Raw genomic sequence first — 71,674 nt, forward strand, 5'->3', positions numbered from 1 at the left:
CACTGGCAGGACATAATGTCCTTACTTCCCCATTTAAAGTTAGTGTTTCCATGAGTGTCTGTGCACGCCATAATGGTCCTTAGAAGGTTGTAACTTTCACATTATAATGAGAGCCAGCAACACAATGCAGTTCCCAGAATCTCCAATTCACTCCGTCAGGGCTGATGTAGACGAGAGAGTGGTAAGCCCGTGAGCGTGTGCTGGTACAGCCGGCAACAGGGAAGGACTTTTAATTAGGGAAAACGCTAGTCGTAGTCGGCCGCCAGCTTTTACACTGGACGTTAGTGTAATTTTTTTTTTCTTTTAAACATCTTTAAACATTTTTTAACAAAATACACAAACTCATGAATTCTCACTTCCTTAATTATTAAATAAAAAAATAAAATATATGAACAGTCAAAACGATCACGCAGATCAGGGAAAATTTTGGGACCATTCTTTATCCCAAATTAGCAGCTGGTATATATATATGTGTATGTATGTATGTATGTATGGTCTTGCAACCAGACGATGGCCATGCAATGTCCTCGTTATGTTCCATTAGTTAATGATACTTTCAATCTATCAAAAGATGCTATGTCTTTTAAAATTGGTGCTTATGTAAACAAGTTTAATTACATGACATGCACGATAAAAGGAAAATACCATGCGTTCCATAATCCATGAGAACACAATGTTCATCTATAACAGGCTGTTTTTACCGTTTTTTATGTGGAAGGATCAAGTCTCTGATACTGTAGTACTAATTGGTATAGAGCTAGAGTTTCCTGTTCAGTCTTGGTTGTGAATAGAAGTTGGACCCCATTAAGGTGGTCCAGTTCCTTGTGCCGTTTGGACCACTTTTGACAGCAAAATGACTCTGGCTGGTCCGGTGTTGTGGGTCTCCAAGCTTGGGGACCTCCTAATGTCCTAACAGGGGTCTGTTTCTGCCATGTGTGCCGAAGATTGAGATAGCTTCAGCTTGCTCACTTCTGTACATAAGTACAACAAATTGGGTGGATTCTAATTATGTTGACTTGCTATGGAAGGTGGTGAACAAGAAACAAAATCCAAAAACAGTTATGAGAAATACTGAAGAAGTTGAGTTTCCAAAATCCGGATGGAAACCTAATTTATTAATAGCAACCTTGGACCAGGATTTCTTGCTGGATTTTATTTAAAATTTGCTTGTAAAGGTGGGTTTTGCTGATTTATTATTCCCCAACAGTTGGTTTAGATCAATTGGATTATGCCCCAAATTATAATGAGAGAGAGAGAGAGAGAGAGAGAGAGAGAGAGAGAGAGAAACAAATCAAACAATCAAAGACACCATTGGCACTCTCTGTTCTCATTATTTCACTCATTTGTACTACAGATTAACCTCACATGACACCCAGTCCTTGCTGCCTTGTCCTTGGATCTTGCGCAAGGATCGCCTTAAGCAAAGAAGAGTTTTGCTACATACAAGCATAATTGCATACTAATCTATGTACCAATACTGATTTATTCATACTTAAAATTTAAATTAACACTGTTTTCAATAAAATTTACTTTTTGACTAATCACATCACATTGGTGCACAGATTAGTGCACAATTGTGTTTGCAACTATATTTTTCCAGCAAAGATAGTACTCCAAGTACTACCATTTCTCTAATTTTTCTTTTTTCTTAAACTACAATGGATTATAATAAACCTTAAACTATCACTAAGTTTTAGTATGTATTCACCATGTTATGGTCAAGTTATTAAAATTATGTCGCACGATTAATTTTTCGTCTGTCTGTCTTAATGTTCGTATACTAATTGAAGATACACATTAAACTTCTTTGTAAGTTAAGGTGCAAATTGTTACTTTTTGTAGTTTATGATGCACATTATCAAAAATGAGTGATCATAATTTGAAGTGCAAAATGTGATTCACCAAACAAGAAATATTCGTATAAAGAAAAGGAGAGTGTTGGAAAATGGTTTCTTATAAAGAGTTGGAAGGTTGAAATAACATTATTCATTTTCACATTTTGATGATCTAAAGCCTTCGTTGTCTTGTGACGGAATAAATTATAAAAATTTCAGATTTATAGAGATAATGGTATAGCATATACTGTAGCCTCATGCATGGCCATTAATCTCAAGACTTCCATTTTGATCTGTGATGAGGAAGAATACTTTCTGCATGTGCCTTTGCTTTTGCCCTTTTCATGTTTTGGATCAATCTTCGTGTGGTCTCACTTTATGCTTTCGGCCTCACTTCTCACTACAAAAATTGGGCCCAAAATCTCATGTTGGGTCACTACGTACCCCTTCCATGTTTGGGACCACTCCAGAATAAAATGAGAATGGTTGCTTGGACCATTTCGTGAAATTCTCCAATTTTATTTGCTTTTGGGTTATATGCATATATATATATGTATGTATATATATATATATATATATAGAGAGAGAGAGAGAGAGAGAGAGAGAGAGAGAGAGAGAGAGAGAGAGAGAGAGAGAGAGAGAGAGAGAGAGAGAGAGAGAGAGAGAGAGAGAGAGAGGTCACCCTTAATACATGCCATTGATACCTGGTCCCTGCATGTACGTACTACTGATAAAGTTTGTACGTACTACTTCAACCACAAAAGATAATACATACCACTTCAATTATATACACATTGCCAAGTAATTTAGCAACATGATTAGAGAGAAGAAAAGAAAAGTATCATGAGGCAACACGACAATCAATTGAGTAATTGGAAGTTGTTGTGATCTTCAATTAATGCTACTAATGAATTAATTAGCCTTCTGCATGATTGACTATATATACTTGCATAGACCCAAGAAAAAAAAAATGAAGTATAGAACCTGCAGGAGTTAGCATAATATTATAACAAAATTCTTGAATTCGAACCAATATTATATATGATTCATATCTACATGATTCCATTGAAGAGAATTAATAGAATTCAACTCCTACATGGAATATCAAGATGATGGGATTTCCCCCCCACTATATATTAAAGGTGATTTGTAAGTGATTTGCAAGCTGGTTCCACCACTACCAAGTACTCTCTCTCTCTCTCTTTCTCACGATTGCAATTGTGTAATGCTGAAGTCAGGACCCATAACATTTCTGATATCAAAATTTTTGGTCCTTTGAGATATAGGAATTCGTTCAAGTTGTGGGAAGTGTTTAGTTTGGAGGCACTTGCTTTTCGCTCGAATGAAGCTCCATTCCATGAGTAGTAGTAGTAGGTAGAGCAAGCACATAATATATATATATATATATAGAGAGAGAGAGAGAGAGAGAGAGAGAGAGAGAGAGAGAGAGGCTTATGTATACATGAACTTCGAGAGACTTGTAGATAGATTGGCTGGATATATATGTTCCTGTTTGAACCACATATGCCCGCACGCCTGTGAGAAATATTGCACGCTCACGTGCTTGTGCAGATAAAAGAAAAGAAAAAAATTGCATGGTATCATTAAATCCATGCACCTAATCTTGTGTCCCTATCTCATTATAATATTATCATATGCCCTAATGCCTCGGGAATCATCTCTCTCAAAGTTCACTTTTAACCTACCTCTTATCATGTATTTGGGAAACACAATATTATTAATTATCACTTTCATATTTGCTTGATAATACAAATGCATTCTTATCAATAATAATTAAATTCATTTTTTTTATCGATTTAAATTTTTTAGATAGGTGATGATTTTATATGGCATAGAGCAAAAATTCTAAATTCAAATATTGACTTTATACTTTATATTATTTAATTAAATATTTTACATGCTGAGACATGATTTCACAATTTTTGGATTAAGATATATACTCAATAGTTTTTTAATTGATTTTATAATTTAATGGTATTTTGAAGGAATCTTAGGTTCTTTGATTTTTATTTTGTTTTAAAGAAAAAGTATGGTTTTTGGCAGTTCATGTACTTGCCATCATTGCCAGCCAATCTACGATATTGTTAGAACTAGAGTGAGGGAGTTTTATCCTGAACGATGGTGACAAGAATGAATGATTGATTTAGTTGAGTTCAAACCACGCCATCCAATTTCATCAACCCCACGCTGTAAGGGAAAAATATGTGAGACTATGCGTTTGCCAACAAGAAGAAATCATCTTTCTCCAATTTTCGATGCAAAATAAATCATCAACGAACCCCACTGTTTTTACAAAGAAATTAATATAACCATTTTATTTTTTATTTTTTAAAAACCAGAAAGGATTTTTGAGTATTAAATATGCATAAACTCGTAGAATGTGTAAGTATTGTGTAGTCGATTTAAAAAAAAGTGAATGTTATTATTAAAATAGTAATTTTTTGTTTTCATATAAGTCTCGTATTTACTTTTTTTTAAATAATTATACCGCATTTACACACTTACGATAGTAACTATCATTTTCTCTAGAGATGACCAACAATTTGATAGCTTAATTAATACTTGTTCATCAAATAAACACGTATTCTTCAAGGAAATTATATTATATTATATTATATTATATTATATATATACACATAATATATATTATATTTGATATATATACATAATATAATATAATTACCTTTCTTAAATCTCAAGGAAAGAAAGGACGATCACATTAAGATCCAACACATTGGCCAAAATGGCTGAAATATTGCATGCCGGGCAGATCACGTTCTTGAACTAAATATTAATATAAAAAAGAACATGGCGACAACTAAGCAGTTTGATGAGTACGTTGATGACAATCCTCATTCTCATGTCTCCATTTTTGGATCCCACCAACAGTACCAGCAATCCTTTACATTCTATGTAGATATTGTTCATCAAAACATGTGGACATGAGAACTTTATGTCACATGAGAAAGATCAAAAGAGTGTAAGTTTATATAACAAAGGAAAAGGCAAAACCAAAAAAGAAAAAGGTAAAGAAAAAGAAAAAGACATTTCCTTTTTATCCACTAATTAGCTTTAATATGACTGATGTTAATTAGGAGTATTAATTTCATCCAACATATATTATTATATTCACCACTTTACCAATGTAATAACTAATCACTCATTGTCTGATAGCTTAATGAGTATGTAATCTTAATTACGGGTAGATAAAAGATAGAAAAATTCTATTTACAGTCCTGAGTCTCTCTGCGTATTCAGTTCTATTGATAAATGAGGGTAAAAGGAAAAAAATATCATTTTAAAAATGATATTATTGTAATTTTAAATTTTTTTTACATAATTGCATGAGCTTACATGAGTAGTCCCCAAATGGAGAAGATTACATGTAGACTAACTCAAAACAAAAAGATATATAATCAAGTAAATCATTAATTATTGATAATTTCAATCTTTTTTCCTAAAGAAACTCAATTAATATATGGAGAAAAGGGAGGGTGGGAGTGAGGGAAACATAACATATTATATCAAAGCCCCACTTATCCATTATATTGGCTTGAAAATTGACTCCACTTTGAGGAGTTGGACATACCATCATATTTTAAAAGAAAAGAACAGCAATTGAGTGCGGGACAAAAGAAAGAAAATCAACACCAGTGAAAACTCTCAAGACAACTACGGAATCACTCATCATATATGAGGATGTACTAGATTTTTGTCTGTTAATGATTATATTTATCTATTTTATTTTATTAATTTAAAATTTTAAAATAAGTGATAATTTCACATTATCATTTATTAATCCCTACATTACATTGCTTGTGGGAATAGATGTAGTTAAAAGGCAGCCTTCCTCCGTGATCTCTTACTAGACAGCAAGCAATTATCAAATTAATCTTTCAGTATCTGAAACAAAAGTACATACAAACGAATAGCATCAACTTGGCTATTAATTATCAGCTCATCATCGTTATTAATATTATTATTATTATATTCAAAATTATATATGCAATGTATCAAGAAAAAGTAATGCTATATCTATAAAGGAATCACATAAAAATAATATTATAAATTGATATGAATTTATCTAATTTATTATATCAATTTTATAATAAAAATAATTTTATAATATGATAAATCACATTAAATCATGTAAATTTATAAAATTATTTTTTATGTAATTATTTAGCGGTTGGAGTATTTTTCATTAAGAAAATCGTTCATTTATGAGGCATCCCAAAATATCTTCATTTATTTATTAAGGAATTAGTTTCCTCTCACGTGCTGACAGAGTTTCCTCTGCCACTTTCGCTAAAGTAGAGCCACTTCTCCCACTTCTTTCGATCGCTTAGCTGGTTTTTGAGCTTTGCTACTTGTAACTCACCCACCATAGTCTATATATATATATATATATATATATATATATATATATATATATATATATATATAATTTTTTTTAATATTAATTAAATTCTTCTACTCATTATTTATATACCAAATATTTGATAAAAAAAAAAAATGTAGTGTGTGCACTTATGTTTAGAGTTTTTCTAAAATTTACGAAGATTTTGACAATAAGTTCAGATGAGATAATTTATAAATAATAAAAAAAATATGAAAAAATAATTATAAAGTATTAAATAATAATAAATAATAAAAAATAGATAAATAATAATGATAAAATATTAAATAGCATTAGAGTGATCTTATATCACTCCACTAACCAAACACATCCAAAACTCTAATCTCATAAAATTCTTAAAAAATTAATATTTTTAGTCATATAATACATAAGTGTTGCGTATTTTATTTTAAATTGAGTAAATATTAAATTCATATGAAAATAATAATTTTTTAATGGTGAATTCTATTCTTATTATAAACAAAATACCTGTCAGTGGCATAACTATGACTTTATCTAACATTACTCAAGACTCTCAACCTTCCCGTAACTCTCATTAGACACAAGTTGATAAGAAAAATTCAATTTATCATTTTTATACCACATATCACTCATGATTATTTTATTTTATTTTTATTTTTTCTTATCAAATGTGAAGTGTATAAATAATGAGTAAAATAATTATTTTTTATTTATTTTTTGATAATCAACAACTCATTCATTAAATCAATAAATAAGTCCTTACAAGAGATAATGCATTTAGAAGCAAAGTATAATTCATTTAGTTTAATAAATATACAAAATAAATAAATACAAATAAAAAATCTGTCGTGTGGATTAAGGATGATTAGAAGTACTCGGTAGATAATGCATGTTGAGAGAGTGAGTATGGATCTGTGTGACCTGGAGAAGAAGAAGCGCCATGCGCTTGTCTGCTTCACTTTTAGCTTTTGTGTGTGACAACCCGCTCACATCATGAACTAACATGCACTTTCTTCTCTCTCTCTCTCTGTGGGTCTCAATGTCGCATAGTCTAAATGCTTTATTATATTAGCGAAGACGAAGAACTGGAGCACTACAACAAAAGCCAAAAGATTAAGAGAGAGAAACTCAAGAGAGCACTCAAATTTTTTTTCTTTCTAAGTATCTGATCTGTCTGTCTCTATCCCACTCGCACTTTCCTTTGCTTATCTTTTTTGTTTACGTCCAGACTATGTAGATTGTTTTATAATCTTTTGAAACTATCTTGGTTTCAGTTGGATTAGTTTAACACAAGTCGGTTCTTGTCCATCTGTGACGTTTTCTTGGATGACGCTTCAACCTCGAAACGTTGTCGTTTTTTTCTCCTTCTTCTGAGAGTTTTTGTTTGTTTTCTTTCGCTCTGTTCGAGATTTAAAAGAAACCCAAAAATATGCACCTGCCATTTCTGTTTCTTGGTCTCACTGCCTCAAAGTTTCCCGCTCTCTCTAAAATGTATGAAATTTTCTCTCCCTCTCTGTTGGGCTTCTCTATTATTGCTTCTTAAATATTTATTATTTTTTTTTTAGATTTTATGATAATTACTCGTTAGCGATTTATCCTTTTTCAGGGTGTATTAATTGTGTTACACTGTTCTTTCGTTTTCTGGAAAAGAAGTAAAAGGAGATGAATACCAGAGTGCGGACCGCTCTTCAGACAATGAAAGCTCCTTTGAACCTTGATAAAGTAAGTGACTTTCTCTTTTGGTTTTTGGTTTTTGTTGATACCTTTTTTTTCCTCAAAGTGAAAGGTCCTATCAGTTACAATTTCGAGATTCGTCCGTCACTTTCTCAAGAAAATGCCTTCCGCCTGAGTTCGGAGCTTGACAGTTGAAAGCTAACGGAAAAACCTGAAATAGTGATTATATCTAATGTTTTATTTGGAATGCCTTCATTTCAAGCCTACTTCAGTCTCAGTCTCAGTCACAGTTTACTTAATTTTTTTAATTTCCCCGTTAGATATTCCTTCTAGTGATGTACTCTCCTTCTGAAGTGCAAAAGTAAACGCTTTTGATCCAAATCTGAATTGGGTTATGCACTTCTCTCAAGAAACGAATAGTTTCTTCCTTTATTCTTCTCTCTCTCTCTCTCTCTCTCTCTCTCTCTCTCAAGAGCTTGGTTTGATTAATGCCATTTGATGTTAAATTACAAAGGAGAAGATGGAGACTCAAGGGAGCAAAGTAAGAGGTGCCGAGAAACCTGTGACTAATCGACGAAGATCAAATAGAGAGAAAAAAATGGCGTTACTTCAAGATGTATTTTTCTCTGCAAAACTATTCCATTTTGATCCTTACTCCAATGTTGTCCTAACTTGTTTATTCTTTTTTCTTTTTTTTTTCTCTTTCTTTGCTTGATCTGATTAATGAATTTTAAAGCATGCAGGTTGATAAGCTAAAGAAGAAGCTTAGGCATGAAGAGAATGTTCACAGAGCATTGGAGAGGGCTTTTACGAGACCTTTAGGAGCTCTACCTCGTCTTCCTCCTTATCTTCCCCCATATGTTAGTATAATTCCTCTCTCTCTTTCTCTCTCTCTGTGTAAACATCTATGAAAATTTAACATTCTTCGAATGGAGAAGGGTTGTCAACACGATAAAAGTGCTGTGGGAAGAAATAAATGGAGCCCAAGTGAATAGGACGTTCCGATCACCCTATATGATCCCTAATGCTGGAAATTTCGTTTGTTATATATTTTCTCATAAATTTTAATGGATTCGGGATAATGTGCGGTGCCATTTTTGTTTGTCTGTTTGTAGACATTAGAGCTTCTCGCCGAAGTGGCTGTTCTAGAAGAGGAGGTTGTTCGTCTAGAAGAGCAAGTTGTGAATTTTAGACAAGGTCTCTATCAGGAAGCTGTATACATATCCTCCAAGAAGAATGTCGAGAACTCGAGTGATGCAATCGACCGTAACTCAGTCAAAAGTTCCAGCACCATACATCAGCGATCGAAGTCTTTGCCCCAAAATGAGCTCAATTCAGCAACATCTACGGCCAGGCCTCAACCTTGTCTTGCCAGAAGCACAAGTAGAAAGCTATCATCCCCAAATACCTTCCCTGATCGAACTGCTAATTGTTCCAGTGTGCCAGTGATGGAGAAACAAACTCTTAAGAAACGCAACTCCCCTCCATCTTTTCCAGAAGATCGACAAGGAAAAGAGAATTTGTTGTGTTCTAATTCTGTGAAGGACAAACAATCTCCAGAAAAGAAATACGCAAAGGTTGTAGCCTCTGTGAAGAGAGCTCCAATCAAGCATGAATCAATGGAGAAGTGTGCGGATCCTTTTAGGTCAAAGGTATACAAATTAGCACAATCACATAAGACTGATCTCTACCTAGTTATAGTCATATTAATTGTGTACGTTCATTGTCCAGCTAGAGAGCAGATTAGTAGAGGAAAGAGCAGAGGAGAGTTCCTCTGGTTCTTCAGGGGATAGAGTATTGGAAGCTTATAGCACTCCGAACAAAGTATCTGAGGATATAGTAAAGTGCTTGTCTGGCATTTTCACAAGGATGAGCACGTTGAAAGACAAAGTAGCAGAATTAGGGGCTTTTCAATCGGTTGCTTCTCATGCAAGCAACAGAGAAACAGAGTTTAGAGATCCTTATGATATCTGTCCAGAATACAGAAACAGAGATATTGGTCCTTATAAACATCTCTGTTCAATTGAAGCAAGTTCGATCGATCTCAATCGGACAACAAATGCTTTGTTTCTGATCCATAGGCTAAAGTAAGTTCTTAGCTTTTTTGTACTGAAGTTTTAATGACTGGAATTTAAACTTAGTATTTCCTCTAATGGAATCTATTTAGGTTGCTATTTGGAAAGCTTGCCACTGTGAACTTGGAGGGTCTTACTCATCAGCAGAAGCTTGCATTCTGGATTAATAGTTACAACTCCTGTATGATGAATGTAAGATATCTCCTCTTACCTATGTGCCTAGGATTCTTGAAAATGAAAAATGATGGATAAATATTTTCTTAGGACGCTGAATGGCTCAGGAAAAAGTGCTTTACCAACACTAGTTACTTAAAAAGTTCACGTCAATTTTGTAGGCATTTTTAGAGCATGGGATACCCAATACCCCCGAAATGGTTGTAGCACTGATGCAGAAGGTAAAGTTTATACATCGTTCTCGTAATTCACTGCCCAATAACAATATAGTCTTCTTTTTTTACTTTTCCACCTATTAATCTAGTTCTCAAGTGGACAGATATCAGTTGTTAGAATTGTCTTGTGGCTTTAGTGACTTAGTCGAGACGATAAATTGTCATCATTTTTAGAGATTCCTCATTAAGCTTGTTTACCTTACAATAAATTGAGAACAAGGGTTTTCCGAGAGTTATTGACTAAACTCAGCAGTGCAGGCGACGATAGTTGTGGGGGGACACTTGCTGAATGCAATAACAATAGAACACTTCATCTTGAGACTGCCTTATCACTTGAAATTTGTGAGTCATTATCTCAACCTTTTTTTTTGTCTGCCATGATTTGATTTTCTTAAATTCCTGCCTCCACCAATCCACAATAAAGTAACTTTTAATGTGTGATTGAAATTCCTTCTTTTCCATTGTTCAACAGACATGTGCAAAAACTGCAAAAAACGATGAGATGAAAGCACGAAGCATATTTGGACTAGAATGGTCTGAACCCTTGGTTACATTTGCACTCTCCTGTGGAAGCTGGTCCTCCCCTGCTGTAAGTTTGTATCCAATTGTGGTGACATTCTTAGTTTTCCAGGGAAGTCCCCAAATGTTTTAGGAAAAATTGAAGTATGACAATATGATTTCATGGGTTTTAACTGCTCACAAGGTAGACTTCAATGGGAGAGGTACCCCACAAGGCTACAAGTAAATATCTTAGTTCTCTGTTCTTAATTAATTCAATGCTTGACATTCAGAACTGATTGTTACAAGCATTATGTAGTTCGTGGTAGCTTCCATTCAGTGCTATGATATTGGGAATATGGACAAGCTGGTACTGAAATGTAATGTTTCTTTTTTTATTTTTTATTTTTTCTCTCTGTCAATGAAGGTGAGGGTGTACACAGCATCTCAAGTTGAAGAAGAGTTGGAAGTAGCAAAGAGGGACTACTTGCAGGCAGCAGTTGGCTTTAACAAGACAAGCAAATTGATTATCCCCAAGCTACTAGATTGGTATCAACTTGACTTTGCTAAGGACCTGGAATCGTTGCTAGATTGGGTCTGTTTGCAATTACCTGATGAACTTCGCATTGAAGCAGTTAAATGCCTTGAGAGAAGGGGAAGAGAACCCCTCTCACAATTAGTGCAAGTAATGCCATATGATTTCAGTTTCAGGTTACTTCTACACCGATAAGTTTTTTTTTTTTTTTTTTTTTTGTTCTTTATTTTATTTTATTTTATTTTTTGAGAATGCTTGGTTCACAAAGAGATCTCACAAAAATTGGTTCACAAAGAGATCTCACAAAAATAAAGTTGATGTGACAATATGTTACAACATTAGGTTGTGAGCTTTACTCTTATGAGATCTCTTTGTACAACTAGTACATTTTTTTTCCTGGAGTCTGTTTGGTTTCACTAATTTTGGACGTGGTGGGGTTGTGTATTGATAGACGCAAGTGAAGGTATATATATATATATGGCCTAGCATTTGTAAGTGTGGGCAAAATACCATTACTATGAACAAATGGGTTTAGGGTGACGTGATTGGTTCATTATTTTGGGAAAGAGTACATGAATATGGTGAATTCTTTACTTCATTGTATGCTTTTTGTTTCACATTTTTCTTTTTAAAGATTTTCATTCTGTTCAACTTCCAAAATTCTTGACATAATTGTTGACCACTTCGCGGTGGTATTGGTCACCTTATATGATTTGATAAAAAAAAAAAAATTGAAGTTGGTATCCCCCTAATTTAAATAAAACTTGACAATCAGTTATGCTCATACTCTTAATCTATTGAGAAATGTTCAGCTCCAAGTAGCATGGAGTATAAAAATATGGAGTACTTTGATCACTGTGTTTCTAAGGGTAATTAGATTGATAACTGAAATGACCTGAAAATTGTCGTATTTGGGGGGGGGGGGGGGGGGGGGGGGGGGAGATGGACTAGGCTGGACCTATTCGGTCTAAGGTTTTTCCACCTTGAACAAGACCAGACTCCATAAGGATCGGGACGGTCCGGTCGGTCCACCCTTCCCTTTTTTTTTTTTTTTTTTTTAATCCAATGGCATTTTGTTTAATATTTATGTAATTATATTGTGATATATTTAATATATACATATGGTATATATTTATTATAATTAAAAATACACTAGTACTAATATTATAATTAATAACTAGATGTAATAACTAATAATATGTAATAACACTAGTACTAATAGATAATAACTAATAACTAGTATTACTAATTTACTATATCTCTTCATTGTCTTCAAATCCAACACATTAACTAATACTCTATGTAATACTATATTTATTTATTAAATAAGAGTAATACTCTTACAGTCTTATAATCTTATTACTAATACTAGCATATTAGATATTAAGTTAACCAATACCAATACTCTTAGTCTCTTATAATCTTACTACTAATACTAAGCATATTAGATATTAAATTAACTAATACTAATACTCTTATAATCTTATTACTAATATAGTAATACTAGCATATTAGATATTAAATTAACTAATATTAATACTCTTAGTCTCTTATAATCTTATTACTAATATTAGTATATTAGTATTAATTTGGAATATTAGTAATTTAGTCTTAGTATAAATATTAGTATTATAAATATTAACCTATTAGGTTAGATAAAAATTATAATTAATTATATACAATTATAAATAATAAAATATATTTTATATAAATGTATATTATTTATTCAGTCCGATCTGGGGTAAAAAATCCTTGGACCGGAACCAGACTGAAACTACTTGATCCACCAAAATTTGGACCGAGACTGTTTGGACCTACTCTCGGTTTGGTCTAGTCTGGTTCGAAATGGCTAGTCTGGTTGGTTTTGCCGATCCGAACAGGCCGATACTCTCCCCTAGTTGTATGATGTGGCTGGCAAAGTACTTCATATTTAATGATTGTGATCTTTCCTTCTCTAAAACGCTCCAAAAGAGTCAACTCATGGATTGCAAATAGACATGTTTCCACTCAAATCCATGAATGCTTTGTAAGAACAGTAAAGAATAGAAAAGAAAGCAAAAGAAACAAGATAATTGTGTCAATATCGTTTGTATAACACAACCATACAAACACAACATCTGTGCTTAAGTCGATATTAGTTGTTATAGTTGGAGAATTGACTAAGGTAACCAGCATGCATCCATTTCAAAAAACACATAAAACCCAAAATTCATGTTGCCTCCCTCAAGACATCAAATAGCATATCAACCACGCATCTTACCAAGCATGCTTCAAAAGACAGAAAGGTGAATGTCAGGAGTTAGGGGTGACAATTTGTTACACAACCCATTAATCCAACACAAACACGACACGATAATAGCGAGTTAGAGTTTAGTCTTAACGGGTTCGGGTCAAAATGGGTTGACCCGTTAAGACACGATTTCTTAACGGGTTGATAATGGGTCAACCCGTTATGACACGTTATAATCCGTTATGAGACGTTAAGAAAGTTAAAATTACAATTATACCTTTATACTTAAAAGTAAAATTGTTAGAATTTCAATTTCTATATTTTTATTGTTTGTATTGTAATTTTGGACTTGTAGTTAGTTTTATAGTTTTTATAAATATTGTAATTTTAAAATTTATATAAAATTATGCTAAATTTAATAAGGTCAAACTGGTTAATTTCGAGCATATTCAATCCATTTACATAAACAGTTTAAAATGGGTCGTATTGTATCATGTTAACCTATTTCATAATATTCACTAATGGCTCAAAACAGGTTGACACGACACGACATGTTATGTTAACGGATCGTGTTAGGTTTTGAGATTTTAACACAATAAACTTAACGGATCAGGTTAGGGTTGAGTTATATAGTATAATATACATGCTTTGACATGACACAAACATGACCCGTTAATACGATTTGACGCCCTTATCAAGAGTGATAAGGATCCGGATCAGCACCCCTCGAATAGGACCCCTTGATCCACGACTGAAGATTGTATCTTTTTTTGTCCTTACTAGACTCCTTTGTTTTCTACTTTTTCACCTCATTATTATTAGTAATTATTTAATTACTTGTCGACTATAGTTGGAATGGCATGGCATGGATACGGACTGTATATTCCCTGTTAATGCTTTAGGAAAAATGATGAATCAATGTTGAGAGAGAGAGAGAAGCTTACAAAGATGGTACCGTACCAGGTGAAACCCTTTTTTTTAGAATCAAACTTTGTCATTCCCAAGAAAAACTAGCGGGTAAAATAAACAAGTAGGAGCCAGATGGCCTTCACAAATGAAATAAAACCTATATGATCTACCGGGTACAACGTGCAACCAAAAAAAGCCTTTGATACCGGTCGAAACAGACAGCCCACCTACAAATAACTCTTCTCTATTTATGTACTCTGCATTTGCGTGTCGGGGCCTGCCCCCACATTATTTGCTTTACTTGGACTCCCAGACAGACATATCCCTCAAGCTGTTTGATGGTCCCAGCGGTTTTTTTTTTTTTTTTTTTTTTTTTTAAATAAAAATAATTATCATTATCGTTATGAATGGAATTGTACAGCTTTACTTGCACTATCATCTTGGACTTAGGGGTGTTCATCCTAGTTGGATTTTTATCCGGCCCGGTCCAGAACCTGGATAACCGGGTTCCGGTTACGGGTTTCGGACCGGATCAAATCCGGGCCGAAATCTGCAATTAAAATAACCGGAACAGCCGGTCCGGATCCGGGTATGAAACCCGGGTTCCGTATTCAATACCCGGTACAACTGGGTTAATATAAAAACAAAATATCCTACGGTTCCTACCCAGTCGACGTCCCAACCCCCCCTTCTCTCTCTCTCTCTCTCTCTCTCTCTCTCTCTCTCTCTCTCTCTCTCTCTCAAGCGAAAGAAACTTCGTAACCCTAGCCGCCGCCGCCGTGTCTCACGCGGCCCTTCTCCCCCCCGTGTCTCACCCGTCGCCTTCATCCTCGTGCCCATTCCTCCTCGTGCCGTCGTCTCTATTTGGTGGGTCTGTCTGCGTCGTCGTCGTCTTCGTCGTCTCTCTCTCTCACGCCGAAACCCTAGCCTCTTCTACCGATCAAAGCCTCGTTTTCATCCCCGTGCCGTCGTTTTCATCCACGGGTATGTCTTTGTTTTGTTCTCTCATTTTGGGCCTTCGTACTTTGTTCTATAAATATAGCAACACGCTCGTACGAAGTAGAGGCCCAATCTGGAACTGTTTCTGATTAGGGCTTCGATTTTACCTGGCGGTTTATCTCCATAGGATCAATCTCCCAGCTTTAGATGTAGTATTTTGATATTCGAAGTTTTTTACTTTCTCGGAAAAGCTTTGTTTATCTGTTTATTGTTTGTTGTTTATCTGTTCCGGACAAATGGAAAGAAGGGGCGAGCAACACAACCAAAGGCGGTGGCCGCAAGATCAACGAGAACAAGCTCCTCTCCAAAAAGACCCGGGTTCAATCCGGAACCCGGAATTCGGGTTTTACAAAACCCGGGTTTATTCGGGTTCCGGCCCAGATCTGACCCGGACTAATCCGGCCCGGGTTCCGGCCCGGGTTTCAAATCCGGATTCCGGTTTGGGTATACCCGTGTTTCCGGGTCGGAACTCGGATGGACAGCCCTACTTGGACTGCCAAATTTACACTGTTTTCCCTCGTGACAGTTCCATATATTCGGTAGATGTAACATGTAATTTTCATGTTAACTTATGCACTTCGTATTTTTATGCTGGAACCACAAAAAAGGATTAATAAAAATCTTTTTCCTAATGGAATTAAAATGCTCAGTTCGGATCTAATTGTGATAGGTACATTAAGCGGTCTCACAAATGACCAATGGGGGATATAAATACATGCCTTTTAGATGTGCTTTTCAACAAAATATCATGAACCCTAAGAAAATGGACAAATTTTAAATACAATAATACAAATTTTGCATTTCTCATACTTAATCCGTCCAAAAATGGATGAAATTTGGTAATTGACATACTTTTCTTAAAAAAAAAATAAAAAATAAAAAATACAGTAGGCCCATTTAAATGCATTTATATTGTTTCATCAGGGAATACGTGCTGTTTTGCAAGCTTTTCATATATAATGGGACAGATAGAATGAGTAAAATATTACAATGAAACACCAATAACTCACTTTGATGCCTATGCAAGGTTATCACAAAATAGGGTGTATAGTGTCATATCTCTACAAAATTGGAAAACAGCAATGTCAATGATTTGCCATGACGACCTCATATAGAGGGATAATACAACAACAAACAATGTGTATCAAGGCAATTATATTTATATAAAAAAAAAAAAAAAGGAATACACAAAACTCAAATGCAAACATGTTAATGATACATTATGTACGTACTGTAACTACTCTCTTTCAATAAGTAATTCGGAACCAAGCTGAAGGGCACCCAGTAGCAGGATCCTTTTAAGTGGAAGAACCCTGGAACGTTATGGTTTTAAATCCCAAAGTTGTCCATAGTTTAGAGCAGCAAATTAACCGGGTGTGTTAGGACCTCAGCCAAATGGTGAAGGAACAGGCCCTGGCCCTGCAAGTGCATCTGATCTCTTAATGCTTCCCATACCACAGATAATGCATCCAGGTGCGCTGAGAGCTGAAAATTTTGCTCCGCAGAGATCACAAACATCATATCCAATAGTTGAAAGCCGGCTGAGTGTGGCAGCACAGAATTGGGAGGGATCCTCCAATGGATCGATGGACTTATTGGACAAACCCCTTAGGATACACATGTCAATCAGGCTCCTCAATTCATCCTGCTTACTTGGAGGTGCCTTAGACAAAAGAAGTTCTAGCATCTGCTTCGAATAAGCATAATTCTGCACCTCAATGTTTCGTTTAATGGCAGTTCGGATACAATTTATGCGGTGTTTTGCCAGAAGAGGCAACGAACCTAAATGACGTGACAGTCTTGCCATCTCATCCTTAGCACTGATTGCACTTGGGCCTTGGACCTTTGATAACCGCCCAATTTCCTGCAGCAGAAGGCAAATGAAATGCAATCATGAAGCAGGACATTATGTCCACATTAAGATAAATGACCAGAAAGCAAAAACTCATAAAATTTTAGAACGCACAACTTCCATTCCAATTACATCTCTCATATTAAATGACAATAGTACAGAACGGTTTTCTAGAGTTGAAGCAAAACTCCTTAGAAACTTATTTACTGAAATGGCATTACAAGTTCCCAATAACAGAACTACATTAACCATCACAATTTTTGAGCTGGTTCAGGTAGTTTGAGTGGACTTAAGTTAGAATTTGTTAGTTTAGCCAGGCTAGGGAAGAATGGAAACAGATGGTGTATAGTCTGTACAATGCCTTTTATACTTACATCAAAACAGGAAATAATAAGATGCATAAGCAGCAACTATCAACACTGGCCCGAATATACTAATTTAACTAGGAAACCAGGGAGCTAAATAAAAATGCAACCAATAATGGTTAATATTAATAATCTTCATCTATGAACCCCTAGGGGTTGGTTCAAGTGGCAAGAGCCTTGGTCTTGTTGGTATACTCTCCAAGTCTAAGGTTCGAACTCTTAAGTGCAAATAAATTCTAAGGGCCATTGAACTGGGGGAATTTTCCTTTAAATTACCCAAGGCGCACTTGTTGGAAACTCCTTACCGAAGGCTTGTACACTCCCGAGATTAGGTGGGACTTTGTTTTGGATACCCAATGCCTTCGGCTATGTTTGGGTATTGAGATCACTCCACTACTATTCAATATTTTATCATTACTTTTCACCTACTTTTCCCTACTTTTTATTACTATTCAATATTTTATCATTACTTTTTCACGACTTTTCATTACTATTCACAGATCATCTAAGATCACCTCACTACCCAAACGTAACCGTCTATCTTCTCAACAACGTTGTACTTAACAAATAGATATATTTAATTTCTTTATGATTGTAATCAACTGAGTAACACACTAAGAACACAAGTCAAGACACATCAATCCCTCTTTACCATTCACCACTACCAAAGGCCTGAGCTGCATAATTCCAAACCTTCTCCATAATTTGTAACAAAAGAAATCAAGCATGTAGTTGCAACAAATCAACAAAGCCTCTCAAAGTGTTGGCTATATTGGCATTAAATAAAAGGTGAATTCAGATAGATGCCTAGTGTTCTCTCATTTAGACATTAAAATCCAAATTTTAAATTTGATGATGTTGAAATATGTGTACATTCAAATCCAAGATCTACGCCAACAATTATGGACATCTTCAGTCATGCGTTTTTGTATTCTTCTTTTTACATGTAGAAGACATGCTAGCTCAAGCAGGGTCTACATCAACAATTTTTGTCAGCAATTTGATTGGAAGTCAAATGGAATAGGTTCAGTTTTTGTATACTTCCTGTATACTTGGCTTTGCTTTGTTACTTATCTCAATAAAATTTTTATTCTTCAAAAAAAAAAAAGAAGTCAGATGGAAGTCTCACATTGAAATTGACTCAATTAAGTTTTTGATATTATCAAACTAAAAACTGAGGTTTTAATGTCAAAATGAGAAAAGGCACAGCAAGCTTCTACAAGAATTTCCACCTATAATATCAGTGAATAATTGTTAAATAAAAAAATTTCCACCAAGTTGGTTTCTGTCACTTGAGCAGAAGTATGACAAGTAGCCACAAAAAAACAAGATCATGTCAACATTGACCCAACAAGAAAATTCTAAAACCTCACCCCTATATTTCAAACCACAGACTTCGAATGCAGGTACTTAAAAAAATAGCCATAACTCTGAATAAGGAATTATTAATACTTCCCTTCTACTTAATAAAGATAGGTCACCGAGGTGGTATCTATAACTGGATTCAAAGAAACCCAATGGTTCATGTTCTTGCCAGTTCAATCATCTGACCATGTCAAAATTTGGATTTAAAGGTTACTGCACCCAAGATCAGTTACAATGTCTTTTTCTGATGATGTGGAGAGAGAGAGAGAGAGAGAGAGAGAGAGAGAGCCAAATGACAAGGTGCAATAGTCCTCTATATCAAGATAGGATGACAAATTGGCATCAGTAAGGCATTATAAAACAATATGGAAGATGAAACCTGTTTCAAACAACAGAAAAAAGCAATCCTATGGTTCTACAGTCCTTTGGCCTCAAGAAACACAAGCTTATTACATTTGATCTATGGAAACTGAACACACATTATAATACCTGAAGAAGAGTAACCGCTATCTTGTACTGAGCACATATGGTTGCTTGAGCTTTAATATCAGCTCCACGAGATTGATCCTTAGCCAGTGCAAGAAAAGCTTCATCAAAACAAGATAATGCATCTGAAAGTTGATTCTGCTCAAGATGTGCAAGTCCAGTCTTGAAACAAACAGAAGCAGCTGCCCCACGAGGAACCTGTTATGAGAAAAATCACGAAACTTGAAAGAACAAGGCAAGCTAGACAAAAAAACGTCCACCAGGCATACATATGCCAAGGGCAACCAATAGGCAATAGTAAAAAAATTTCACTCTTTACATGTACAGCTCATGTTTGAAAAAAAAAAAAATGGAAAAGAATTTAGATAGAGGATGTACCAAGCCAAAAAAAAAAAAAAAAAAACAAGAACTTAGATGATGATTGAAAGGGATGTAGTTTACATTTAACAGGTTACTGCATGACTTAATTAGCATAGGAAACTAATAATTGGCAAGTGTTTATAAAGAATCATCATCCCTCTTAAACTTCATTTTCTATAAAGACAATGTATGCATGGATTGTGTCTATATTTACCTGTCCAGGACGTACAGAAGATGGGGGAGAGGCAGAAGGGACAGGAGGTTTTTCTGAATCTGCAGAGCTTGGAACTCCAAGGACACTAAGATCAAGAGGTTGTGTCGAAAGTGGGACCTGAGTGGCTGCAGCCGCTTGACCCAAGGGTTGTGGGGGTACACCACCATCAGGAAGTCCAATGGACTCAAATGGAACGGCAGGTTGTTGGGTAGATTGAGGAGGAACACCACCATCAGGAAAACTAATATCAGCTTCAGATGCATTTATCCGGTTAGGTGTTACCTTGTTTTCGATACCTTGAGAAGCTTGATCCAATTTAGAAAGATAAGTTCCAGGAGGAGGCAGTGAGGCTGCAACCTGTAGGGAAGGTATTGTATTCTGGAAAAAGTCCTCTGGAATGGGTCCAGTTGTAACCCCCATACCCACGGCCAAAGAAGCTGGCTGAGATACTGTTGCAGACTGTGTCAATGAGTTAGTGCCAAACGGGTCACCAGCGGCAGACGAAGCAGTTGCAGTCAAATTTCCACCGGTAGCAGAAGGTTGGAATAAAAGCTGGCCAAGGTCTTGAGATCCACCACTTAATGACTTGGTCCTACTTATGGGTGGACCCAACCCTTCGGCAAGTTTTAACTGTTTTGTGGCTTCTTTAATTTTATTCACATCCACCGTAGTAGAGGCAATTGGCTTGTCACGAATTCTGATATGTATCTTTTTAGTTTTTGATGCCCCCTCCTCATCACTGCTGCTGCCATCAGCAGGAGCACCATACATTGACTTTTTAAATTCTTCTGCTGCTTTAGCCTGTTCGTCTGCAATAGTAGGACTTGCAAATTGTTTGCCAAGGGATTCCAGACCTAGCAAGGAATCAGCCTTGGAGTTACCATCAGGCACTCCATTGGACTTACGAGAATTAACTGAAGGCATTTGAAGACCATTTGGCTTGTCACTACCTACAGGTGTAAAAGCTTTGACCAAGCTGCCGTCCCTTACTTCTACTATGTTACCTCTTCCTTTAATTGAACCCACATAAACACCAATATGATCTGTAATAATGGATGGGATAGGACCATCATCAGTCTTCATGTATGGCATCACTTTCTCAGCCAACTCCCACTGAGGTATACTCCTCAGGTTAGTTGGGGTTTTGATTTCCCAATTCCCACCACCCCATTCAGGGCCTTTGGGAACCATACTTTCAGCTGCAAAGTTGGCAAATATGCCTTGCGTCCATCCAGTAGAGCGGACTCTCAGAATCCTTTCGCAGTATCTCCTCAATTCTGAATCAGTGCCATCCTCTTCCAACTTTTGAGCAAGACGCCGCATAGCACTAGGGTTAAGGTGGCATATAAACAAATCAAGCATGCTTTCGTAGTCTGCTATAACCTCAAAAGTTTCTTTTGCACTGTCAAATTGACCAAATCTGCATCTCCCCATAATTAAGAAATCAAAATCACTCCACATTTATAAATAAGAAAAAATGGATCACTTCAACAGTTCAATATTTGAGTCTTTGGTTGGCAAGCATATTTTATACCTAGAATATCAAACGTGCTCACACAATGTGCTATTATTGATATTTACATTACAGTACACAGTGCCGCAAATTTTTTTTTTTTTTTTACAAGCGAAATAAAGTTTTATTGAATCAAGTAAATAGGCATACCCCGAGTTACAACCACAAATTACTTAAACAGTTCAAAGAAACATTAACAATATAAGAAGATGATTCTGAGAATGAATAAAGCACATGTCCAACTATGAAAGGTTACTAACATTAGTTGGAGTCAGAGTACGTTGCTTGTTCAACAGTTGTGCAAGAGGCTGTTTGGTTGACAAGATTTTTTCAAAGCCTAGAGGTTACAATTCTTGCAAATAAAGCGTTAAGAAATAGAGTAATGATATAAACCATATTCTCATCCTGATATGTAAGATGTGACACATTTATCACAATTAGATGATATGATATCTTTATCATCCAATGGTGATAAATGTGTCACATCTTACATAGTGAGATGAAAGTGGAATGGTAGTGTGGTGTATAAAATTTTCTTAAGAAATATAATGATAGTATGGCAACTTTGGCATATGCCAAGAATCTCAAATACCATGGCAGAACCAAACACAAAAATATTTGATTTCACTACATTCGGTATGTTGTTGCATAAGGTAAGGTGATCCTACAACATATCTCTACTAGCAAGATGGTAGCTGATATTCTTATGAAGGCTATTAGTAGAAGTGTTTTTCAAACCCATTTTAGAATTTTTTCAAACTCTGCTTTGGCCCTTGATCTTGAAGTGTGGAATCATGCTCCCTTTATATTTATTTACTTTAATCACCAGCACCACTCACCCATGGTGAGTGGGTGATACTTCTCCCTAATTACACAAAAACATAGAAAGTATTACTGACGAAAGAAGGAACAAACAAGTATGACAACAACCAATAACTTTCATCAAACATATCCCATATTCTAGACTTCCCCCCTTAGGACAGGGTATAGATATCTAGCATGCCCATTAAAGAATGGATCCCCTGAATTTGATTTCTCCAACATTTCAGATATTCTGAACTTACTAGCTAGTGCACACATAATTCTCCATGGTTATCGTTACACCCATCATTTTAAAAATTAATAAAGTGATAGTCAACTTACACACATGGTCATCTCATCATGAAAACAGATGTTTCACGGAACAAGCAATGAGAAAAGCAAGCACCCACCCCAGCACATAAGCCAAACATTCTTAAGTCCCACTTAAGGAAAAGCCAAGAATTTATATACCAGCTCAAGATTGATTGTGAAAAAATAAAATATATACATATATAAAATACAATAATTGCTACAGACATGCAATAGACCTACATCCGGAAAAAGGAATTTGGCAGGGACAATAGAATAGAAAAAATCCACAAGAAATTCCAAAGTATATTAGAATTACATAAAGAATTTTGGCACCTCTTATTCCACATACCTGCTTATGATGAGATTCGAAAGGAATAAAAAAATGAAGATAATTACTAGTAGAGACGTCATGAGACACTGCTCAGGAAATATAATGACAGCAAGTAGCAGCAGAATAATATACATCTAGGAAAGACAACAAAAGGATTATAACACAAATAATTACTAGTAGGCAAGTCACATGACGCTACATACTTGATACAAGCGTAGCCCAACTGCCTGAACCGGTGGAACAAATGAGAGGTTGGAGGACATCTTGGATAATCTCTAGAACGTAAGAACTCATCTTTCAAAACAGATAAAGCAGTAGAAAATCGGAGAGCTTTGATAGCATAGACACCACGCGACACCTAAGTTCAATTGACAACATTTTCAGAAATTAAAATAGACAGGTAAAAAAATATGCAGAAACTTTTTTTTTTGATAAATAATAAAGTTCATTATAAGATGCAATCCAAGTATACAAGAGTGCAAACAACATATTAGCAATAGCTCACCTGAGTGAACTGTGGGCCTGCTTGGGACAGTGACACAGCAAGATCTCCACAAACAGGAGAACCTCTAGCAAGAATATCAAGAGACCTTGGTGTAATACGCAAGCTATCAAACCTTCATCACATAACAATTGAAAACTCAACATGTTAGAAGTCATTAGCCCCAGGCGGGTAAACCAAAGATAAATGAACATTAACAACCGTAACTATATACAGCATTTAGCTGTAAAAACTCAATAGATGCTGGAGTTACATCCCAGAAAGATAGCATGTGTATAGCCAGAGGGAAAAAAAACCTTGATGTTATTTGGTACAATATTTCTGACAGGTCAAGCTTCTGCTCAAAACTTTCTTGCATGGTGGAAAATCCAATGAGAAGAGGTTCAAGAAGCCCAACAAGGCAGCTCTTGATCTCAATACCTTTCTTCTGTCTGGGATTTATTTCTGTTGGGTTAGCGAGCAACAATCGATCATTCAAAGCACCAACTAGAACTGCAAACACGAAGTTTGTATTGTCAAGTCAGAAGGATAATAGTTAGCTGTAGGAATGCAATTGGAAACATTTATGCCACATAAACCAAAAATTGACCATAGCAATAGAAGCATAAAATGCATACCGGCATAAGGCATACTGATGGAGAGAATGGTTCTCGCCTTTCCATCCCAGCCAAGCACACTAATTGCAGTGGCAGTAGAAAAAAGAAGTGCTGGCCCAACCCATAAAAGGGATCTAAAGTGCATATAGGTTAAGTATTCAAACAAGCATTTCGAAACTTCAATCATACAAAAAAAAAAGAGGTATAACTTCACTCTATTTTAAGTTGAGGATATTGTAGGAAGTCCTTTATCGAATTTTGATGAAGTGCTTGCAAGTATCTCAAGATCTGCCGAAACTATAAGCACCCTTTTTGTAGTTAAAACTCCAGCAACATAGCCTCTAAGAGTTTCTTGCCAGTGGACCTATCAGAGTTGGGAAAAAATATTTTCACCAAGTACTTCTCAAATTTTTGTACACATTATTGAATAAGATTACAATAGTTGTCATCTTGAAGATTTAGTTTTGAGAAGATAAACTTGCAGGCAATTCGAAGGCTACATGCTAGATGCATCCACATCAAACGACGGTGTAAATACAAGATGTAATAATACTAACAAAAACAATAGAGATAAAATCATCATAGCTAGTAGGCACGACAAGCAAAATCTTGAGATTGTACATTTTATTTTAGATAGAAAATACACTTTCCACTCTCCAACTAATATGCATTTCACATTTTTCACCCCAAACTACCAACGCTAACGTATTGCACCCTCATACAACAAGTTCCAATAGTCACCCTCATCCAATTAGCCAATAAGATAAATGAAAATTTGTGAAGTATGTGATGTGCACAATCTTGACAAGGATGTCATTTGTCAAATTTTGCAGTTAGAGGGTGCAGTGTGTCAATGTAGGTATTTTGGGGGTGAAGAGTGTAAACCAATTATTAATTGGATGGTGGAAAGTGTATTTTTCTATTACTTTACTTACCCCTGGTTTTTGCAAGTGAAGCGTCATAGGATTACTTGATCATTAATAGCAGCATTATATTTCAAATGTTATATGCATTAAGTTAAAGGTTGTAGTGTCTGAAAACCTAGGCCAATAAAATATGTTGGATTGACTAATTGGGCACGATTGTAGAGCATGGCATAGATAATCCCCAAAAAAAAAGTTTGAGTGAATGTAGAGAACATTTTGCTCATGTAAATATTGTCATTCATTGAATATCTGATTGAAACAAGTAACAGGGATTCAATAATGGAATTTTTTTTTTTTTTTTAATGAATAAGAAACTTTTATTGAAACAAGAAACAAGGCTTCAATCAAGGATTTAAATTAAGAGTGCACAAAAAGACCAAAAAAAGTGGACCAGACCACCTGAACCAACTGGATCCAGTTGGTTCTTGACTGATTCAATTTGGCCCTTGGTAGGCATGAAACCACAAAATTTAGCTTGGGGGGAACTATATAAAAAAATATATATATGGGGGGAGGATGTAATTAATTTTTACAAAATCTACCTTGTCAAAACCTTAAAATTAAATTTCTAGGATTCTTAAAAAGTTTGGGGTCCCCCTCCTAAGCTGGGTGTGGTACTGTCCCAAGCCCATGGCATTCTTTTCTTCAGTTCTCGATTTTGGAGGTTTCTAGTTGACCAACAAGTATACCCTTTTTCCTTTTCCTTTTTGTTTTCGGTTTTTCTTTTTGATGATGGGGGAATCACCCCATGGCAAAGCCCTTAGGACTCACCCATGGAACCTAAACCCCCGGAGAGATTAGCACAACAACCCACTGCCATGATCTCCCACATTTCCATGGAAGAGAATTTGGAGGTCCCGAGTGCCAACTAAAGTAGCTTTCTTTGTTTGGACTGCAGCTCTTGGGAAGATCTTGACTAAGGACAATCTGAGAAAGAGGGGACTCATTGTGATGGATTGGTGTTATTTATGTAACAAGCAGGGAGAATCTGTTGATCACTTACTTTTGCATTGTGAGGTCATGAGGGGGCTTTGGAATGAGATCTTTCAAAGATTGGATATTGCCTGGGTAATGCCTTCAAAGGTAGTGGATTTATTGGCTTGTTGGAAGGAATTGCAAGGCTGCCCTCAAGTGGCGGCAATGTGGAAAACGATACTGTTGTGTACATGGTCGGAAAGAAATGAGAGATGCTTTGAGGATAAGGAGCGCACGATGGCGGAGCTTCAAAAATTTTTTATGTGCACCTTGATGCTTTGGTCCTCAGCTATTGTACTTGATGGAAACAATGTTCATGATTTTCTTTCCTTAATATAGAACGTATTTGGGTGTTCTTTTGTATACTTCCTGTATACACGGGCTATGCCTATTTCATTCGAATGAATAAAATTTACTTCTTACTTACCAAAAAACAAAAAAAAAATGGCAGTTTGATCCTAGGGGAATCAAACCTATGACATTGGGCTCAAGAATACAAGTTTGCCCTTACAAATCCTAGATTTTCTAAATAATTGAAAATTTACCTGAAGTACAATCTCATTTACTTTCAACTTGATTGACTTTTTCCCTTCAGTTTTTGTAGATATATAATGACCATCAGTAGTTGAAAGGCGGTATCCTTGAACCAGCTTTGCCAAGCCGATCTGATTCCCATGTGAAGCAAACATTAAAGTAGACTCTACAGTTACAGAAGCATGTGATCAGCATATAGACTATATATGACATTATATTAAACATGACAAAGATATTCATTCCCAAGCACCTAATGGAGTAGAAAAGATGTGATCAACTTCATCATCAAACATAAACTGCATCGGGCCCCGAATAGAACCACTACTAGCATCTGCAGGTTTGCTCTCTTCAATTGCAACATTCTTTTCATTAGCTTCTTGTGAAACCGATCCCGGTAGAATATACAAAGCCAGCCCAGTCTTGTCATCATCAAGAATTGCAAACTGATTGTCATTGGGGCCAATAAATGCAGCATCTCGACCTTGAAAATGCAGGAATATGTATTGTGAATCATTATATTGCATAGATGAAAATTAAGATCGTTTTGTGATACAGTAGAGAAAAAAAATAAGTTCCACACACGAACAAACCTTTGACTGTGCTAGATTTGCTGTTTGCTACGGAATCAGTATACTCCCAATATAGCACAACTTCATTTGTTGCACCACTGAATTCATAAACGACAAGAAATAGATGCTGCTTTTTACTGTAAAGCATACGCTTTGGATGGTACTCCACATGTCCAGGAACCTGGGAATAAAGAGGGTAAATTCAGTGGCAATGCAGACATGTAACACAACCAGATAGAAAAACCTTTGCACAAAAGTTAAATTAAAGATACAAATCATAATATCACACAACTCTCTACATTACCGTATAAAGTTTCTTGTAGATACTATCTGTTTCAGAAGATAGATTATATGCCATAAGCTGTATGCCATCCACATAAAATGCCCTGACAGGATACTGGAGAACTCGGTTCTCTTTATTGAAGAAATTTAGCTCCAAATGAAATGGCTGCCAGTGATGGTTTCACACACAAGTTAAACAAAGTCCACATAAATATTACACAAAAAATCAATTAAAATTATCAATGAAGTTACCTGGCAAACTGGAATGTCTTTCAGATGATGATTGGAGTCCAAAATAGTGATGAGTGGCAGCCGAGATATGGGAGCATTTTTTGCATGACCTTCCATGAAATGCTATAAGAATCATGTACAAATGAGATATCAACAATAACATTGAAGCTTTGTGAAAATAAGGACTTCGGTTTAGATAAGTAAGAGCATTAGCATTGGATTGGTCATCTCATTAGGCTAATTTTGCCTAATATCATACTTTTTACCTTTTACCTATCCCACTCAAAACATAATCCCACATTGGATTATCCCACATGTTATAATTTATAACATGCATTTTTCCAATGGTTTTATAATTAATAACATAACGGTAATATCGTTCATTCTAATTACATTATTATTTTTCGCTTAAATTTCCAAAACAAATTAATCGATAAAGTCTGAGCATATATTTTACCCCTATTTGGATTGGGGAAGAGATGGAAAAAAATGGAAGAATGTGTATATGTCTGAATCAATTTTGCACAAGGAACGAGAAAAATCAGGATGAGAAAAATAATATGATCGTTCAGGAAGAGAGAAAATAAGCTTAAAAAGTGGATGACTAAGTTACTGTTCATCTACATATACGTTGAGCTACTGTAGTTAAAAACTTGGATTGCTATTGGATACCTAATCCAATGCAGATCGCTTTTGGGCTTAATTAGCCAAAATTTGACCTTTTAGAGCAAATGGCTACACCAATGTCAATGCTCAAAGGAGGGAGGTTTCCAAGGCATTTATCTAACAACCCAGAAAACCATTAGCTATATCTGTGCAATATAAGCCCAAAAATACCAGTCAATTTGGAATTTCCCAAGAATCACTTATAAATTATGTAATGATCCAAGAAAAGCACTAGCCATATTGTGATATAGCCCAAAAATACTTGTCAATTTGAAGCTTCCCTTGAATCACTTGTAAAGTCCAATATCAACAATTTATCATATTATATATGGTAAATTATAAAGTCCAATATTGCCTTCATCAATAAAATTCTTATTTACTGATTAAAAAAAAGTACAATATCACCAAGTAGCCAATTTGGAACCAAGAACTCATGGCTACATTTATAGTTTATCCACTCTATGTGAGCTATTCATTTTCTTCATGTAACACGAGCGTGCTACAATTAAAAAAAAAAAAAAAGATTGGGCAAAGTTGGACCTCGTAATTCGATGACCCAAGTCACTCCAAGCCATTACAATTTTTCCTGACCCAAATTTTAGATATACTAATTATGGCAAGTATATTGACCAAAATTTGTTACATGGATAAATATTAATTAAAAAGCAAGCAGCATACACTGTAGAGAAAAGCCTTTCGAGCGATGTCTGTCATTGTAAGCTGACTATGGCTGCCATAAGGGAGACAATTGTCAATGATTAGTAGATGATCATTGCAAAACTTCAATTTATAACCTGACAGAAAATTCTCAGAAAAGAAAGATTTTATTCACCATCAATGGTTTTAAAGAAATTGTTACTTCATCAATCTTCATGCTCTAGATATTGCTAAATTTATAGGAAATGAGGTCTGCTAGAATCACATCTTTTACCACAAAAATGAGGTAGAATTTTTAATACCCACAATGTGGGATTGAAACTTCCAAATAAAAAGGAAAAAAAAGATATATTCACTACTTTCATCCTGACTTAGCCTGAAATAAAAAAATTTTGAGAGTACAACTCTAAGACTAGAATTGAGGAAATCAAGTAAGAAGCTTATTGGCAAGAAAAGGTCTCAATTGTGACAAATCAATATGAATAGTTTATTACTAAAACGAGAACCAATCACCCGGTATGTATAATGTCAAAGCAGGGTCTTGCCTGAGCAGTTCTAGATCTACTTCTGACTTTCAGCCTTTTTTATGAAGTACTAGTTTCAAGATTTGAGCTCACACACATGCCCTTGACAGCTCAAGACTTAACCAAACTAAACAGTAGCAAATTATCCCAAAAACAATGGTAACAAAAATCTATTACACATCTAATCCTTCGAACAGATACTCATCAGGATATGTTAAATATCACATTAACATATATCTTCAACAAAACTTCCACTTGTCATAAGGATTAAGTAACTTTTTAAACAACATAGGTTATGTCCCAACTTCAATGAGACCAAAAAAATATATCCTATGGTTAGTTAGAAGTTCAAAAATAGAGTTTGTTTTCAGGTGCCAGAACTTGTGCACCAGGTTGGAAATTGTTTTTTATTATGTCCCTGCAATAATATTTCTTTGATTTTTTATAGTGAAAGGTTCTTCAACAAGCTCAATCTTGCACAAATATCACTATGGCAAACTGCTTTTTGATAAGTAATCACCATGGCATGACTAAAACCATGAATGTCGCATACCAGTCTAGACTATGTGAGTTGCATGTCCAACGACTTAACTCCATATCATAAAGTGGCATTCGTACCTGATGTTAAATTCAGCCAGCATGTGGGTGTAATCACGTCTAAAATTTGCCAAGAAGTTTAAAACTTTTCTTGGCAGTATCCTATTAGCATCCAAGATCAAGAGCACCCCCAAATAAAATACCTAAACCTATTAAAATGCTATTATTACATTATTGGATGCGAAATCCAACAATAATTCCTCTGATCATGATCTAAACAAATTTATCCTGGTTTACAATAATTATGAGCTCACCCTTTGAGATAATGTTCTTGCAGTTGTGCTTGAAGTTGATGATCAGCTAATATTCCAGATGCACCCAAAGATGAAAGCTTTTCCCTCAAAACAGAAGCTGCATGGTACCCCAAACATTAGCATATCCAGTCAAATAGCAAGATAGTGACATAAAAGAAGTTTTTAAAGATTATATACAGAATATCTAGAGCCTAACAGAACATACAGATTATATACATAAAGGAAGTTTTTAAAGATTAGATACAGAATATCTAGAGCCTAACAGAACATGCCAATCACTCCCATATTTTAAATCAATCACGGCCCTCCACAAAGATTCACAATAGTGATGATACCTCCACAACCACTTCCCAAGTAATGCTTTATTAAATATACTCAGCTTTCTAAACCCCAGCTCACCGCGAGACAAAGGAGTACAAATCTTATCCCAGCTAACCGAATGAAACTTAGCTTCCTCCCCTAAACCTCCCCACAAGAAGTCTCGAAATAACTTCTCCAACCGATTGGCCACACCCATAGAATAGGAAATAAAGATAGAAAATAAGTAGGAAGATTAGACAAAGTACTTTTAATAAGAGTGACTCTTCCCCCTCTTGACAAATACAACCCCTTCCACCCCACCAACCTTCTCCAACACTCTATACCATACTGTACTAGCCTTGAATGTAGACCCCCAAGGGAAGTCCAGGGTATCTAATCGGCAAAGAAGAAACTTGACAATCCAAAATGCTTGCCAATCTTCTCATATTTCTCATCTGGCCCACTGGTACTATCTCAGACTTACCCAGATTTACCTTATGGCCAGACACAGCCTCAAAAAAAAGTAGAAGCACTCTCAAAGATTGCGAGCAAAAGATGAGAAACCATAGTCAGACCATCCTGACGCCCTCCCACCGTAAAACCTGATAACAATCCACCACCAACCGCTGCCCCCAACATACGGCTAAGAGCATCCATCACAATGACAAAAAGAAAGGGAGACAATGGGTCACCTTGTCTCAAACCACAAGAACTGTTAAAAAACCCTTCAAGAGAACCATTGACTAATATTGAGAAACAAACAGTCAAAACACAAGTTTTATCCATCCACACCACCACCCCACCCCACCCCACAAATCCACATCTCCCTAGAAGATAAAACAGAAAATTTCAATTAACATGATCATAAGCCTTCTCCATATCAAGCTTACATAAAATACCCGGCTCACCTGATTTCATTCTACTATCCAAACCTTCATTTGCTATTAACACACAATCCATAATTTGTCTCCCTTTAATGAATGCATTCTGAGATTTCGAAACAATCATCCCCATAAAACTACTCAGACAATTGGCCAAGATTTTAGAAATGATCTTATAGACCCCATTAACTAGACTAATGGTGTGAGAATCCTTCACATCAGAAGCTCCAACCCTTTAAGGGATAAGTGCAATAAAAGTTGCGTTAAGACTCTTTTCAAACTTAATGAAAGGGTAAAGTTCATGAAATACTGTAACATACAAACCTAGAATAGGATCTTAGATTAATTCAGTTAGAATTTATTTATTTATTTGATTCTTTATAATTATTATGTTATTATTTTATTTATTCATTTTATTATTTACTTATTTTTTTATCAGATGCTTATAATTTTTTTTCAAAATGGGATAATAGACCAGATTAATAAGAGTTTTTTTAAAGTAGTTCCTCTTATCTTGTTTCATCTATTGTTATCGGATAAGTTTCAAATGTTTTAAAAAAAAGATTCTTAGATCAGAACCAACACAAAAACCACTTCCTATCTAATCTCCTGGAGACCCACATAAATAAGAAACCCTCCCTCCATAAAAATCCCATGTTACACTCTGGTTCTTTACACAAAAAGTTTTGCAGAAAAACTCAACTCCCATAGGCTTCATTTTGTTTTCCTGCACTTTCAGCCGACCACCCCCAGAACGTCAGAGAACCACCTTTAGCCACAGAAATCGCCGGCCAATTCATCTCCGACGAACCCACTTCCTCCGGTAAGCCACTGCCGTCACACTCACCCTCCTCCCTCTCTACTTCTTTTCGGTTTCGGCCTATCTCACTCTAACCCCCTTTCTTTCTCTCACTCTGTCGCACCACCCTACCCAGAGATGCCCAGTACGTTGCCGGTCAAACCCAGCCACCAGAGTCTTCGTCGCAGCTGGTCTTTTTCTCGGTGAGTTGAGTCTGTTTTCCGTTTGCATGGTGCTGCCCCATGTGCCACGAATTTCTTTATTCCTCTATTTTCCACCCTCCCTTAATGCCTTTTATTAAGATGAGTTTATTTAGGGGCTAGGTTAAGTTGTTTCTGGTTTTGTCTTTATTTGGGTGGGCTTTATTTATTTTAGGAACTACCGAAATAGAGTTTGTGGATTAAAATTGTGTGTGGGTTTGAGGATTATATTAGGCTGGTTGTGTTTTTACAGAAACTGATTTATAACTTTAAATGGGCTGCTTCGTTAATTAGGGGCTGGGCTGAGATTTTAAGCCAGGCCAAGTTTTACAACTTTTTTTTTTTTATAAAGTGTAGTTAGGGGATTTAAAGAAAGTCTTAAACTTTATTCTATTGAATTTTATGGAACCTATTATTTTAGTCTTTTTTTTCTCATGGGCTAGTCAGATCAGAGTGTGTAAATTTTATTATGTTAAACGTTTTTAAAAATAAAACCAAGGGATATTTTATGGGTTTTAAATAATATCAGATATGTTAATTTTAGTATAGCTGATTAATTGTTGAATTAATTTATGGCATGATTCTTAGTACTTAGAATGCTATGATATATTTTCCTAGAAATATTAGTGACGATTAGCATCTCGTATAGGTAACGCGCTACAAGTTGAAAATCAGGAAACAACGCTAAGAGGTAAATAGTATGATCATATAAATGTATGCGTAATGTAAATATTATAATTGGGTATGATAACATGATATGGTTTTGATGGCTATCTACGTTGTGCTAAGAGCCAAGTCAAGGTTAGATCGCTTTCAAGAACTTCTATGAATTACGATGATTTACATGAAAGTAAGTTTATATATGTTATGCTATTATGGATTGTTGATTGATGGATTGAATGTTACTACAATCACATGGAAGCCATGATATGATCATATAATAATTTAAGATAAGTATGCTATGAATTAAAATAGCCAGATCATGCATGCTACATTCATATAGTACTTAGACCATGTATGCCATGTATTGTTCATGCAATAACTTAAGTCAAGCATGCCATGTAATAAATAGCCAGATCATTTATGCTATGTTCATGTAGTTCTCAGATCATGCATGCCATGAAATGTCATAAAATGATTAAATCATGTTAGGTCATGTCACGCCATGCTATACCATGTACAAGAATATATCATGTTATGCCATGCCATGTACAAGAATATGTCATGCTAGAAAAGTCTATAAAGTCCAAGAAAGTTATCATGCATTAAGAAAGATAAACATTTTAAAGTAACACGGACCCAAGTATGTTTACCACAAGTTATGCTAAGACGGTACCACGGACTCAAACATGGTTAACACAAGTTAAGTGAACACGAACCCAAGCATGTTTCACTCCATGTTATGCAAGTTAAGTGAAACACGGACTCAAGCGTGTTTCACTCCATGTTATGCAAGTTAAGTGAAACACGGACTCAAGCGTGTTTCACTACATGATAAGTTATGGGGTGCCACAGACTCAAGCGTGATTTGCCATGAAATAAGTATAATTCAAGATAAACAAGTTACTCATGCATTCACGCTTCATGTTTGCCATGATTATGAATGTTTCCGCTCATGTTAATCCATGAATGTTATATGAAAGTTACGTTATGATAAGGCTTTAAAAATCAAATTTATGCTAAGCTAGATAGTATTTTACGGTATGATGTATTATTTACTGAGTATTCGACTATTTTTGTTGTTTGTCTTTTTGTTTTCTTCTATGTTGATTGCCACAGATGGTGATTATGATGATGCAGAGCTGGATGGCTAGGAGTAGTTTTAGTATAAAGACTTAGAGATGAATAACTATCATTTACACAAGGATTAAGTTTTCTTTTATGTCATTTCAATAACTAGTCTTGTTTAAGACTAGCTCATGTTTTGCTTTATTCAGTTTAAAGACTATTTATATCCTTTCAATTAAGTTTTTTTCAATAAATGAGGTATTTCAAAGTAATGAGTCTCTTTACCGGGCATTTTGTCATGTTTGTTAGTAACGTCTCTGTCCTACGGGAATGGGGTGTTACAAAACCTCATCCCAAATTGCCTTTACCTTATAAGTGTGATCCCAAATGGAAGGCCCAAATACTTCATTGGTAAGGAAAACACCTCACAATTCAGAATACACACATGTTGTCCAGATTAGTAACATTACCCACTAGAACCAATTCCAACTTAATCTTCAATCCATAGTCTGCTTCAAAGCATATGAATACAGCTCACAAGTACTGACAATTATTTGGATCATTCTTGTAGAACAAAGTATCATCACATACAAAAGATGAGATAGTTTGAAAGTCCCCACCAAACCTGAAATAAAATTTCCATCATCCAACATCATGAGCATTTTGCTAAGAGCTTCCATAACTTTCATAAAAAAAAAAATGGGGACAAGGGATAGCCCTATCTCGAGCCATGAGAGTTGCTAAAGATCGGCCCCAAAATTGGATCTCCTCAATAGAAAATTTTACTAATGATCAAGAAAAATAAGCAAGGGCATTATCACAATACATGGGGGAAGAAGGGGGAAGAGATCAAAGAATTTCTGGATACTGATATTGGAAATACAAAGGTGGGCTTCCATCCAATGGTAAATAGTAAAAAATAAAGCCTTGAGCTATTCAATCCAAGGAGTTTAACCCCTAGGGGTTGGCTCAAGTAGTAAAGGCCATGCTCCCCCCAAGTCTAATATTCAAATCCCCTTGAATGCAAACAATCTCTAGGGACCATTGGACTGGCAGATTTTCCTCTGGAATTACCTGAAGTGGACTTGCAGAAAACTCCTTGCCTAGAGTCTGGACACCTCGGGATTAGTCGGGACACTGTTCCCGGACACTTGGTGCCAATAAAAAAAAATATCCTTGATAGGTCTTCAAAATTCTGCTCATTCCTTTCTCTCCATAGGCACCACATCAAGCAGATTGAGATCATTTTCGATAGGATTTCCTTGAAAGGACTCTCAAACTACCCTTTCCAACATGCCAACATGCCCACCACTCTTCCGAGCATCACCCATACTAGCCATATAGGTTAAGGACTGCTTGCCACAATAAGATGGCTACCTTATGTGAAATAAAAGGCAATCCAATGGTTCCCCATCCCACATGCACATTCAACACTACTTGACCACCAAAACATGTTTCTTCATCAAGTTTTCCAGTGAGGATCTCCCCCAATACAGTCGTCCAAATAAAGACCACCACTCTTGATGGAGCCAGATTCCCCCATATGTTCCCATGGGAAGGAGATGATGTCATCTAGAATTAGCATGTCATAGAATGATTTAAAATCAACCACTCCACACTTGGACATTGTCCACCGTAGTTTGTCTGCACCACCGTATTTTATTGCACCATTTTGCCTTTATTTTAACACGTACAACCTAACATAAAAGGAGGTAAAGTGATCTGCCTCAAGATTGTGCCGTGTATAAACTCCACTTCCCATTAAGGCGAGCTATTAAGAGCTGTAAGTTGTCTTCCATTGATGCTTCCTTCACCCCAGAAAGGTTAACTAGGTTGGGACAAGCTTTCTTTGAGGGCCTAATCTTTGCAACATACATTAAAACTAGCCCAATTAAGAAAGTAGCAGAAGCTCTTGTGAAAACATTTACACAACATGATCCCAGGAGGAAATGAATAGACTCTTTCCATAGAAAATCTAAGGTATCTATATAGTGATTATGGCCATACATACATACAAAAATAAACAATCACCTGACGATCCCCTTGCACTTTGTAAAACTGCAAAGAGTTGTTTCCTTCCTTCTCTCGTGTACGCAGCCCTATTTTTCAAATTGTTTCCACCTGTCAAATTCTGTAAAAATAAAATAAAATACATAGTTCAGATAACCACTAACAACATTGTGTGAACCGTTTAAATGGTCAGACTTAACTGCAAACAGCAATGCTGCTAAATTAAGTTTTGGGTGAACTTCTAATGTTTTGATGTGTGGTAAGGGATAAACTGTTTCTCCACCCTGCTGAGAAAGGATGAGAGGAATATCAATTGCTTTGATCCCTGCAGCAAAAAAATTTAAGAATCTCAGTTAGTGCAGTATACTCGTGGTATATGACAAGAAGAAAGATAAGTTGCCAACAAAAAGTAGTTTTCATATTTATGCAAATGGCCTTATCATTAGCTGAAGTGTAAATGCAAGCAATGCATGGCATAGGTGACACTGAAAAAAAGAATGGCATCTCTGTCCTACAATTTTCAACAGCCTTGAATATGCTTTTACTGAGTAATGATAGGAGTAACGGAGCAGAAGTCATGATAACAATACAATGACAGAACGGAGGAAAATTACATCCGGTCAGTACATTTATGGGGAAAACAGCATGTAACAGCAACTGACTTATATTGCTTCGCAAAATGTGAGAACAACAATAGGAGTGCAAGCCAGCATTTTTCATCATATCAGAGTTATCCTTCCCATGGTAAAGACAGAAAAAGTTCAAATGAATATGAAGCTAACCAGCAGGCTCAAAAAAATTTGCTTGCATTGGAGGTCTATTAGGATTAAGTGTAACTCGTGTTTTCCACACTTGAAGAGTTCCATCCTTGGAAAGAGTCACAAGTAACCGCAACATTGGGAGCCAAGCAACTGCTGTTATCGGTTGGGAACCCACTTGTATACTGAAATTGCAATAAGACTTAATCGTTAGGTTAAGAGGAACAAGTGATAATATTATAGGTAATCATAAGTACAACTGCAACCACATTCAAAATCTTAGAACACTCTAAAGCACTAGACCAAGAAACCAATCTTTCTTTTTTATTGGAAAGTGTCCAGAACAGTGTCCCGACTAATCCCAGTAGACCACGAAACCAATCTCTGTATGAAGTTCTAACTATCAATCCTCTAAGGCTCTGTTTGATTTCACATAGGTCTCAACCCATCTCATCTCAACATCCAAACACCATCAAAACATAAACATTTTTCAATTTCAAATTGTCAACTTTCTCATATAATCATTACCTAATCATTACAATTTTCCCAAACTTTCAAACAAAACACAAAAAACAATTCAACTTTTCCAAATTCCAAAATAAAAATTATATTCTAACAATATTTTAATTTTATAATATTTTTATTCAACTTTTTCTCTCCTCTTTTCAAAAATCTCATAAAACATCTTAACTCAAAATATTTCACTGCTATTCACAAACTATCTCACTACTATTCACAGATTTCCCATCTCATTTCATTTCATTTGTGTAACCAAATAAGGCCTAAGAATTTCCATTCAACAAACTAGATTGATCTACAATAGGGCTCATTCTCTCTGAGAATCATCATATAAGTACTAAACATACAAAGACCTAAAAATTACCACAGGCTGGATTAAAAAGCCCTCTCTTGATTGGCCTTGGATCAAGGCCCTTTTCTTGAGCTTCCAAAGCTATGATGGCATCTAATTGATTATCAATGACATCAAAGTCTTTTACTTAGAAGCATAAATTTCAGGGCCAATAATGAAATGCTCTTAGCAGCCAGCTGGACATCATAAGATTGCATGGAATCTAGCTTCCAAACTAATTTTTTTTTTTTTTTTTTTTGGGGAACTTTTAACTTCAAAATGTAGAGGTGAAAAATCTCAAGCAACCCAAAACTAAGAAATAAGTTAGAGAGGTAAAAGATTACAGCTTGTTTGATAATATAAGTCCTAAGGGATTGTTGGGGACTGAGATGAGATGAGATTAGATTAAGATTTTGTGAATAGTAGTGAAATGATTTGTGAATAATGAAATGATTTACGTTAAGATATTTTATTAGGTTTTGGGAAAAGAGAGAGAAAAAGTTGAATAAAAAATATTATAAAGTTCAATATTGCTACAATTTTTTTTTCAAATTTTGAAAAAGTAGTATTATTTTTTGTGCTTTGTTTGGAAATTTGAAAAAGTTATAATGATTAGATGAAAATGTTGAAAATTTGAAATTAAAAACTGTTTGTGTTTGAGTGATGTTTGGGAAGAAAATTATGAGAAATTTTGAGATGAATGAGTTTCCCAAACAAGCCCTATAAGTATGCAAATGAAGTGGATCTAAAAGAAATTCAATAGTTCTAGTAGGGAATACACAAACTTATCCTTTGTAGCTTATACGTTTTTTGTTGTTTTTCTTCATCTTCAACTTGAGAGAAGAGGGGGGGGAGAGGGGAGAGAGAGAGAGAGAACTATTTTACCAATAGGGAAAAAACACAACCACGAACAACTTACATTCCAATCATACTAGGTCTCTCAATTGACACGTCCCATGCCAAAAGTGTGCCCCGTCGATCACCAACAAAAACCCATTCCAATGTTGGATGAAAAGCAAACGCACCAGCACCAATGAGTTTTATAGTGTTGTCAACTGCAGCCATAATAAAGAGTTCAACAAATATATGTGCCATTTTAGTGTAGATAACACACAAAATCCTCTACATGAAGATTCAGCATAGCTTTCATCTCACATTGTAGTGTGTAATGAACAGCATAGGTATGAATGTTGTATGCCCGAATCAAACCATCTGCGTAAGCCACATACTAAAGAGGAAAAGGAAAAAAAAAAAGTTGTTTATAATATCACAAGACAAAAAGGTCAAGTAGACTGGACATATAATCTAGCAAAATACCTTTCCAATAACCAACAAATAAAAAAAAAAAAAACATTCAACCAGAAAACATATGTACGATACCAAAACAGGGAGGCGAGGATGGCAGGCAAGATTGACAATAGGTTTCTTCAAGTCTGTCTTAATTTTTGTTGGTGCCCTTCCTCCTTCAATAGTTCCCACAACTTCACGCATGCAAAAAGTTAAAAATTAAAAATTGGTGTAAAACTGCCACATCACTTATGTAACAGAGTTGGATGTATCAAAAGTTCACAAGTCCACCAAGAATAAGGTACTGTTTGGCCATTGGAATTTTTCATCTCAAACACAAAATTCTCATCTCATCATTACAACTTTCCCAAATCCCCATACAAAATATAATAAACAATTCAACTTTTTCTTAACTTTTTCAAATCCCAAAATAATAATAATATTAAAATATAATATTTTAATATTTAATCTTAAAACTCAAAATTCTCATCTGAGAATTCTCAGTGGCCAAACAGAACCTAAATAATAAATGATTATTTATGATAAAAATTTATATATATATAAAAAAATAAAAAAACCAACCTACCCGTCACACTCATCCTTTTGTGAAATCCAAAAAACACAACAGGTTGGAGAGGTGTCAAAGCAAGATGGACTTCAGTATCCGGAGAAATCTGTTCCATCTTCTTTTCAGGAGAATGCAACACGCAAGTTTGCTCAGCATCAAAATCACAAGAACGAATTGTACAATCCTACAAAAAAGTAAGTGGAATCATATATGTTACATAAACATTAGAAAGTTTCATACACATGAAACAATAAATTGCAACTCAGGAACATGAATTGGAAATATCATAAATAAACTATGTTCTAAAATAGAACTTAATGCTAAAAAGTGTAGAACAAAATAATGGGAAACGACTTGAAATAATAGCAGCAACAAAAGTTAAAGACATGGTAAATTAAATGACACTCAAAAAATTTATCCCTATTGATACACCAATCAATCGTGCATAAAAATTCCTTCACAACCACAAAATAAATTCTTTGAGATGAGTATGAAATTAGAAGAAAACTCATTGGTTTCCACAAACCTTTTTTTTTGTAAGTAAAAATATTTTATATATCAAAAGGAGTAACCAAGTACACTGAACGTATACAAGAAAATACCTAGCCCATTAGTCAATACACTAATCCCAAAACTACCCAAAACATCCAAAAATTACACTGAACCCCAACCCCTTGTTTCCCACATAACTAATACTCAAGCCAAACCTCAACCCCTTGAGTTCCCGTCTTCACATTGCCCTCCCTTTAACTGAGCTACCTCCCTTAGTATCGTAGTTAATTGCCCAAGAAAGACACCGCAACTCCCTGTTTTTCTTGAAACTTTTGGTTTCAAGCGCGTGGCTTGCCTTGATCGCACTGATTAGTTCATTGAACTGGTCTTCACATCCTCCATGTGAAATCCCCATGAAAGGAAGAATCTCGTTAACTTTAGGCATAATCCAATCCGCTATCGGAGGAAAAGAGACTAGGGGAGCAACATATTCCTCAGACACATTAACCAATTACATTCCCAATTCTGGACTTTCTTCCACGCAAGGCACCAACGATAAGTCCTGTACCTCCTCATCAACTCCATTGTTTCTTTCCATCCCCATTAGAGCTTCTAGGGTGACAGCAAGTCTCTTCACCTCAGGCGACCCTAAACGAGCAACTTCAGCGGAACCTACATCTCCTTTACCATTTTCGAGCAAGGGTGTAACACCGCCTAATGGTTTATCTTGTGTTACCTGAGGCGAATGGCATTCCATTACTGCATTCTCTACACCAACATCCAACGAAGACCCCACTTCAAATAACCTAGATTTCCTTTTGACTTGCCACACTCTCCTGGATCTGGTTATAGGGACAAGACCGAATCTGATCTTCCGTTTAAAATCCGATCATCAGTTAACAGCCATCAGTTACAAACCTATGAAGTTAACAGCCATTTTTCCCATGTAATAGCCAACTTCATTTCTCAATTCTTTTGTTTTTGATCGATACTCTTCAATTCTCGTTTCTTATAAAGAGATTTGTAAAAGAATGGAATATTCTTACCGGGATGGTACTACAAGACAACTGTCCTGCAGTTTTTTCATAGTATTCTTCTTTCTTTTTTTTTCCAAGAGTTTGAAAACTTTCATGATGCGGAGTCTGTCAAAAGGGCATGACTAATTCCAGCTCGACTCCCAGTTTAAGTGGGAATTTTTTCTTCTTTCTTCTTCCTTTTTTTTCGCTAGGCCGCCCCGGGGGGGGGGGGGGGGGGCCGGGGGGGGAGGCTGATTGAGTAAATGTGCAAGGACTGAGCAGGCCAAGTTGTAGGTCTACCAACAAGCATGGTCGCAAACTTTATCCATCACATAAAGACTGACTCATGTCTCCATGTATCCCTTAAAAAATAAAATCAAAGTAGATTATCTAGCTGTAATAGCTCAAATTCAATAAATGCGACAACTAGCCAGTGAAAATTCATGGATGTCAAGAAAACAGCTAATATGTATTGAACCACTTCAGTGCTTCCTTTATGCAATAATCTCAGTAAAAAATTTCAACCATTAGTCACTTTAACACATGAGTTAGCACTTCAAAATCCCCAAAAAATTATTCCAGCATATGGAAATGCTTGAATATTTAACCCAATTCAAAAATCCTAAACAGTAGGATATACTTGGGACCAACCTCAAGGATGGCAATCACAGCATGCCCACTTGTAGGACTGTAAGACATACGTACAACAGGTGCCCCAATGTCAATAGAAGAGATCATACTTCCAGTCAACGCATCAAATTCTGTGCAAACAAAAATTGATCATCATAAAAACTTGTAAGTAGTACTCAAATGGAAGAGAAAGCACCATAAAAAGGACTATATTTGTTTAAGAAGAGCATGCTCAGCAGGAATATTTCAAGTTAATTTAGCCTTTTATCAAATCATCACACATATGGCTGCACATAGACTCAAATAATATCAATGCACCTATGGGTGAGCATAATGTTGGTAAAAACGCCATCTAGAGGCTAACCACAGGGTACAATGATTGATGTAAGAATACATTTTTAAAGATAATTCATAATAACAGAAAATCCACAAAATACAATAAAAGAATGTTTAAAACCCAAAATGGTAATATATTTAACCTATTTGTTAGGGTACTATGCAACATGAGAATTTTTTATAGGTCTCACACGCTCATGTTTTATATAACGTGACCAGAGTATCGTGTCATGAAACAACGATGTGTTTCAAAGATCTTCCTCTGGTAAAGTTCATTTGGGATCCAAGCGCCATGCAACATTAGAATTAAGTAAACGACTAATCACATAAGATTTTTATATAATTCTCTTGTGCTCTACTAAATACATACATCTATGATATTTGATAGCCATAGTCAAACTCAAGTACATGATTTAATCAAAATGTACAAAGAAGGCCATGACCAAAAAAGCTAAAGAACTATAGGTCTTGACTTCTATGCTAACATCAACAATCAAAGATCAGTCAATCTAGAAAGCTAATTTGGACTATTATATTGGGTTCAAAGTATATACATCACATGTAATGACATGTGGTGCCATGATACATAAATGATCTTCCAAATCAAATAAATACATAGGAAATATTGTTTACTCATTTTCTAGGTCTTGAACTAATATTTTATAATCTAAAAAAAATACAAAGAGCCATTTTAAAGCTTTAAGTTCACATAATTAGCACACTTTTTTAAATGCGCTTCACTTATTGGTACCCAAAGCGTTTCGGCCTTGGCACTTTGCTCTTAAGCACACTTTTACTAACACTGCTTAAATATGGTTCTGCATTCTTCTAAGTTATCTGTGTCAAACATCAATACGCCAATAGGAGCCCCTGGCACAGGCTTTAAGGATTAATAAGTAAGGACTGCTGAAATTTGTTGGTGTAACTACCATTAAATACACCAACTACACAGAACTTACAGATCAGGCCATATAAAATCAGTTAGTTACTTAAGCATCAATCCACATTGACATCTACTAACAATCAAATACGTGTTTGGTTATTTCACTCCTTTGGGTTTTGGAGCGTCACCAGATACATCAATTTGGATGTCCTCATAGAAGAATAAGAAGCACAAGATCCCCTTAGAAAAAGATGCAAAAATCATCAAGCTTGAGACTAAGTGATCCCCGTCAATATAATTTTTTTCCCTACTTTTCTACAATTCCGAAAATAGAGCCACAAAATCAACGAGTAACACATAAAACGAAAAGGCAACCTGGAGCTTCATCTTACCGATGATGAAGTTTCCAATGGCGACGGCAACAAGTGCTTGATGGGGATGAAAAGACGCCGCGTGGGGCTGCAGGGGCTTCAGGCCCCGTCCCACGTGGCGCAGATCCAGATGATGCACCGTCGTCCACTCCATGGATCTCGCCCTCGATTTCACCTACCACTACAAAATTGCCCCTCCCAATCAGAAAACCTATACGTAAACCTAATCTATATCTATATATATGTATAAATCGAGGAAAAGACTTGGGGATTAGATCTCTGTTAAGAATCTTGAGAAGTGACAGGAAATCATCTGTATTACCTGTTGAGAACTATGAAAAATGGGAGAACATCTGAAGAAGATTTCGGTTTTGATCGTGACAAAGAGAGAGATCAAGGAGCGCGGACAAGAAAACTCATGTAAATGGTAAAAAGGGAGAGACGGGGAGCCTTGAGTAATGAGCTGCTACAGTCTTGTGGGCTGAGATTTTTTTATTTTTATTTAACTCGATAACTTTATAAAAGACAAGAATTCAGGCCCATATTGTAGTTTGTTAATATAATGTCAGGTTTCGGGCCTAGGAAATCGGCCCACGAATAAAAACTCTTAACATTTTCTACGTTTGATCAGCATCCTACCCTTTATTTATTTATTTTAAAAAGGTTTACATGTGGTGTGATGTGATATTAAAATGAGATGGTGTGTCGTAGAATTCGTTAAATCTTATGAATAATGTTAGATATAGTTTTAGAGTATGTAAATTATGCGTACTCTCTTTTAAAAATAGTAAGATTTATTATTAAAAAATTATTTTTCATATAAATCTCATATTTAACCAATTTTTTCAAAATAAATGAACGGATCTTGCATTAGGGATTGCAAATATTAATTTCTCTAATCTGAATCATACGACTCTAATTTAGTGAATATCTCATCATCTTTTAATCTTAGTATTTTTTATCATATTTTAAAAATAATAAATATTGCTCATATAGTGGAATTCCAATCATTTGATTTAAAACAAATTATTAGAATGTAATGAATCTTTTTATTCAATGGTGAAAGATTTGAGTAACCTCCAAAGAATTTCTCTTTGTAAAATTTATGGTTAAAAAGATATATTTCTTGTAAAATCACTTATTAGAATGTAATGGATTGCTAGAGTCTCTTTCATTAATTCTATCTTCATCCTTCCAAGAATGGATAAATTTTGTACTTATTTTTTAGCAAAAATAATAATGATGATGCGACGATGGCATAGAATCGACACATGAAAATGATGCAATTTATAAGTATGCATCGGCATATATAGCCACGTCAGAAATGCTCCAAATAAGTCTTATACCACACACATCCACCTAACCAACATATGATATGTCATATAAGAAATGTTATTTATCATCCGATCTCTGCACCACACGTTAATATGTGATTTGTTATTTTTATCCTTATATTTAAATATATTAATTTCAGCAAAACTAATAATGTGGATTTTGTGATTTACACACCAAAATTTTACTATAATATATACAACTCAGAACATATAATGCATTAAAAACCAATAAATTTTGTAGGGATAACTGACCTGAAATATTAATTATTCAATCAGAAATATTGGTAGCTAGTTTATTAAACTATATGTTCTCCCAATAAGTGAACCTAATGAAAGTGGTCTGGCCAGTGAAGTGGCTAGCTAAGACAAAAATGAACGTTTGCAGGTCATGTATAACTGTGGGCATGCTGCGTGCAGGTCTTTGAATTACTCATTGATTTCAGCAGAACCATTGGGAGAGCGACCATCTTCATTACCATCTATCATCTATGGATAATATATAAGAAAAGATTCTTTAAATATTGATGCTTAAAACTTTAGAGTCTCAAATAAGAAATAGATAGATATAATGGATGTTTCAGTATTTATTACCATTCATACATTCAAGAGAATATTAAATTAAAAATAAATATTACAAGGATCAGTACTAGTACGGACTCAATGCATATAAAATATATATATATTCTACTTGAAAATTTTAACTTTGAACAACAATAATTTCATGAGTGTCATATATATATATATATATATATATCTAAGTATTGGATGGATGGATAAGAATGAAAGGTAGGAAAATGCCAAGCAGCTTGCATGTGAGCTCATTTAAGGCAGCAGCCTCCAAACTAATTTATTGATCTGGCCGGTTCCCGTCTAAACTTAGTCAGGAAGTTCTTCATAGCTGTTGAGGTATAATACAACTTGAACAGTACTAGCTAGCTAATAAAGCACTACTTGTCCGTATCTTCTTCTGTCACTTGCATGCATGCGGCTGAAGATTGAGGCCGGAATATGACCATTTTAAAGGGTACTGCCAGAATTTAATGAAAACGACAATAAATTTATAAACTCTTTCCTTCCTCCCATTCTTAGATTTTTATGAGGAAAAAAATCTATTTAGGGTCGTTCTGTTGTATAATATTCTGGTGATCTGACGTTCTTCGCCGAGGGAAGTGTAGCAACCTTACAAAGGTAGTTGCAAGGTTAGGGGTGAGAGAGACAGAGCTTAGAAAAGTTCATTCATACCAAGTCTTACTGCTGAGGAGCCATAGAAATAACACACACATATATATAAGAAGATTGATATGTAGTATAGCTAGGTAGTAAGTAAGCAGCTCCTCTGAAACTCTCTCAAGGCTGAAAAAAGAAATATTGTAACATCGATCTTATATTCCAGAGGAGGGAAATCTAGGAGCAGCCGTCATTGTTTTCCGGCCCCGACTTAATTTCCTTCTCTCTTTCCCATAATTCTCCCTTTCTTTTTTCTGTTTTCTCAGTTTCCTTTGCTTTTTCTCTTATACAAATATATATATCTATATATATATATATATATATATATATATATATATATATATATTGTGGGATGTTGGAACTTGGAAATCAAATTATATATATTATTGCCTGATGTATATGTGCCCACGATGATCAGATTCTTCGCCAGTCAAATATGTCCTAAATTGGGTGCATACGAGCCTCGCGTGTCGTACTCCTGATGCCCGGCGACCTGAGGGTTTGATGACCTCATGACCCCAAGTATATATGTATAATCACAACAAATCCCCTAGCTTAAAGCATTCAATTCACTAGATTGATAAAATAACGTCCTTCTTGGTGGTAACCCTTTGCTTGATCCTTTAGCCCAGATCAATCATTGGGACCGGACTAACTTCTTGGTTTTAGTTCCCGATTTTGTTTTCATTTTGATCTATATTAAAATGATGATTGTTTTGGATGATTGTTGGACCCGAAATTCCCCTTTTGTTTAATTCTGTTTTTGTTAGTTTAATGCAATTTTGATATTGAATGAAAAACAGCGAACAAAAAGACAGACCATTCATGAATCCACCAGTCAAGCTCCTATAACAAGGTGATCTAAAAGGTTGGAATGGGACTTTATATATATATATATATATATATATATATATATATATATCTTTTGGTCCCCCAGCTGGTTGATGATTGAATATAGTTGGGGAATCTTCATTTCCTTTTTATCACTTATTCAAAACACAGTTGCGTAGTCCTAATTATAATCTATCATTTCACGAGTATATTGCACAACTTTGGCAGAAACTTAGTTTGACATGCACCCATCCGGGGACATAAAGCCAAAGAAACTAATGATAAAAGAAAGAGTATATATGCATGCAGCTCATGAACCTGAGCTTTAGATCCGATCCATATTAAGCCTTCCAACCTCACCAACATGATTTGTATATATATGATTTTTATCATTTTATAAGTGGCATTACCCAAATATATACTTTCAAAACGAAGTGAAAACAACATATATGCAAAGCAGATCATGATCTCAGGCGGGTGGAGCTAAGACTATGGTAGTAAACTGCTGATCATTGAAGGAACTGTACATGTGAATGATAATGATCGGATACTAGTTTTTTTTTTGTTTTCTGGGGGGGTGGGGGCGGGGGGGACGAGTGCCCTACCCGTCTCCAAGTTAAATTTGGAGGCAGCATATACCTTATTTGGAAAGAAAAGTGCAAGCTGTGGTGGAGAAACATCTGCCAGCTTTGAAGCTGCAAAATTAAAGCGTCGATCTCTGAGAATTCTCACTCATACTAAAGTTGTCCGCAAGTTGCCTTATCCTATGCTTCTTTATCAGTTGTTATGGAACACAAAAATAGTTAGATGGGTCCTGCTGTAATAGTCAAGCAGGCCTCCATGGATTAATCTAGCCCCCGAATCTGTGAAAGAAAGGAAAAAAAAAAAAAAATGCTTCGAGTGGAGTATCGATCGAGCTGAGTTTGGAAGCTTATGAACAATGGAATTTTGTATTCATATTACCGTACGTACGTAGCCAGCCCTTGGTGGAGGACGTTGCCCTATTACCTCCTTAACTCAAGATCTACAGACTCCAAATCTGAGTACCATTTGGCTGAATCATGAAGTGGGCCAACGTCTAACCGAAAGCCTAACCTCCGTTACTCTCTAGTCTTCTCTTTACTATGGCGGAAAAAAGAGAGAAGAATATTGCCATTCTTCTTCCATCAGAAATAATGCATGTACTTGTGGATCAGGTTCCATCAAATTGCTGAATCCATGGAATATATAACCTAGAAAGGGTCATATTCATATGCAATGTCAAGTTTCATCAATATTCATAATGCGTAACATCCTTCTATTCCCTCTTGAGTTCCCTTCAACAATTTTTTTTCCCCCAACCTAAAGGGGGAAGGAGGTGAGAAAGATGAGAAAATGGAGATAAAGAGGAAATCTACACATGAAAAAAATCTATTCATAATCTATTTTTTCATCATCCTTTCATAATTTTATAATGTGTTATTAAATGATAAGTTTGTAAGTGAAATATAATAAATAATTTTTAATCATTTTAATGTCACATCATGAAATGATGAGAGAATAATAAAAATTAAAATGGTGAGTAGTATTACTTTCTAGATATATATAGCTATGCACAAAAAGGGATCGAGGGGGCTTTTGAGCTTGAAAAGAGAAGAAGAGAAAGAAAGAGAGTCGCTCTATATAGGGGTGGTCGGCGGTAGGCCTCAAATTCATTGATTCAACCCGCCTAACCCACCCATCCATCCCTTGCCTGTGGTGGGCAGATGCCCGCTTTCTTGAGAGACAGGTGCTTGGCTAGGCTTGGATCCGCTCGGATTTTCACCCGTCCACCCAACCCTACATGTATATATTAAAAACCCGTCTGACCAGGTTGTCATAGGTTACGTTTTAAACACTCCATGCACCGTGTGCTGCACCTATCTCTGTCTTTCTGCTGTCGCCGCTCGATCTCTCGAACTCTCCTCATCTCGTCATCATCTCTAGCCTCAATTATCTCTCTCTCACCATATGATACACAGTGGGCAATGGGTAGACAATCCTGAAGGCCAATTCGACCCTTGGCATCCGGACAGGGCACCCTGCCCATAGGAGTGGGGTTGGGGCAGCCCGGCTGGAAGTTGCTTATAGCACCCCTAACTCGGATGGTCTAGTATTATTATACCAACTCATGAAGGTATTTATTTAATAATCAAATTTTCAAGGATGCCGCTTTTGCATTAAATTTTCATGCAAGTATAAAAAAAGAGTAATATTATATATAATTATTTTTGTATATTTTTTATATATTTTATTGATAAGATTAGTTGAATTAATTTTTTTTTAATATATAATTAATCATATTATTAAAATACATAAATAAATAAATATGACTGTACATAAAATTTTTAATAATAAAATAAGCCAAAAGTTTAGAGACGTATAAGAGTGTGATACCTTGACCTACACCAAGTTGGTAGTTGCCTTATCACACCACATTTAGCATATATACCAGTCCCACGGTTTAACCAGAGTGAGCATCTGGACCGTTGATCCTAAATAATAATATGAAACGTACTACGTACGGCGCCCTTTCGGTCGTCTCTATTCCGCCAAATGATTAAAGAAACTGTTGAAAGAGAGACCGGGCGCTAGCTTTTATATATATATATATATTTATATATGAGCCAAAGCACAGATCAAAAAGAAATTAAGTAGCGCTCGTTGCAAGTTGGGAGCTAGGCAACAGGCCAGCCAGTACTCTGACATAGACGGTGGAGAGTTTAAGCTCTGCCACCATCTTCGATCTTCCCCGCTGGCTTAAAAAGAAACACAATTAATTAAGGACTACGTATGATTGCGTATGTACATCGAACTAGCCAGCTGCTGGTTTGTGTTGTATGTTTGTCTCGCATCCTAGCTAGCTGCCTGCTCTCGATCGTTTCGACGACGACTCATTAAGCTAGCTAGCTATATAATACAAACAAAGATGCGCAATATGGCGAGCTCCGGCGCCTCCGCCCGAGGCATCGCCGCCATTGTCGGTGTGGGACCGAAGCTCGGCCGTTCCATCGCTCGTAAGTTCGCTCACGAGGGCTACACCGTCGCCATCCTTGCTCGCGACTTAGGTGATAATCAGATATCGATATTCCCTCGATCTTCTTGTATATGACTAACCATATATAAACGATACAGAACAGATTTTCTTAAATTTTTTTATAAAAGTAGGAAACAGTTGTTTTGCAGCTTTCAGCGTTTTAATTTCCGTGGATTATTTATTGCTGATAATCGACTGTGCTAGTAAAATGTTATATACTTGTAGAGAGGTTGTCGACGTTTGCAGACGAGATAGCGAGGGAGGAGAAAGCACAAGTTTTCGCGATACGAATCGACTGCTCCGACTCCAAAAGCGTGAAGGAGGCGTTCGAAGGCGTTCTCTCGCTGGGTTTTGTTGAGGTTTTGGTTTACAATGCGTACCAGCCGGCCATGTCTTGGAACCCCATCAGCTTCACCGACATTCGCATCGACTCCTTTGAGAAGTCCCTCGCCGTCTCCTCCGTTGGTGCCTTCCACTGCGCCCAACAGGTATACACACACACACACATACACACACATATACCTATAGTACTCTTCAAACATCGCCATGTTTCATTAATTTTCTGGAAAACCAGGCCTTTAATTAATTATGTGTAGCCTTTTCTTCCCGTATAGTTTCCTGGCCCTTTATTTGATTCTAACTTTAATATCTATATGTACATACTTTCATAAAATCGGGAAGGTTCTTCCGGGCATGGTAGAAAGAGGAAAGGGGACAATTCTATTCACTGGCTGTTCAGCTTCTCTTAACGGCATTGCCGGATTCTCTGAGCTATGTAATTTCTTGTTCCTTTTGATCTTTTTCCCTGTGATCAGTACTCTTTCTAAAAATTAGATTACAGTATATCCATGGACGATCTATTTAGAAGATTCCGTTTTTGTTGCCTGGCCAATGTCGAAAGATACAACACAGAAATCGTATACATGCGTTTATACTTCCATTATATTAATATTGTTAATGGTTCTATGTACATTACTGAATGAGACAGGCTGTGGGAAATTCGCGTTGAGAGCACTATCGCAGTGTCTGGCGAGGGAGTTCCAACCTTTGGGTGTACACGTCGCCCATGTCGTCATTGACGGTGTCGTTGGCCCACCCAGGTTCCCTTCTTTCTCTTTTACAGTTTACTTTCTCCTATGGAATCTACTCGTGTATCTCTGCTGGCTACTAGATTTGTTCTCTCTCTACATACTTTCATATATAGATCCTCCAAACTACTTTTCCCTTTCACTTTTTCTCTCCAACTTTCTCGTCAACCAAACACTGCTTTGATTCGTAAAGTGAATCATTAAAAGCAGGAGTATTTGCACTTTGGCAGGCCGGGGCCATCAACGTCGCAAAGGCCGGCGTTGGTTGGGGAACTACACAGCAGTGGAGGTACTGGGGATTATGCAATATCATTAATGGACCCAGACGCGCTGGCTCAGACGTACTGGTACTTGCACATTCAGGAACGGGCCGCTTGGACCCAAGAGATCGATCTACGACCCTCCAATAATCCCAGAACTTTCTAGCTTGTGCCGACTGCTTGTGAATTAAAACTAGCTAGCTCAGCCCGCAATCTTAATCATCAGAAACGGTAATTACTTGATCTGTTTCTTTCCTTCTTGCTCGACCCTACATACATGCAGCAATCTTCAAAAACAACTTGGGTGGATTCACGGATCAAAAGCGATCGTGTCCCCACCATCTGCCTGCCCCACAAGCACACTTGCTCCTCCAAGTGGCCGGGGACAAGTTAAACCAAGTTGAATGCATGTTTCCTACATCACTCATGATGTTTAACTCGTATTAGTGCTTATCTCTTGTTTTCTGGTATTTCTGGGATTAGATACAGATGTTTGAGCTTAATCTCCGTATGATTTGGGTAATTGGGTGTGTGTACGTGTAATACATATGGGAATTAGTGTTATTATTTTGCAATTAATGATTCAAAAATCAAAAGTGTTTTTATGCGCGGTTTGGATATGGATATTGAGATGTGAGATGGTTTTAAATAAAAATTAAATAAAATATTTTATTTTAATATTATTATTTTTTAAAATTTTTTTAAAAAAATTATTTATTATATTATATATAAAAATTTTAAAACATTATAATAAACAGGTCGTAAAATTGATTAGTAGACCTGTCGGTTGTAGATGACAATTATTGTTTAAGTTGATTAGATACATAGTACTACGGACAAGAGACCCACATATGAGGGAAACATTTCAAGCTTTGAATGGATGGGAGGAGGAATTCGTGTTCGAACCGGGGACGCACAAACTTCCATTATGGTTGAAAATTGAACCTTTTTTTTCGTGCACATAAAATACAAAGGTGATTGGATTGTTACCACCATACCGATGGAAAAGTCCCTTTCTTTCGCTAAAACCGAGAGGACAGAGAAGATCACGATGGGGAGAGAGACTGGGGGATAAGAATGAAGGAACCTTAGCCCTCGGCCGAAAAAGAGCCCATTTTACAAGTCGGTCAGTGGTTGATATTTTATAAGGAGTAGCCGTCATTTGGTGGGGGCATTTACCTGGTACAGGGGAAATGTGGACGACCCTTTGGATGACGCAATCAAGGTTCCCAATAGATACATGCATGCCCCTTGGTCCTTTGCCTCGTTGATTGTGTGTCAGTTTGTGAGGCACTACCGGTCCCAGCAAAGTCATTGCAACATATTCTGGACATTAGCCAATCAAATTCTCATGCTGCCCGTCTTTGGATTAGACCCTTCTTAATGACGATTTTAGATTTTTGTTCCAGAATCACCCAATCATTAGTCCGGTCCAGCGTTCATGTTGGTCCAAACCGGAACTATCAGATGTAAGAGTAGGAATGATCCCAATACCATTTGGCATCTTCTACATACGGGTTGGATTATCACCCTAGCTATAAGGTCCCTACCCAGCCAGCCTCAAGTGGGGAAGTACTTTCACCTTCACCTTGTCATCAAATTAGAGTGAGTTCTCTAGAATGGGGAACTATTTGGACGTAGTACTAGTCAAGGTCCGAACCAAGTTAGCAAAAGCGGCATTAATTCCTCCGGCCACCATCGGCATCATCACCAAACCTTGCATTCTATGACGACAACTCACAGTATATCACTTTTGATCAACAACTTTAGTCCTCAGAAGCAGTACCAGTACCATCCGCTATATACGGTAAAACGACGAAACACCAGCTCCTAAAAAAGACCATGGTCCATCGATCGTTGGCAATAAAAGAACCAGAAAAGAGTTTACACAGCATGCTTCCTTATTGTCGACGTTCAGTCCCCACATGCTATGCCATTTTGCATTTGAAAAGAGAAATTATAGAGCTGGCAATCCGACAGGTAGTTACAAACATAAGAGTAGGACAATTATTGTAAATTTGGTTATGTTACAGCGATTGTTCATCTAACCTAAACTATTCACACACATCTCCAATATACACAGCCCAATTCACATACATAGTAGATTGCTAGCTACCTACCTACCATGCTCGCTAACAGAGGGATGCAATTGTAATTTCATATTAGCATGGTGCTAAACAACAATACCAACATTGGAGGGGAGTACAGTTTACCAACTGAGAAATTGCGGGCCCAGAACTTATTCCATCAGATCTGGGAATATAATTGAATATTTTAATAGAATTCCGGATACCAGTTAACTGGTTATTCAATTAGTAATAAAAAAAAAAGAGGATGAGGTTGTAGGTTCTTATCCCATGAAGGAGCCATCTCGATCTTTGTAGATATAAAAAAGAGAAGAAATCATGTATAAAGTTGCTACCGAGGCGTACATACTGCAGAAAAAATACAAAGTGTTGAAAATAATAAGAGAAATGAACGTTTTTAATATGATAAAATGCCCAACAAAAAAAATTAAAAATAATAATAAAAATAAAAAGACGAAATATAGTGTCTTGGGTAGGAAGAAAAAAGGAACATCTTGCACCTTAGAGTGTCTCAGAAAAAACTTCATACCAATATTTATGAATCGTTCTGCATACAACTTAATCCACCTTAAAAAAAGAAAGAATACCCATAATTTCAAACTGAATCAGCAGAAAATCATTCTATCCAAGCCAGATAGACTTGTTAAAACAAACACTAAACAGAAATGGAACTATGATTTACATGTCATTTAGCTTTGGACAGAAATGAGTGAAGTGGGAGGGAAGGGACATCTGATTAAAAAGAACTAAACATGGAGTATAATCTAACACAACTTTTGAATATGTCAGACAATTCCAATATGTGTCAGAAGATCAACAACAACCATTAATTGAGAAATATTCTCACCTGCAACTAAACGTAAAGCTTTACAGAAGAAACAAAAAACTCATCGACTTCTTGGCTTGAAGGAGCACAGGGGTCACCTCCAATCCTGAGAGTATCTGTACGCAAGCCCAGTCCATTGAGATGAAAATAGGCTAAACTGACTCTGCTGATCACAATTGGAATGGAAATTATCAATGAATATTAAAGGCCTAGAAAGTGCCTCAATCCCCCATGACCAGCCATTTTGCAGGTCAAGACAGCATAGTGCTTCTTGGTTCTCTAGCATGGATTTTGAACCTGTTATTGACCTTTTGCCAGGGCTCGGCTAGATACACCATGCAACAATTTGACAAACCCAAGAAAACTCAACTTTCCATCAGTATGCCTAACCCAATCGTGAAGAACAGCATGAACAGGGACTGAAGGGCCAAGACAAAGTTCCTGAAAAAATGTGCAAAAAGATAAAAGATCAGTCTGCATCAGGTTTGTTGACAAGATGAATGCAAACATCACTGTTTCTTCACCCATGTCCAACAACAAACTGAATCAAAGGGAAAATGCAAGAGTATTTTTTCATATTCTAATTTTAATGAGAAAACCAGTATTAATACTTCCGAAAATTGGATAAGCCAACAGAATGTTGATGGGTTTGCATTTCAAACCAATGAACAGAAGTTAGGAAAGTCAACATTGAACTTAATAAGCATAAAACGTCTGATTCATATCAAAAGCACTCTTAAAAACCAAGTTAACTCGGGCAATCAGATTAATTTATATAGTTAATAATCAACCAGAGGGATCACTTGACAATCAACCTTAAGGTTCACTAATACAACGCAGACCATCATATATGGACCAAATCAAGGTTAGCCCAAACTTGGTCTTACATAAACAATTTATGAACAATTACCTCAGAAACGGAAATACATTTTTGCAAGTTCAGCAAATTACTAGGCTACTAACTCGTTTTACACTCTTAAGCTGTGATCCAAAACAACAATGATTTCACAACTCCATTAAGAAATTAAATGTAGCGGGGTTTTGTTTTTTAGTTTTGGGGGGGGGGGGGGGGGGGGGGGGGGGGGGGAAGTAGGAAGAAGAGAACCATGGAAAAAAGTGTTTACAGGATCAAAATTCTGAAGCAGCTATGATCAAACCCAGTACATGTCAACACAGTTTTGTTGCAAAATGCTGTTCAGTTACGTCCAAACATCCTGACCAACTTTCCCAATAGCACAAATATTCGCATTGCAGCCAAAAGAAAAATGATATCTGAAATACTTGATTCTCCAATCTACACCTCCTCAAAATGCATCCTTCTGTTGTTGTTAAGTGACATATACAGTGGCACATTGCTAATATAAGTAAACATACTGAGGCACACAGGCTGACATGCTTACATGCACAGTTATTTTATTTTTGAACCAGACATACCGAGGCCAACTCCTCGATGACAATGGCTCTGTTTCCATCCTTCTCAAAAATTTCATAGGCACAACGAGCATGTTGCTCCCACCGATCAAGAGCCTCAAGATGATGCACGCTTAGTGCAGCTGCACAGAACTCCTCAAAATCCATCCTTCTGTATTGTAATGCATTAAGCTGCAACCAAAAGAGGCATCACAACTTGCCATTAAAGTAGAACAATAAAGAAAGATAATTGTCACATCCATTTCAGTTGTCAATCTTCCTACCGACAATAGAAAATGAGGGACACGTGACTCCTTCATAGCATTTGTGGCATTTTTCATCAAGGCCTGATAACAGCTAAAGAGTGAGACCATAACTTACAACATCCAGTTTTAAACATATTGCTTATATAAATAAACCAACCGCTTTCATATTATCTAAACTTATGGTGCCATTTCTGTTTGGTTCCAATAGTGCAAACTGCTCCTTCAAATAAAATAGCTCATCTACTGTCAATGTTTTAGATAGTGCCTGTGACAAAAAATGAAAAGGAGAAAGTTATAGTTTTACAAACTAAACACATTTTGTTTTCCAAGCAAAATAACAATGTGTGCAATATTCATCTCCAATGGCATCGTATACACACCCTTAAAGCAGCTTTTCGTAGAGATGATGAACGCATATAAGCCTTCATGAGTTTGAACGTTAGTATATCCAGAGGCACTTTTACAGCATTAGAACGTTTAATCCAAGGATGACCTGCAAGAGAATCGTTTGAGCAACTACAGGTGCATATGAACAACAACTGAGCACTTTTGGCAGTGGATGAGGCACCATACTTAGAGCTTGAGCAGCTGTCATTCGTTTCCGTGGGTCTTTATTCAATAGGCGCTTAACAAAATCTTTAGCCTCAACAGACAATGAGGGCCAAGGTGGCTCATCAAAACTCGGATCAGCTTTTAATACAGCTCGAAAGATCCCAGATTCAGTTCTGGCCCAAAATGGTCGGCTACCACACAACAGGATATAAGCTATTACACCAATACTCCAGACATCTGCCTCTGTACTGTATGATCTATGCAGAACTTCTGGAGCTACATAATATGCACTACCAACAATGTCATTAAGCCTCTCATCTGCAAAGCATTTGAAACATTTTAAACCATTGACACATTCAAAGGGCTACAAAACAGCATGCAGAGGTATTAAGATGATGACGACAAACCTGGTTTCACAAAATCTGACAAGCCAAAATCTATGGCCTTCAATTGTGAGCTTTCATCCTTTGATGTAAAAAGGAAATTCTGATGCAGCAAATAACTATACTTAGGTGAGAACAAATCGATGAAAACAAAACCTGAGCTCAAGAACCACATGCGGTAAGAAACTTTGAAGTTATTTTTTACAAGCATCACTCAACAACCGATTCATTAAATTAACTACATCAGATAAAGTCTATGCTCACTTAGCTTCCATATCACATACATCTACAAACTAATTTCTCTGTTTATTCTTGCTCTCTAGGTGGGGTGCGGGGCGGGGGTGTATTAGAGCCATCTAGAAGGATTTATTGTGAGACAATTACATCAAAGGAATAATCTCTATCTAAAGGTGGACTCCAGCTGAAATCAATCTAATTTCCAAAGTTATTGAAAGAATATAATATACCCCACCTCAGGTTTGAGATCGCGGTGCACCACACCCTGGAGATGGCAAAATGCAACAACATTTAATATTTGTATCATGACAGCCTTTGCATCGTCTTCTGTGTATTTCCCACCCCTGCAGAAGAAAAGGAACAATGACATTAGAGAGAGAGAGAGAGAGAGAGAGAGAGAGAGAGAGAGAGAGAGAGAGAGAGAGAGAGAGAGAGAGAGAGAGAGTTAAGTTCCACATGAGAGCTTTATCAGCTACTGATCAACTTTGTCTTTCTTAAGTTTCCTTTGCTCTCCTTATCCATCAAATTTAATGGGCTCAAAGAGTATGGGGTCCTCCTAGCAAAGAAAGAAATACCTTGAGAGTATTCTGTCTAAAAGCTCCCCTCCTTCGCAAAACCTAAGAGATGCATGACAATTTATCATAGTTCGTTAAAATAAAATTGCATATCAATTGAGGATGAGTCCTCCCATTAGAGAAAGAAGAAAGTAAAAAATATTTTCCAAATGTTGTAAATTAGGGTTTAGTACGTCTACTACATTAGTATTACAAAGGGATACAAATTGACATGACACTAACACACTGTCTGTGTTACATCAATCAATACATGATTCTATTTTTTTTTTTTTCAAAATTGACTGGCATGTCACTACCACAAGACAGTACCATGTCAGTCTGTATGAGAGCTGATATTTGCAGTCGTGGAATGCGCAAGCACTTTGAAAAAAAGTGAGTAAATACGGGACCCACATGATAAAAAAACTAATTTTTTAACGGTGAGTCCCACTCTTTTTCAAAAAGATTGCAAGGCGCTTGCGCACGCTACGACTGTATGTAGCATTGCTCAGTTTGTATATCTATGTAGTACCAAATGTTGCAGCTCAAGCATTTTCCTATAAAATTTTAATAGCAGGATCTGATTCGATGAAAGGGTTGCAGCAAGAGCTTACTCCATTACTATATACACGTTATTGTGGTCTTCATAAGCATCATAGAACTGTACTAGATTGTTATGCCCGGTCAATGCCCTCAATATTGTTACCTCCCTTCTCACATCCTCAATGGCAATGGCAGTGTTCATCTAACAAAAATGATAAAAACAATGATAAATAAGAAATTTAGATATTAACAAAATATAAAAGACAGCACCTTACAGTGCTATACGCTATAAAAATTTGTACCAGTTCCACTGCACAAAAAATATCAAGTTGAATGAAATGCAAGGAACAACGGATCAATTAACAATACAGACAACAAACCTGTCAGAACAACAAGGTAAAGGAAGATGCGGCAATAACTAAAAGGTGGTTTACTACTAGCAAGTGTAAAATTTGTAATAAAATGTACAAGCATATTTCTTGTAAACCATGAGTCATAAAAAAGGAAAGGTAGAAGGGACCATTTCTTGTCTATGTAACATTGCAATGACAGACACTAAGGCCTAGTTTGGATGTCGAGATGAGATGAGAAATATGTGTATAGTAGTAAATAATTTGTTAATAGTAATAAAATAATTTGAATTAAGATCTTTTATGAGGTTTTGAGAAATGAGAAATAAAATGTTGAATAAAAAATTGTAAAGTTAAAATATTGTCAGAATATAATTTTTTAATCTTATTTTTGTTTTGGGATTTAAAAAATTTTAATTATTTTTTGTGTTTTGTTTGGAAGTTTGAAAATGTTGTAATGATTATATAAGAAGTTGAAATTTTGAAATTGAAAAGTGTGTATTTTAGTAGTGTTTGGATATTGAGATGAGATGGGTTACAATCATCTCAACATCCAAATGGGGCCTAATTATGTTGACCTCCCACATCGAAAGCCCGTGTGAGCAAAACCTTTTAACACAAGTTATTAACTGTTCATATCTCTTTCTTCAACCTTCTGCACTAATTCGTAAGAGCATTTATTCACAGCATTCCCCCCAAATACAGGTGAATTATTCTCAAATTTTTCAAAATTGTGTGATAATTACCCTAGTAATGAAGCAGAATATTTTTCCAGACTTCACTATCTATTAGGGAAAATTAAAAAAATCTTAAAATAATGGTAAAATGAACTCTTCCATCTTTTCTGTAACTACAAGTAAAAGAATTACATGTTCCTCTGGAATGAAAAAATTGTCTAAACCAGGCATTACTTTCATACCAATAAACAAGAAGGAGAAAACTAAATTGTAGGACTAAAACCTTTAAATCTAATTGGCTACTTCTAAAGCCTAATACTCCGTAGCCAAGCCCGACAATTGGTTGACCAAATACTTCTACTTAACAACAAAAGTAACAATAATTATAATCAAATCTCCCACGTCATGGTTGGGCCACTAGCGCCAGTTTTATTTAAAGAAAATCTCAACTCCAATCATGTCAGCCCACCATTCCCACCATAATCAAATAAAAACATCTAACAGCGATCAAAGACCATTACATATAATGCATGAAACCGCTGACAACCACTCGTACAGTGAATAAAATCGCTCTCTTTCACAGGGAGCAACGAAACTTTTTTTTTGCGTTTCCCACCCAGATTAAAAGCTAAATTATAACCTGCCGACCGATCCAGATTTGCAGAAACCACAATTCACTAACTTATCTATTCATGTGAAGTAACTAACAAATTCATAATAATAAGAGCGAAACTTCTAGACAAGAAATTAAGGCGAACCTTGGCTTTGGGTATGACTTTTACGGCGACCTGTTGGCCTTTGAGCTCGCCCTTCTTAAACTTGGCGGCGCAAGTGTAACCGAAATGCCCTCTCCCAACCTCGTCTCCCAGCTCGTACTTGCTCCCGAAGTGCTTGGAGAACCCGAAGCTCTTGTCTAGCCCACTCACGTGCTCCGCCTCGCTCCCTTCCGGTGTCGAGGCCTCGTTCGGCTTCACCAAGCCGTGTCGCCTCGCAAGCACTGCACGTATGTGCTTCGCCGGCGACGGAGGCGGGAACGGCCTCTTGAAGAACCGCTTAGGCGTCGAGTTGGAGATCACATTTGCCGGAGATCTCGCCGGAGACTTCTTAGAGAAGAGATAGTGCGCCGGACTGGGACTGTAGAACGGAAAGAACGGAGATTTCTTCCCGTTCTGGTGACCGGCATGGTTTTGGCTCCGGTCATTGGCCGCGCTCGAAGTTGTTTTGGTGCCATCCTTGGCTGGGACGGAGTTACTCTGAACCGGAATAGACTTGTCCTGGACAGGTTGAAGATCAAGTTCCAGAGGCGAGGGGCTGGGATTTGCGGAGGGCTGGGAGATGCAGAGACCCATCCGATAACCTTCCAAATGCAGAGGTGAGGGGAATTCACTGGCAATTCAAGGTCAGAGCATTGCAATTCTTATGGATGATGGATTTGGAATTCTTCGAGAATTACATTAAAATGAGAGAGAGAAAGAGAGAGAGAGAGAGCGCACAGGTTTGTCTCCGAGTGAATGGAAGCTTTAACAATGGTGGTATATACACAGAGAGCTTAAGGGAGAGATCTGTAATAGAAACTATTATTTTATTTTAAGCAAAAATATTTTAAAAATCGCGTTCCCAATATATCTATATTAAAACAAAATATTGCATAATTATATTTCTAAGTAAATACTAACGTCTTGTTTGGGTTCTCGGATATTCTATAATTTTTTTATTTTATATATCACTTAAATATAAAATATTTTTTAATTTTTATCTAAATATTATCTAATTATTGTAATTATTTTAGACTTATAAATAAAATATAAAAAATAATATAATTTTTTAAATTGTAAAATAAAAATAATATTAAAAAATATATTTAAACAATATATTAACTTTATAATATCTTTATATAATTTTTTATCTCATTTTTTAAAATTAAATAAAAACATTTTAATTCAAATAATTTTATTATCATTCATAAAAATTCTTACTACTGTTAAAAAATATTCTAACATCAATATTTATAATGGTTTATCGAGAGCATACGAATAAAATTAAGAGTTATTCTATTTATTATTTGTGCACCATATATTTTTGATAAAAAATTAAATACAAGTGTATAATATATAGATAATAAATATAATTTTTTGAAAATAAAATCTTGGTTTATGTATATTAAATTATCAAAAAATTCATATTTATGTATATTAAATAAATCTTGCTTTATGTATATTAAATTATCAAAAAATTCATATTTATGTATATTAAATAAATCTTGCTTTATGTATATTAAATTATCAAATCTTGCTACACTTTTATGCTTTGGTCTCTTTGTGTTAATAATACCCATATATTTAAGAATTGTTGACTCTGAACAAGCTTTTAATAATATTAATGGAGTTGCTGTGCCCAAGAAAAGGATGGTTCAGAGAATGGCTGACACGAGAGCGGTCCAATTCAATTCACATGAAATTGAAGCAAATGTGCAATTAATGAATGACCGAAAGAGGCCTCACAATTTTCTATGCCCTATTTAACATGCTATATTTATAATTTTATCTTGAATAATATTATTCATCGTATTATTATTTTATTTTTAATTTATTAAATAAGATATGAATTATTTATTATTATTAAATAATAAAAAATATATCATAAATAATTATTTAATAATAATAAATATGTCGGATAATGCTATACACCATATTACCTTCTTACTTGCATCATACTATATATGGTATGATACATTATCACTATTTAATGATAAAAAAATATGTAATAAATTATTATAATGATAAATGTGATAATATGGTGTATAAAATTTATCGTTTTAAAATATATCACTAAAATTCACTTTTTTATTTTACATACTGACTTTTATAATATACCATATATTAACTTATCTTTTTTTTTCTTCATATTATTTAAATAATATATTTTTTATTTTTTTAAACATTTCATTTCTACCAATAAATTTTTAATATCTATATATTTTATAATATTTACAATATATTTGTAATATAATTCATAATTTTATCGATAACTTATATCTTAATTTAAATATAAAGAATTCTATTATCAAATCAATTTATAAAGTTAAATGATAATATTTTATTTAGAAGATTTTAATTTTAAAATATATATTTAAATTAATTAAATAATATAAATATTTTATTAGGTATATTCTCTGACTTAAAATAAATTTATTAAAATCCAAACGATAGTGATAATTAGGGAAGGGCTGAGGAACAGTATACCCTGTCATGACGTAAGAATGAGTTCATTCATGAGCTGGTAGATATCCATTTTATTTTATTTTTATAAAAGAAAAATATAGTTACAAGTATAATTGTGCACTAATCTGTACACCAATGTAATATAATTGGTTAAAAAATAAATTTTATTAAAAACAGTATTAATTTAAATTTTAAGTTTGAATAAATCAATATTGATACATAGATTAGTGTGTAACTGTACTTATATATAGTAAAACTCTTTTATAAAATATTATTTTTTGTTCGTGGAAGCCACCCAAGACAGTCGTGTCTCTGATTTTACGGTGTCTCTGATTGGCAGGAAGTGGCAAAAACATTAAAATAATAATAATAATTTTACTTAATATTTTTTTTATCACCATATTTATTTTTATTTTTTTAATAATAAATATATAATATATTAATATTGTGTTTCGTACCTTCTTAAATTTTAAATTTTGAATTTAAAAATAAAATCTCTTAATATGATATATAAATGATGAATAAAATAATTTATTTAATTTTATAAAAATAATTAAATATATAAAAAATAAATCAATATACTGTGACATTACAAGTGGGGCGGCAAATCAACATTTTCTTAATAGATAAACACAAAGTCAAAATAAATATATATTTTATTTAATATATTTTTTTTTATAGTTAATGATTAAAGAAGTGATTAAAATATATTAAAAAAAATGTAACGACACGCGCAGCAATGTGCTCCAAGCGGTATAGTAGCCGCACCGAATCTTTTTAACTTGGGAGGGTTGATTTGGATAGTGATAAAGCAATACCGTTGTTATTGTTCTTGCATTTGTATTATGATAATGATGTTGATAACGACGATGACACTGAAACTCCCCTTTCTTAATTGACAACATTGTTAGTGCCATTTTAAAATTAATAATCTGTTCTTCAATCCTATAATTTCCTTTCTGACTTAACTATTTTTTAGCGGCATATTCATGATTGAACATCGAGTTTGACCATCTAATACAGTCATGTATTAATTTATGTATTGATATTGATTTATTTATACTTAAAATTTAAATTAATACTATTTTTAATAAAATATATTTTTTGATCAATCACATCACATTAGTACATAGATTAGTACATAATTATACTTGTAACTATATTTTTCCAAAAAAATATATTTAGTTGGTTTCCATAATTCTATCTTTTCTCAAGTTAAAAGGAAAGTTAGAATCTCGTAAATTCTATCTAAAATTTATAATAGAAAGATAAATATAAGAAATAGGTCAAATATCTGTACAATTTTAAATATAATATTATTTTGTAATATAGTAATGATATATATAATTATGGAGTGAGTAAATATCGTATAATCGTTTTAAAAAAAATATAAAATCTATTATTAAAATATTATTTTTTTAATATAGGTCTCGTATTTATTTATTTATTTTTAAATAATTACGCGGTATTTAGGCACTTACAAATACAATTATCATTTATTGTAAATAAAATAATAAGAATAAATAGTATTATATAAATATCAATTTTTGAGAGGTGAAATATTTTTGAAAAAAGTGAAAAGAAAACGAATGAAAGTAAATGTGATAATTACTTCCAGTCAGTCTAGACCAATACGTTGCATAACACCTTTCTATACTATGGCTTCTAGATGCAGTTTTATAGTCTACTCGTTAGTCTACTTAAAAACCGTTACTAAACAGTCTCTTCTTGTAGGAATTGGGTGGGAGCTAACTTTTTTGGCTCCAATCACTCCCTTTGTTCTTTTTCTTTTATGTTATAATGTATGTTAGATTTAGTAAGATTGTAAGGGACTTCCACCATATCAAATTTGTATTTTGTATCTACTAATTTATTTATAAATATCTTATTTGTAAAAAGAAAAAGAAAAGAAAACGAGTGGAATTTCACTATCTATGCACCCAAAAAGTTGTACGAGCTAATAATGCACGAGCTTTAGCCCACGCATTGTGCGCATGCTTGGCTTCCAAAGACCTTAAAATTGAGTGCACTTAATAGCACCATGGTCCTTTCCCGTCCTTCCCCGCTAAGTACACACCCACACACAAAGAAATCTTGGTTTTTGATGCATGGAAATGGAAGAAAGCACTACAATTTTATGAAACAAACCATTTCTTTTTTGGGAGTATGGCCAAAAAGAAAGAAAGAAAGAAAAAATGGCAAATTTGTAGCTCAACCCAGAATCATTTCTTTTTCTTTTTTGAAATACAATCCTAAAAGCACTACAATTTTATGAAACAAACCATTTATTTTTTGGGAGTATGGCCAAAAAGAAAGAAATTAAGAAAGAAAAAAATGGCAAATTTGTAGCTCAACCAAGAATCATTTCTTTTTCTTTTTTGAAATACAATCCTAAAAATGGGAAACAATACGAGGAGCTTGATAGCTAATGGGTTGTGAAAGTGATCCAAAGATCTTAGTGAATGAGACGCAAGGCTTGCTATGAGTATATGCTTGACAGACACCCTGCATCGACTTCGATATGACATGCAAACCAAGCAACAAAGAGATGAAATTAGAGAGCAAATCTTCTCGACTGCTCCCCCATATATTCCAATCTCATGATTGGATTGCGACACTCGATCTGAACTCTAACCCTAACATCTTTTGCTTTCCGCTTTCTTTTTTGGGTTTCCAAAAAAGCATTGTTGTCATCTTTTTTTCAACAAAGAGATCAAACTAGTAAGAAATGCTCTATTTACAAGTCACGTTACTTCTAGTGGGGACCAAAATAGTCATAAAATGTTCGAGTCATGATCATATTTTTCATACTAGCGGATGTGTAGGCTTCCATATTAGCGATGTGTTTGTGATGTATTAAATAAGTATGCTAGCAAATAAATTGTTCAACAATATATATCTTATTTATAGTATGATACCCATCAAAATTAGAATTGAATTAATTGGTCCATAATAATAAATTATTTGATTCTTCTTAACCCTAAACTTATTTAGGACCCGTTTGGATATTGAGCTGAGCTGATCTGAATCGAGATGTGTTAAATTTTTTTATAAATAGTAGTGGATTGAGTTTTATAGGGTCCGTCTAAGATAAGTTTAGATGTTAAGATAAGTTCAAATGTATTTTATGAGAAGTTGAAAAGGTTGTGAGTCCTGCGTATAAAGATATGTTGTGTTGAAAAAGATTGTGGGTCTCATGTGTAAAGATGTTTTAAGTTAATATAAGTTTAATGATTTGAGAGTTAGGTGTTTGAATGTTAGATTTAGTTTAAAATTATACTAAATTGAGTTGATCTCAATTCAATCAAACTTCCAAACGAGGCCTTAAATAACCGAAAGGATAGCAATTATGGTTGTATTTATTTATCACTTTCCATTTTATAACCTTTTGATGGATATATATATATATATTTGAAGGTTATATTTTTTGGGGAGAATTTTTATTTCATTCCATGAACCGTGATGAGTATAATTTTCTTGCAAAGCCCAAACTATCATGTTATATTAGGTTGCTTCGGAAAGTCACTACTTTTTTGTCAAAAATATTAGAATTATTTATTAAGAACAATGCTATATACAGTCGTTGAATTACAAATGCCGCGTAATCGCTTTGAAAAAGAGTGGAGTCCACGATTAAAAAGTTAGTTTTTTTTTTCATGTGGGTCCCATATTAATTCATTTTTTTCAAAGTGACTACACGCCGCTTGCACAATCACGACTGCAAATATCATTTCTCATTTATTAATATTTTGTTTAAAATATATGTGTGTGTGTGTGGGTTATTTTTATTTTTTTTAACTTACTACTTGATGTCGAACAAAAGAATAGAAATTGTCACAAAATTCAGTATGAATATATATATTATCAGATATGGTTTTTTCATATCTAAAACAAAGTCACCTTTTGATTTGTAGATAATTGAGTTGAAAATTGAACTATATATACTAGTTTTATGTTCAATAGCTCTAGGAATCGAATGATTTGGGTGATCTAATTCCAAACTAAAAGTGGATAAAATATAACGTGTCATCCCTGAACTTTCTGCTCTACAAAGCTAAAGGCACGTAAAATTATCAATCTTGGAACAGACCATTTGCGCATAACAATGGTGTCTAGGAACACGCTTGCACACTCATCTCTACAAGAGAAAGTGACATGCAATGATGAAACAACTTGGGAAGATGGCCAAAAGGGCAAAAAAAAAAAAAACAAATTTGAGTTTGGGTTCAATGGCTCGGATAAAAGTTGACTCAAGTAATTTTGAATATAAATCATGAACATGGTGATCCGCATGATCCCAATATTTGGCGAGTGAGACAGGAGGCTTACCAGGATCTGTTTGACAGAAGCCTTGCATCAACTTTACCATTCCGGAACACAAGCAACAAAGACGTGAAACTAGAGAGCGAAATGATACTGACTGCTACTACTTAGCTTCCCTAAAAGACTATTTCAGAAATTTGAACAAGAGGCATCCAATTTAAGAAACAATTCCAATACGTATCACAACTCCTATCCGATGCTGGATGTGCGACACTTAAAGAGTCTCATCTTATGCTTGAATTGCTACCATGCTGTGCTGGTGCTGAGTCATGGGGCATGACTTCGTACCATATAAATGTATACAAGACCTATAGATCCTTCCCTTTCAATCCATTGTTCTTGCATTTGATAAACTGCAATCGCCATGCCAACTTTATGCATAAAGTCAATGTTACAAATTCACAACTGCATAAATCATGTTTTGATAAAAATTTCCATTGCAGAAAGATAAATCATCATCACATCATTATTTAGTAGTTCTGAGTATATCTTAACAACAGTGATGACAGAAATATACTTTTGATAAGAAAATACAGTAATCAGAAGTAAATATATACTTAACAATGATAATCCCAATTCTAGGTATATTTGGGCCAAAAAATCCCTGCTGCTTGAGCATTCAATAATGGCAGAGTTCTTAGTTCCTTGTAGAAGTCCAGCTCAATGCTGCTTCGAAATAGTTGTTTCAATCTTGGTTAAAGCCATGCTTGAAATATAGGCGACTGCGAAATGATATAGCACACTCTGCACGAACTAACCAGAAGTTATGTCCCCACCAAAACCCGACTCCAGAAATCCTGTTTTGTCGAGATGACTAACATCACCCCACAATTTTATGGTCCACTCATCCTTGTCTGACAAGCAAAAGATGTTGATGGATGTATTCAGTACCTTCCCTCGAGACCTTCCATTTGGACAAGCTCGCTTGTACAGTGTTCTGATAACTCCCCCATGGGTAACCACGATCACTCGTTCTCCTACATTAAGAAAAGCTGTTTACAACTGGTCTTTCTCAACTTTCAATGTCTTATAATACTTGAATACAGCCCCAATGATTTTGAAGCTCTATTGGTCTCCCCCAATCAAACTCAAGTAAGTGGTGGGAGTTCAAATCAACTATGCTATGGTTAAGGTAATTGTAGATGTAGAGTTTGGGTGCACAGCATTGCACTTAAATACATTAACCAAAAAATGAACAAGGGCAAGGAACATACTTGTAATGAAAATATTGACAACATAACCTTTAAAACTTCTGTAAACTTCTGATGGAAAAGTAATAAGTAGAGACAACCTTAATGACATACAAAAGACCTCTATGCTTTTTACCAATTCTTTCTAATGATGATGTGCAACGTTCATAAAGTTGATCAAGACTTTCCCCGCCACCCTGTATTATAATGGAGAGGGATTGAGTGCAATAACTTTTCGGTCTTTCCCAAAACTAATTTTTCACACACATTCAATGTCACTAATTAATTTAATCGTATTTCTCCAAGCATTTCATTATTTCTCCTAGCACATGCCATACAACATTAATAGTCAGGCTGAAAAGAGAAGCTCAATCGTAAGGAATACATTACTAATAAGAAAAATGTTTACAAAATTAGCCAAAAAGTTATGCTGTCTACTAGTATTCTAGATATATCAGAACGCTAAATCTTTGCTGAAACTCCCCCCTGCTCTCCCTCCAAATGCAGAAGAGGACCTGACTAGTTAGATAAGTACTAATAGTCTAATAGGGCAAGCGAGAGGAGGGTTAAGTGAGTCCCAATTCTTGTTTCTTGCATTGGAAGATTCTCACGTTCAATCAGTTCTAGGAAGTTAAAGTTGACAAACAAATCCAAGCTTGAGGTCGAAAAGCATAAATGATCCCAATAAAACTTGGCCACAAACTTGTATCGCACAAATCTCAAGCTGATTCTGCTGACCTGATCCAGCCAAGATATATGAGACCATTGAAGAATTAGCATGCAATTTCAAAATATAGATTGTCCGCCAGTTTCCCTTTGAACCCAAGTCATCGGACTGATCATGCCTAACAGTTTAAGAAATATTCCAGCATTCTAAACACAATATCAGAAATGCCTCCAGATGCCTAATCTGTGATAGATTTTGCGACTTTAATTAGCATGAGAAACATTAATATTCTTTTATGAAGAGGAAGCCTGGAGACCATGAAAACAAAACATGTCTTTTTATAGGTTAAATTTCGCGGCCCACATCACATAGATCAAGTAAATCATCGGCTTTTACACCAATGGGACATGGCCCCTAGAATTTTTTCTCATCCAAAGGTTCAAACCTTAGACCTGGGGTGAGCACACCCCAAGAACAAGGCCCTTAACTCTAGAGACAAGTGACAACTCCTAGGTCCTAGGAGTAAGAAATATTAATACCAAGGACGCATATGGATATATGTATGTAGTTTCATCTGCGTTGGTAGGTCAAAAATCAAGCTCTGATTTTTAGCTGAAAGGGACCAGTTAGGACTAGCCTGACCCATTCTCCCCAACATAGTGCAATGCAACTCTAAAGTACAAACAAAGTGCTTACTGGAATTTCCTGATCTGTCCTTTGATTTAGAAAAGCCTGGTAAGCTTTAGGACTAAGTTTTGCAGCTTCACGTAGTACAAGGCCTTGAAGATCCCCCAAGTGTCTTTCCCATAGGTCAGGTTCTTTAATAACCTGAAATTAAAATTCAATGAACGTGACATTCTATTTTCCAAATTATGATCACTTAATTCACTGAAAAGCATATTTCTCGAGAGCTAGGTCATTGATGATCTCACAATGCATAATTTTATTGTGTCAGTCATATCATGGCAATTGCCAGACTCCACAAGATGTGCAATATTTTAATTATCACTACTAATAAATGAAAGAGAGAAAACAAAAAATTGAGAGGGTATAACACAAAACAATACCTTTTTTTTTTCCACCAGATGGGGTCATTGAAGGGCATTATGGACCATACAATGGAAGGTGACAAATAATTTAATCTACACCCATATAGGCGTGGTTTTCACCTAGGTCACTCTTATAAACACCGAGAGACTTTATCAGCAAAACTATTTGACACTTCTAGCTGCACAAAATCGATTATTGAGTCTAATATTACAACAGATATCTATTGCAGTTTACACCAATCTATTATTTACCATTAATTGCCATTTACCTTCAATTTGAAACACCTTTATTCCTATAAAAAACATCATATAATAAATTTCTATAGCTGCGTAATGAGTTGATTAAGACAATCATATGGAATCAGTATCATATTCCAGACAAAATTCATCTAAACACCTTTAATAAGAAAGACTTCCCCCTCCCTCCTCTTAATAAAGAAAAAATATATATTAGACATTATACTCAGCCAAATTAGAAAACAATACTCATAAGGACTCAGAGACCCAAATTACTACAAAACGACGAGCAGTTAGAAGAGATGGTTCAAGGACTACCCTAGTTGTTATTGTGTGGTTCAAGTCTGATATGCCAATCAAGAAAGTACTCGCTCATATTATAGCAAACGATATGACCCAACATACAGCACAACAGTAGAAATGAGGCCATCCTCGAGAAGTTTATGAAAGATGTTTAGTTGGGTTGATTATCAAAACCATGATTCTACGAGTTAGAGTTTAAACCATGGAGAGCCCCAAATAGTTTACCGAGAAAATTTAGTTCAGTTGATCATCAAAACACCATTAGTTCATGCTGCTTTCTTTAGGCCTCTATGTGTGTGGTACAAAATAATACTTTCCATAGTAAAATTGATTAGGTCAAAGAAAAATGACTAAAAGTGATTACTGTATACACAACTATAATCAAAGATTCAGAATTGAACCAACACAATCATCTCCTCACACCTGTTCTAGTAATTAAAATGAAATGATATGAATTTTCAAGCAAGTAATTTCTCGATGCTTACCTCTTGCGCACCACAGCCGGCCGCAATTATCTGTGCAGTTTCGAGAGCTCGTTTCAAGTCAGAAGAGTATACAACAGAGATGCTAGGCTCCCTGGATAGTCTGTCAGCCACCTTTAAGAAAAAGAAGATTAGTTGAAAACAGAGAACCTTCTACAAGGCTCATAACCATCTTGGTTTTTGAGGTGAAACCAAGGCGCGTAAAATCTATAGGTGATAACTTACAGTGGCTGCTTGTTGTCTTCCAGTATCATTTAGTTCAACATCCAGATGTCCCTGTTTAAATATGCGTTGCTTGTAAAAGTAGAAATATTGGAAAAAGTGAGGCAAAACCGCTATATATATATTCTAAATATAGGATTGATAAGAAAACCATATAACAATCATAGGGTCATGAAATGGGATTTTTAGGATTATGATCTATGTCCTATATAAATTCCATTTGAATTGTAAAGTTTCGTAAATAAAACACAAATATTGATCTTGAAATACGAAAGAACGCAACTTTTATAGAACACGGAACAATAATAAATTTGTATTTTACTTTAATAAAAAGCGGCACATACAGGTGCTCATACAAATAGAAAATAAACCAATTAGCAGGCGCCTTTTCAAAACTCAACCAAGCCAGTTTTCTACACCTTGAACTCCGAAAAGAAGAAAGAAGGACCTGAATTCTTCCATCGGCATTCCAGTCTGTTTCACCGTGACGCACCACAATTATCTCGGCATAAGTTGGATTTACGACGCTGCAAAAGATCAAAACTTTAATGTTAAAGCTAAAAAAAATAGAGACAGATAGAGAAGAAAACAATCTTCTAATCGAGGGTCGGATCGGACCTGGAACCGACCCCGGCCATGTAGGAATTGGCCGTTCTTGGTTGATGATTTGTGCGACGACGAGTGAAGGTTAAGCTGCCTGCACCGTTAAATCCGAGAGAGATTTTAGCTACGG

General features: G+C 35.4%; 5 protein-coding genes across 12 annotated transcripts in view; 2 read left to right on the top strand and 3 right to left on the bottom strand.

Annotated features, from left to right (window-relative positions):
- Positions 1-7,226: 7,226 nt before the first annotated feature.
- LOC122305974 lies at positions 7,227-12,006 on the top strand. Of its 3 annotated transcripts, none has more exons than XM_043118375.1 (11): positions 7,227-7,728; positions 7,891-7,959; positions 8,426-8,527; positions 8,655-8,771; positions 9,027-9,563; positions 9,643-9,998; positions 10,079-10,178; positions 10,322-10,381; positions 10,634-10,717; positions 10,848-10,964; positions 11,301-12,006. In XM_043118375.1, the coding sequence occupies exons 2-11, from the start codon at positions 7,900-7,902 to the stop codon at positions 11,601-11,603; spliced, it is 1,836 nt and encodes a 611-aa protein (XP_042974309.1). In that variant the 5' UTR covers positions 7,227-7,728; positions 7,891-7,899; the 3' UTR covers positions 11,604-12,006. The 3 variants fall into 3 exon arrangements, with proteins under 3 accessions (XP_042974309.1, XP_042974308.1, XP_042974310.1); XM_043118374.1 differs by having other exon boundaries at positions 7,228-7,728; positions 7,844-7,959; XM_043118376.1 differs by lacking the exons at positions 7,227-7,728; positions 7,891-7,959 and having other exon boundaries at positions 8,016-8,527; positions 8,648-8,771.
- A 4,531-nt stretch (positions 12,007-16,537) lies between these two features.
- Positions 16,538-44,043, bottom strand: LOC122306010. Its single transcript, XM_043118377.1, has 25 exons — positions 43,890-44,043; positions 43,589-43,748; positions 41,999-42,108; positions 39,858-40,023; positions 39,365-39,465; positions 39,140-39,212; positions 38,904-39,039; positions 37,159-37,319; positions 36,577-36,701; positions 36,398-36,497; positions 30,459-30,555; positions 29,105-29,156; positions 27,782-27,883; positions 27,552-27,695; positions 27,269-27,428; positions 26,929-27,159; positions 26,690-26,844; positions 24,479-24,607; positions 24,265-24,382; positions 23,944-24,139; positions 23,651-23,762; positions 23,349-23,503; positions 20,189-21,608; positions 19,618-19,812; positions 16,538-17,410 (listed from the first exon to the last, which is right to left on the bottom strand). The coding sequence occupies exons 2-25, from the start codon at positions 43,719-43,721 to the stop codon at positions 16,934-16,936; spliced, it is 4,848 nt and encodes a 1,615-aa protein (XP_042974311.1). The 5' UTR covers positions 43,722-43,748; positions 43,890-44,043; the 3' UTR covers positions 16,538-16,933.
- Positions 44,044-49,594: 5,551 nt separating this feature from the next.
- Positions 49,595-51,967, top strand: LOC122306042 (ribitol 2-dehydrogenase). Of its 3 annotated transcripts, none has more exons than XM_043118398.1 (5): positions 49,595-50,045; positions 50,219-50,502; positions 50,696-50,789; positions 51,003-51,114; positions 51,313-51,967. In XM_043118398.1, exons 1-5 carry the CDS (start codon positions 49,907-49,909, stop codon positions 51,416-51,418), a joined length of 735 nt encoding a protein of 244 aa, XP_042974332.1. In that variant the 5' UTR covers positions 49,595-49,906; the 3' UTR covers positions 51,419-51,967. The 3 variants fall into 3 exon arrangements, with proteins under 3 accessions (XP_042974332.1, XP_042974316.1, XP_042974323.1); XM_043118382.1 differs by having other exon boundaries at positions 49,599-50,045; positions 51,333-51,967; XM_043118389.1 differs by having other exon boundaries at positions 49,601-50,045; positions 50,240-50,502; positions 51,333-51,967.
- A 2,138-nt stretch (positions 51,968-54,105) lies between these two features.
- LOC122306026 (CDPK-related kinase 5-like) lies at positions 54,106-60,818 on the bottom strand. The gene is made up of 11 exons (XM_043118379.1): positions 60,006-60,818; positions 58,292-58,422; positions 57,699-57,740; positions 57,359-57,467; positions 56,911-56,989; positions 56,525-56,821; positions 56,332-56,444; positions 56,109-56,216; positions 55,970-56,032; positions 55,710-55,877; positions 54,106-54,716 (listed from the first exon to the last, which is right to left on the bottom strand). Exons 1-11 carry the CDS (start codon positions 60,594-60,596, stop codon positions 54,576-54,578), a joined length of 1,842 nt encoding a protein of 613 aa, XP_042974313.1. The 5' UTR covers positions 60,597-60,818; the 3' UTR covers positions 54,106-54,575.
- A 6,379-nt stretch (positions 60,819-67,197) lies between these two features.
- LOC122306057 (phosphoglycerate mutase-like protein 4) overlaps positions 67,198-71,674 on the bottom strand; it is a 4,678-nt gene continuing 201 nt past the window's right edge. The window contains exons 1-8 of one of the 4 annotated variants that reach the window (XM_043118437.1): positions 71,560-71,674; positions 71,390-71,468; positions 70,945-70,995; positions 70,723-70,833; positions 69,345-69,476; positions 68,118-68,178; positions 67,683-67,768; positions 67,198-67,535 (exon numbers count right to left, since the gene is read on the bottom strand). The exon at positions 71,560-71,674 is cut by the window's right edge and continues 201 nt beyond it. In XM_043118437.1, the coding sequence (XP_042974371.1) occupies positions 67,452-67,535; positions 67,683-67,768; positions 68,118-68,178; positions 69,345-69,476; positions 70,723-70,833; positions 70,945-70,995; positions 71,390-71,468; positions 71,560-71,674 (719 nt within the window). In that variant the 3' untranslated portion in view covers positions 67,198-67,451. Of the gene's footprint in view, positions 67,769-68,102; positions 68,179-69,344; positions 69,477-70,722; positions 70,834-70,944; positions 70,996-71,389; positions 71,469-71,559 lie in introns of all 4 variants that reach the window. The other 3 variants (XM_043118428.1, XM_043118419.1, XM_043118411.1) reach the window with 3 other exon arrangements.

Source organism: Carya illinoinensis, chromosome 1, assembly GCF_018687715.1.
Source record: "Carya illinoinensis cultivar Pawnee chromosome 1, C.illinoinensisPawnee_v1, whole genome shotgun sequence".
NCBI lineage: Eukaryota > Viridiplantae > Streptophyta > Magnoliopsida > Fagales > Juglandaceae > Carya > Carya illinoinensis.

Coding starts and splice junctions, on each gene's coding strand:
- LOC122306010 (XM_043118377.1), bottom strand. CDS start 43,721: ATGGAGTGGACGACGGTGCATCATCTGGATCTGCGCCACGTGGGACGG. Junction 39,213..39,364: donor ATCCTCGCCTCCCTGTTTTG/GTATCGTACATA, acceptor TTTCCTCTTTAG/TATGTGGCTTACGCAGATGG. Junction 27,696..27,781: donor AAGACATTCCAGTTTGCCAG/GTAACTTCATTG, acceptor CATCACTGGCAG/CCATTTCATTTGGAGCTAAA.
- LOC122306026 (XM_043118379.1), bottom strand. CDS start 60,596: ATGGGTCTCTGCATCTCCCAGCCCTCCGCAAATCCCAGCCCCTCGCCT. Junction 56,445..56,524: donor GACAGCTGCTCAAGCTCTAA/GTATGGTGCCTC, acceptor ATTCTCTTGCAG/GTCATCCTTGGATTAAACGT. Junction 54,717..55,709: donor TCATCGAGGAGTTGGCCTCG/GTATGTCTGGTT, acceptor ACATTTTTTCAG/GAACTTTGTCTTGGCCCTTC.
- LOC122305974 (XM_043118375.1), top strand. CDS start 7,900: ATGAATACCAGAGTGCGGACCGCTCTTCAGACAATGAAAGCTCCTTTG. Junction 7,960..8,425: donor CTCCTTTGAACCTTGATAAA/GTAAGTGACTTT, acceptor TAAATTACAAAG/GAGAAGATGGAGACTCAAGG. Junction 10,179..10,321: donor ACAACTCCTGTATGATGAAT/GTAAGATATCTC, acceptor TCAATTTTGTAG/GCATTTTTAGAGCATGGGAT.
- LOC122306042 (XM_043118382.1), top strand. CDS start 49,907: ATGCGCAATATGGCGAGCTCCGGCGCCTCCGCCCGAGGCATCGCCGCC. Junction 50,046..50,218: donor CATCCTTGCTCGCGACTTAG/GTGATAATCAGA, acceptor CGACTGTGCTAG/TAAAATGTTATATACTTGTA. Junction 50,790..51,002: donor TGCCGGATTCTCTGAGCTAT/GTAATTTCTTGT, acceptor TGAATGAGACAG/GCTGTGGGAAATTCGCGTTG.